The 72,089-nt window shown below is 35.9% G+C and overlaps 1 long non-coding RNA gene across 1 annotated transcript; it reads right to left on the bottom strand.

The window, feature by feature from the left end:
* Nucleotides 1-2,729: 2,729 nt before the first annotated feature.
* On the bottom strand, nt 2,730-32,105 carry LOC145684717 (uncharacterized). Its single transcript, XR_014131375.1, has 3 exons — nt 31,984-32,105; nt 23,018-23,181; nt 2,730-3,124 (listed from the first exon to the last, which is right to left on the bottom strand). It is a non-coding gene; the product is annotated as an uncharacterized LOC145684717 (long non-coding RNA).
* Nucleotides 32,106-72,089: the final 39,984 nt, after the last annotated feature.

Raw genomic sequence — 72,089 nt, forward strand, 5'->3', positions numbered from 1 at the left:
TTAAGTTTGACAAGGTGACTCTTGCAGTGCTACACCCTGGCATGTCCGTTCCTTTTATTTTTCCTGATGTTTTTATTTTTTCTTCTTCTGTTGTCCTCCATTCAAGACTCCAGGGGAGAATCAAAAGCTCTGAAGTACAAACGATATTCAGGAATTCCAAAAACCTATAAGTAGAATGATCATGAAAATTTGCTGCATAATACATCAACCAACTTTTCCATATCATCCACAGTCAACTTATTGCTTTTGTCTGCAACTACCGTCTTTATGCTGAAAATAGTATTTTAACAGAAACAACGCCAATTAGAGACGCAGGTTTGTGTGCTGAAATATGGTTCACATTCACTTTTTCAGAGATCTTTCCTTCTCTTAGAGCCATTATTTCATCAACAGCTTTCAAAAATAGAATTCAGATCCAGCTTTGGGTTAAACGTTTCCTTTCAGTTTCCCTAGGTTCAATTGAAGTTCTTTTACAAGTACTGAATATGGCTTATGTTGTAACTCACCGTTGACTTCTAATTCAAATATTGCTTCTGCTAAAAGTTAATGAATATACATACATATGAAGAGAAAAAAAAATCGTATAGTATAGTACGTTCAAAAAATATTGGACCCCTCCAAACAAACAAACAAAAAAATCTCATTACATTGATTGTAGTGGTACATTAAGTTCCCCGGGGTCATTAACAAAATTTTGCTAAGTATAAATGATATGTATTAATAGATGTAACCTTAGTATTAACTCATTCACACTTTCACACACTCAGGCACTCATCCAAGGACAGTGTAATGCGTTCACTTTGGATACTGTGCTAAGAGTTCGGTTTTCTTTTCATCGGTACAATCAAAGAGCTTGAGATTCGGATAGTTGTGTGTTCCGATACATTCGAAGTAACGAAGTGAATAGGAGATAAATCAACATGAGAAATAATCATTAGTTTATTAAAAGTATTTAGTTTGAGCTTGACTAATCTCAATCAAAGAATCTTATGAACTTGCTCAGTTACATAATTTCAAAGGTGAAAGCATTCAAGAAATGGAGAAATTGCGAGAGCACATGATCTTTTTCTTTTCCCTTTTTCTTTCTTTTTTATGGGATTCTTGTGGAGCTTTCGAAAGCATTACGTAAACATAATGCAATCGATAACCCAACCATCGCAATATTCCAAAGAACTTTCGTCGCTTCTGATGTCTTTTCAGACGAACACGGGTTTACTCTTGAGGGTGTTCCCGTCACAGGTTGGGAAACACTTAGAATTTGAAGTCGTCTTAGAATTTGACATGGACGACGTTCTAGATCTACTGAAAGTCCCCAGACAACCAGGAGGGGCTCTGTAAGTCGTGTCAGCCATGCTAGGCTCCACCTTCAGACCAACTGCACCCGTCACCGACCGTTCAGCACGATATCCTCCTCCCTCGCCTGGCAACACATCACGTGATTGGATACCGCAAAATAACAAGGGAGCATACCACCACGTCATTGGTAGTCACAACGCTTGACTGGGTAAGCATGTTTAGACAACCCAACCAGGCTTTCGAACTTGACTGTTGCAGGGGATATTGCATTGCCATATCTCGTGCCAACACTCGATTCTCTTTCTCAATACTGGCTTTATTTTCTTCTTCGGGTGTTATTTCTGGTAAGCCGCTGCCAGGGAAGGGATAGGATATTTCTAACTTATCCCGACTGGATTTCCCTACTTGACCTTAAAGATTAGCTACTTCCTCCTGGATTTCACTGACTTTTTTATTTACCGTTTCTAATTTTATTGCTATTGATAGACTAGCTAAAGTTAAATTCAACTTATCAATTCCAGCCTGCTGTTGCTCTAATTTTTGGTCTACTTGCTGGAATTTATTATCTACTTTATCAAATTTTGTATCAACCATGGTCAGTTTCGTTTTGGTTTCTTTTTCTACCTTTTCTATGGATTGTTGTGCCTCGTACTTCACCCGATCAATGTCTACAGACATTTGCTTCCTCAATTTATTCATTGAGGAAGCAAAGTTCAAACACATGTCGTCTATTTTGTTGCTCAATACCTCGAATCGAGCGTCGGTTTCTCACTTCGAGGTATCTAGCCTCTGCTCCATACTACTGAATCTTTGATTTATACCATGCCTTATTTCTGCATTATTCGGTTTCATTTCGTTCATATTACTATTCATATCTTGCCGCATTTCGTTCGTTTGTTGTGGCATATTTTGGTTCATTTTGTTCATATTAGTATTCATTTGCTCGATCATATTTTGAAAGAAAACAGACATGTCAGACCAGCCAGATGATACTCCTTTCTTTGGGTTTGCTGTCTGGTCACGATTCGGATTAGGTGGAGAATCGCCGATTTGATACCCATCCTTTCCATTATCTTCGAGGTCAGATATGTCCACCGGAGATATCTGGCATCGATTTTTTGGCGTACTATACCCGCGTTCCCCATCAGAATCGGGATGCTTGGTTTCTTTTGCAGTCGAGACATGCATCAAGTCACATGACTGGTTCATCTTCTCGGCGCATTCATTGCAATATTTTACTATTTCCCTGTTCCTAATCCTTTTTTCGTTTTCAATAGTATCATCTAGGTCGATACAGGTAAAATGAACCCATTTTAACTGACAGCCGTTACACCTTACCAGTCTACGTGAGACACGGGATCTTTTTTCTTGCTCACTTAGTGTACATTGGGTACATGGAATTTCCGATTCGCTTTGTGTTACGACAATTCTGTTGCCTGTTGCCATAGTTTCGAAACAAAGCACGAATATACATACAATATAAAATACTTAAAAACTAACAAGACAAAATTTATAAATTGAATACTATTCATAAAGTAGGAAACTCTCACTTACTCGTTCCCTGACCAACTTCCAACAATTGTATTTTAGTGTTCTTAAAATTTAACATTTATTCCGTTTCCTTTCCCATAGAGAAATCAAAAACAACAGAACAACCAACGACTATAATCATTTACTCAATAATGAATTCTTTTTATCATTTACATTCTTATGACCAATTCAATATGTGCTCAATCTTAAATTTTGATATTTAACTAATAATTCCAGATCCGTAATCATAGAAAACAACCGTTTCCATGGTAATTGTCCTAAGTCATGGTCGCCAATCCTGAAGAGAAAAAAAATCGTATAGTACAGTACGTTTAAAAAATGTTGGACCCATCCAAACAAACAAAAAAAAATCTCATTACATCGATTATAATAGTACATTACACATAATGTGAATGAAAGTATCACACAAAATAGGTCTGGAAAAGGAAAACTAACAATAAAATAGCGGAAACTACACAACACTATAAAGTACGCTATGACAGGGTTAGTACTGGTCAGGGAAGTTAGGGAAAACTCAGGGAAAATGGTGCAGGTCAGGGAAAAGGACTGGGAATCAGGGAAAGTTACGAAAATTTTATAAAATGTATTTTTCTAACATTAATTGTACACCAATTTCAGCTTAACCAACCATTAATGATCACAATATGGAATTCCTCAGATTTTTATGGGTGGTAACCCTAACAGCACAAGATGTGCTAGGGATGTGCCATTTAGGTGTCCCAGCTACTTTTTAGGTATCCGACACTTGGCACTTATGATATTCATGTGCCAAGTATGTACTTCAGCTACTTACAGTTTTAGGTACTTGATACACCTAATTGATATTTGCAACTAGGTACCACAAACAGCATTTATATACCTGGCTCAGTTTCGCACTGTAACAGCCATTTGTTGTCACTTAGACATATATCTGTAATGTTCTAGGTACATCCTTTAGGTTCATATTATTTCAGATACCCTAATAGCACAATATGTGCTAGGCATCGGCCTTTTAGGTGTTCTAAATTCATCTCCCACATTTGATGCATTTGTTGCTTCTTTTTCGAAGGGATTGCGTACTAGAAGCAATAAACTTATCAACTTTGTTAGATGTAACTGTCGCCAATCATTTGAAAGTGAATATGGAAGAATCATGAATAAAGTAAATAGACACTCGTCAGTTTATTATAAAATTACATGGCAAACAGATTTTATCTGATTCCAAACAATTATAGTCGAATATATGCGGTTAAAGGAGCACTCTGATTAGCTGAATGCAAAAGACCTCAACAATTTATCCCTCTACAAGCGACGTTCTCCTCATCGCTTCTGTGGCCAAGTCGGAAGAGCATGCGGCTGGTAGCCGAAGGTTGGTGGTTCGCGCCCACCTAGGCTAGCCATACATTTTTTTTACTTGTTTAAAGTGTTGTTTAGACTCACTTTAATGTAAACACATTACGCATATAGGCGATTTAACATATTTTGGGGGAGTAATTTTGTGGTTCATTGACGCTTACGGCATGGGGAACATACCTAGAACATACTAGACACGTTCCCCAGGTACATGTCAGGCATATGCTTAGGGAGGGACATAGACTGTGACTATCACTTACCATCCATGTGATTTCTTTCTCAGAAGTATATAAGGCACATACTGGACACATTCCCATGTACCTGAGGGAACATGATGGGCATATGCCTGCTATGTAATTGTGCTGTTAAGGAAGTGGAATGTGCATATGAGCTATTGATTATTATTTGTCTCTATGGAATAAATGTTGTCGTATATAAATAGTCACCGTTATTTATTCCTTATTATATACAGAGTCATCCAACACCTGTCGTGAAAGTCAGGGAATTCTCTGCCAAAGCTCATTGAAGGTCAGGGAGAAGTAAGGGAAAAAAGATTTCTCCAGATCAGTAAAAACCCTGTATGGGTACTTTCGCTAAATAATTTAACATATGCAAAAGAAAGACGTTGGAGGAAAGAAAAGGAAAAAAAATATATAGGAGAAACAGCGTCCAGGTACGCGATATCTTCTACTTTCTTATTTTTTAATTATTGTTTCTTTCTTTCCACTTCTCCTCCTTTCTGTATTATGAAATCTTTACCGAAAAGTTTTGTAGTGTACTTTCTACTGTTGTGTAACATTTCTATATTTCTGGTAAGTAGTTCATAAGTAGTTCATTACAAATAATATCACACTATCTTCACTAATGTATTCCAATAGGTAAGCATTGCCTGTTATGGAAGGGTTAGACATCTTTCTCTAAGATCAGCAATTTCTTTCTCTAAAAAAAATTTACTTCTCAGGGCTTCACATAGTCTGAACAAAAATGCGTCTAACATGTGACTAAGTTAATTGCGTTATAAATTTTACTTGCAAATGCCGCTATATCCAAATTACAAAGAGCATCACTGCACAAGGAAGAGGAATTTTCAAAGAATTCGTAACATTATGGTGAAACAATTGAAGAGTATTTGTTCAAGAAAATAAATGTTGGATCAATATTTCGAAATTTGTAACATTTCAATAATATTGTCAGCAGGCATTTTACTTTGTGTAAACAACTGAAAAGAAAGAAAAAGAAGAAAAGGAAAATAAAAGCCTTGAAGGAGACGAATTTACTGAGAGGATATTTCAAGGAAGTAAGTTATTTTATTTTTCGTCACCGTATAGAAAACATCTCCATGTGATATACAAGATTCATAATTTTTTTAGAAACTCTAAACTAAAGGAAATTCGTACATCTAAAATATGTTCGAACAAACGAAGCAAGCAATTTTAAAGATAATAAAAATTCACTAATTATTCATTGCAGTTATATGTTATTTCTTAGTTGTCCGAGGTTAAGTGATAGTTATTGGAATGGGATTGTGATATTGTAAATGAGGACTAAACTGAGTCTGAATTTATAGCTCAGAAATGCCCCATATAGGTATAGGTATAGTCTTAGAATAGGTATAGATATAGCAAACAATAGGAGAGTCATCAGAAAACTGGTACAGAATTGCCGTAATCCAGCCAATTTATAGGACTCCTTGGGTAGCGATGGCGCTGCTGCTCCGTTGTCGTCTTCTGCTCCGTGGGAGGAGCTAGAAGCCGTAGTCTGCAGGTGATTGTAGATCCATCTGGTGTCGAATCTTCTTGCCAAACCACGTGGTGGTGTTTGTAAACACTGGCGTGTGGAATTGTTTGTTTACTGCATCACGTGGGACATTACAATATTAATAGTTCTTGAAATTACTAATTATATAAGGTTAGAGTATTAAATGTTTGCATTAAACTTGAAAACCACCTCCAATGTATGTAGAGGTAAGATCTTCAATAGTATCAATGCTTAAGTCACAGTAATCATTCATTTCTCAAAGAATGGAAGGAAAGATTCGCAAAAATCAATTATTTTGATTTTCGAACACCAAGATATGGTGTTTCAAACACCAACATATGAGAAGATTAATTCAATATTTTCGAGAGTTATTTGTAAATCATTTTAAATTTCACTTGACGAACTTTGTGTTCTATATAAATACATGTTTCCAATATAAAATTGTTCAAGGAAATTCTTATTAAATCTATTAAATCTGTACTGTAACAACGTACAAATGGGAAGAAATGCAAAACATTTTTTCTTTCACAATGTACAACTTCAAATACTACTTTTTACTGATACAGATAGTTAACAGTTAATGAAATTGCCTTAACAAAATACAATTTACTTAATTAATATGTATTGGATCATTTTTAACCTAAAGCATAGCTTCCGTTTGTCGCGAAATTTAGACATATAACTTGTGAATTGTTTCTAGAGGATTAGTGGACTATTGTTCATCCAGTACAGAATTCAATTCAAAGTGGAGGAGGAAGTCTGCGCCGTACTTGATGTTCTTTACTTATTGATTGGTTGTGGTTGAGAATGTCAGCAATTAGACTACTTGTTCCCGTCATGATAAGGCAATGGCTAACACATTATGTGCATTGAAAATTGAAAAGTTTCAAAAAAAGGGCAGTTCATAACTCCTGTTAATTAAGAGATTGAAAAAGAAACTATAAAAATTAAAACAAAGATCATGATAAGGATTAAAGACTGAAAAAATAGAAATAAACAACCGGAAAATAACTCTAAAATAGCAATGATAATAACACACAAAAGAAAGCTCTAAAACCAGAAACCTTAGAGAATGTTAACTATTCCTATTCCACGATAGAGGTGAGAACATCTACACTATAAACAACCTCTGAAACCTGGATAAATGTGTAGACCAGAGATGGTCATTCTCCCTCATTTTGCCCTCATGAGGGCCGCCCTCACCCTCACCTCACCCTCATTTTAGTAGTTGAGGGTGAGGGCGTTGGAGGGTGAGGGCGATAAAGTAATTGAGGGTGAGTGTGAGGGCGTCAATGGAGGGTGAGTGTGAGGGAGGGTGAGGGTGTCAGTTGAGGGTGAGTGTGAGGGAGGTGAGGATGAGGGCGTCAATTGAGGGTGAGGATAAGGGTTCATAAAATTAATTATCTTGCAATTCTTCATTTCTGGAAAATATGTTAGAAAATGTAATGTAGTTTTTTTTTTTCTTAGAATTAATCGTCGTTCACAGAAAATCGTCATATCAATATTCCATCAGTTTCATACGCTTTTCATGCGCGAAGACAAGATGTTTCTCATAGATTTATTACTTTTCTATATTTATATATTTTCACTTTATAGAAATAATAATTACGAAATATATAAAAAATATCTACTGCAAGTTTTTGGCTACCGAAAATTTCAAAGTTTAACGAAAGTAACCCATTAAAAATACTAGAAGTTCTCAGGAAATAATGTTTTTTTTTTTCATGTATTCGTTCAGAAGAGAAACTAATAAATATTCATATATTCATTCATTTTGAAATTGTAACAAAGAAAAAGCTTTATTTCTTCTTCGAAGTAAGAGAAAATATATATAAGAAAAGTACAAAGCTGCAAGCCGCAATAAATAACTTTATATTTAATTATCAAATAAAAAGATATTTCCTGCTTTTGGCTATATACGTGCTTTTAGACTTCCAAACTACGCTATGCATATGAAAGGGAAGTCTTATAGAACGGCTGTGTCCGTCTGTGTGTCTGTCTGTTAACAGGTATCACATCAAAATCGGTAAGAGCTATTGACAACCGGTTTTCGGGAATCGATCCAGCATCCCAATAATAGGTTGCATCTCCTTCAACAACCTCCTACTTAACAGGTACTCTCAAATCACCTTGGCAGTCAATCTGTTAAACCGGAAGTGGTAGAAATCGGAAATTTCCGGTTTCAAATTAAAGACCACGAGTAAAAAACGGTAATAGCGATCGGCAAACGGTTTTCGGAAATAGCTGGATATGAAAGGAACCACCTTAACTCCTGCATTTCTACTAAAACTGGAAGTGGTAGGATCCACTACTACTTCAGGTTTCAATATTTATTTTCATAAACTTAAAAAGGTAAGAGCTATCGACAAACGGTTTTCGGGAATCAATTCTGCATTGCCAGAATAGGTTCCATCTCTTTCAACAATCTTACTTAAACGGGAAGTGGTAGAAGTCGACCATATCTGGTTTCAACAAACATATTTATAACTCATAAACGAATATAAAACATAGCTAGCGATAAAGAGCTTTCAGAAATCGATTTAAGGTCTTAAGGGGACAAACCACCTGTACTCCTGTATTTCCACTAAAATCGGAAGTGGTATAAATTCACAACTACTTTTGGTTTCAATATTGATTTTCCTAGATCTAAAACGGTAAATGCTATCGACAAGCGGTTTTCGGGAATCGATTCAGCATCCCAAGAATAGGTTCCATCTCTTTCACCAATCTTCGAGTTAAACCAGAAGCTATGTTGAACCACTTCTGGTTTCAACAATATTGGTCATAACTCAAAAACGGTAAGAGCTATTGAGAAACGGTTTTCGGGAAATGATTCGTCGTTCCAATAATAAGTCCCATCTCCATCGACAACCTAATATTTAAACCGTAAGTGGTAGAAATTAACTACTTCCGGTTTCTACTATTTCCAGTTTTACTATTGAATTTGTATAGTTTGGAAGTTTACCGTAGTTTCATACTGTAGAACGATACTCACTTGTTCTATCATATAATTCTTGTGTTATCAAATACTAGGTTCGTTACCAGGTACTCAATAATATTTATATATTTTCCCATTATAGGACCTAGAAAGTTGGAAGATTATAATTTGCTGTAATGTCATATTTCTATTCATGGATTCAATCAATATCATGGCTTAATGTGGAGTTAATACTTGATAGTGAATATTTGTTTAGAATGGAAAATTTTCAGAAATGGGAAGTTTTAAGCGGAAAATTTTCCACTTCACATCACTAGTTGCAGGGATGGTTTCAGTAGAGCAATTGTTAATATGTACATTTAATGGACGGAACAATGTAAAGGAGATTCTTTCTTCTAGGGTAGAAAATGTTTCATTTGTAGATGTACTTTATTTGAAGAAGCACCAAGCGAACTTTGTGGTGGACAATCACCGTATGCGGTGGTTTTCTCGGGGTTCTTCCGTTCCCTCCCACTTTCTTCATTCCACCATTTGATTCATTTCTCATCATCATCGTCTCTCTTAGTCTCGGAGCATAATTGTGGGACGTTAAACTGAATATTTCATTTCATTTTAGCCAAACCATATTTCTATAGGGAGGAATGTGCAATTTACATAAAATGCTCCCTTTGTCACAAAAGCAAGGGATAAGGAAGGATTTTCGGAAACGTGTATCCTAAAAGAGTAAATGGTAGTGTTTTTTTTTTTCAAGAAACTGTATCTCCCAGATTTCTGAAGTTAGGAAAAAGAAACTTGGAACACCAATTTACCATAAAAAATAACTTTTTTAAAGCTTTTTTGAAAATTCCACACCTTAGAGGGGAATTACACGTACGTACTATTTTACACGTACTATATTGGGCACATTTAAGTTTGTCGTATCCTGATTAATTTAGTTGCTTGAGGGTAAGTGTGAGGGCGTCATTTGAGTGTGGGTTTGAGCAAGGGCGAGGGTGAGGGCGTCGATTGAGGGTGAGGACGTTAATGGAGGGTGAGTGTGAGGGAGGGTGAAGTTGAGGGCATTAATGGAGGGTGAGTGTGAGGGAGGGTGAAATTAAGGGCGTCAATGGAGGGTAAGTGTGAGGGAGGGTGAAATTGAGGGCGTCAATGGAGGGTGAGTGAGGGAGGGTGAGTGTGAGGACGTCAATGGTGGATAAGTGTGAGGGATGGTGAGGGGAGGGCGTCAATGGAGGGTAAGTGTGAGGGAGGATGAGGGGAGGCCGTCAATGGAGGCTGAGTGTGGGGGCGTCAATGGAGGGTGAGTGTGAGGGAGGGTTAGGAAAAATGACAATCTCTGGACAGTCCTAAACATTCTATGGTGTCTGAGTATTCTGAAAAAAAAAAATATGTCGAATACTCAGTGGGTGATATCAATAAAACGGATAAGTTACTCATTACGCCCAATTTTGAAGTAGTTACTCGCATTGGTATCAATAAAAAGAGAACTGAGCACTAGTCGTCTCGGCTGACCTCGGAGAAGCCCCGCCCTTTTGAAATAACCACACCTCCATTCTCGAGCCGAGTAACTACTACGCGTTTGATATCAATAAAAATCAAAGACTCCTCTGTGATGCTAGTAACTTCTCCAAATTTGTGGAGCAAGCTAAGTAGGTGACTCCGTGCGAAATATGGAAGTGTATATGATTGTTTTACTACGTAGAAAAATTTATAAACTGCATAGAAATGTTGGAAATGGAGATTACAAAAAGCATTATAAGTTTATGAAAGAAAATGTAGTGATTAGCACAACATTTTTAAAGGAGAATCAACCGAAATTCGGGGTGGTGGACTACGTAATGATGAAAAGATGCGGGTTTTCTTCAAGGGCGCCGATCCTGTGGGGGGCCCGGGCCCCCCAAAGCTCATGTGGTCCCCCTATTGTATTTATGAATATACAATATTTGGCATAATTAGAGTGCAATTTGTCTTAAAATCCCGATATATATACCTCTGCATCTGAATGCCCTCTCCCCCCAAATTTACAGAGAAATCGGTGCCCTTGGTTTTCTTGCGTTACGTGAGTGATCCGGGATTCCAGGTCGGAATGTCAGGGGATTCTGGTGTGGCTCAAAGTACTGTCTATGGCTACCTGAAAATGGATTGTTTCCGGAAGTGTGCGTAATATACAAACAGCAAAGGCAGAGTGGCAAGAACAATATACATTTCCGGGTGCTATCGGAGCACTTGACTATATACAAGTGGCATTAAAGAAACCTAGTATTTTGGAGAGTAATACGTTAATAGGAAGAGCTATTTCGTGGCTAAGCGGTTAGCGTACATGCCTTTGACATAGGAGACCCGCGTTCGATTCCCGGCAGGAGCTCATGTGGTTTGGATTCCACGTTAATCAGTGGGTTCTGTCTCATATAGGCACGCTACTGAAAAGGACGTTAAACTAATAATCAACTCAACTCAACGTTGATAGAAAGGGTGTATACATGAGAATGTATTTTGTTTATGTCAAGGCGAAAGGGGACACGTATGGTGTGGAAAATGCAATCAGATGGACGTGATTTATGACGTGGGTGGCTGGACTTTTTTTAAAAAGAAAACAAAGGAGCCAAGTGTCTGATTTCGTTCTTAAAGCCAAACAATCTACAAAGACCTTGGACAACACGTGATATGTGCTTGTCGTGTTAATCTTGATATTGCTGGATTCCAATCAACATCCATCAGCTCAAATAGGTTCATTCCCATGGTTTCAGTATTACTTTCTTCTTTCCTTTTTTTATTTTTTCTTCTTTTTTATTTTTGTTTTATTCTCGCTCGAATATTAAAGATTCTCTTTTGAATTTGTGTCTCAGTCGTAGATGTATTTGATATTTCGTTGCATTTCACTGTAATTACCTTCAAAGTTTCGGCTTTCCTTCGTTTACTTTCTGGTAGTTGTGACTTTGAAAGTACCACTGGAAACTCTTTTAAAATATCCACAAATGCACTTTGGTTGAAGCTATCGTTGCTACTTGCCGTTTCATGGCTTTTAAGATACTACGCCGTAAGTTAAAAACAACGAAATGACTGCGCGATGAATGGGAGAAATGAGTAATCACTTCTTTTATTGATACGACTCAGTGCTACGTGCAGAGGAAGCGCGAGTAAACGTTCATAAATCTGGAGCAGACTAGACCTGAGTAGTGGCTTGTTTTATTGATTCGAAATTGAGGGAGGAGATTACTCCAGGCGTAGTTACTCCGATTCTCGAGCAGGACTTCTCAGGAGTAGTTACTTATTTTTATTGATATCACCCAGTAAGACGATACAGTCTTCACAATTCTGGACATTCTGATGCTCTGATGCTAACTATAGATCAAATCAAGGTTGAGTAATCACAGAGATCTTAAAGCTCATCCTAACGTTCCTCAAACCATGCCACAATAGGTGATTCATACACCATAGAAACTGACATTAATTGGTTCATTAAGAATAATAATAAGACCAATGTAATACCATGAAATTGCGATCCACACTAGCATAACGTCTGGGACATAGGCAGTCTAGACTAGTGGTCCTCAACCGGTGTGTCGTGACACACTGATATGTCACGTGCCCTATAGAGTGTGTCGCGAAATTTTAGTATTAAAAATTTTGAAGCATTTAATAATGGGTTAAAATGAATTTTGAAATAGTGAAGCGGCTGCAATGCTGAGTACAACGTATTTTTAGGTTACAGTAAAAACAAGGGGTGTAGGCCTCTTAGGTCTCCCTTCCTTGGTGTTCCCAGGGTTAATAATAAATTAATTACAATTTATAATATTATTAATAAAAATCAAATAAATGTATCGCGATGTCGTTAATCGAAAAAAGGTTGTCGTTCATCAAAACAGTAAGGTGTGTCGTTAATAAAAAAAAAGGTTGAGAAGCACTGGTCTAGACCATTCATCTTTTGAGCGTTCGCCGAAAATAAATCCGGCATGATTTTTGGAAATAGAGTTTCCAGCTGTTGGTAAATCTAAAGTAGGACACATTTATCAAACATGTGCATATTTCTGGTTCTTCATTTCCACATTTGTACACAGAACAATTTATTAAGAATAATAGAAATACATATATCCATGAAAGAAAACATCAATGAAAATTTAAACCGAAAACACACGAAACAGAAAACTTGTAGTGTCTCATGATGGCAGTTGAACAGAGAACTATATTGAACCGGTCATTGGTGGTGATTTAACAACTACCAACGTGAAAAATTTTAGTGATAGCAGCATACTGATATCTCGATAGGTATGGGTACATAACATGTGTCAAACTTTACAAATGCCGCTAAGAATTTCTGTCGCATATTTTAGATGTGTTTCAGGTAATTTGTTATTCCGGTAGAGTATATAATACGGCCTCTTAGGTGTAATTCTGCAGGTTGAAAATTTTCTTAAAATTTGGGACATTCTGCCTCGTTCGCGACAGGTGGCAATCGTAATTGGAAGCAAGGAGAAAGTTGAATCTTCGGAAGTTCCTTCCAATCATAAGGGTCTATGTTTCATGGTCTCGTTACAACCACTTTTGAATTACTGAGATTGTGGCAGTGATAATGGTTTCGAAATCACAATCAAACCGCAGTTATGCAATCCGACCGCATGTTGATGTTATATAGAGCTTGTAGGACTGTGATTATAGAAATATTTCGTTTTAAATTACATTTGAGTTTGTTATGAAGCACTAGCTCTATGCTTCTTCGTGGCAATTCTCTGTAATGATGAGTGATCCCTCTGTTGGATTTATGTTATGGCAACATTGATAGCGAGTTTTGTTTTTTTTTTTTTGTCTCTTTGTTCTTCCGCTCGTTTTTTATATGCTGTAGTGCAAGTGCTAATCTTAGAATTAAAATAGTACTTTTTGCCTTCTATAATATAACATTAACGTTTTATAGTAACATCTGGTGACCGTGACACGATTGAGAAACAACTTAAATAATGGAGAAGGCAAGAAGAGTGAGAACAGTGGCAAGAGCTGTATTTACAAAACTCGATAAAAATGTGGAACACTGTTGAATGCCGCGAATGTGAACATTGACGAAATTAAACTGAACTTTGAATTGTTGGAGGATAAATACAGGGCGGTTAATGAAGCACACAATGAATACATCGAATTGTTATTAAAAGAAGGAAAACCGTTATGAAGACTATCAACAAGTGTTGAATGAATGGATATATGATGATGTAATAGAAGTAGTTCCACCCGAAGAAAAGGAGAGAGGAGGACATTATTTACCTCACCGCCATGTAGTTAAGGAAAACAGTACGATGAAAATACATTTCGTTTTCGACGCGTCAGCCAGGGAGAAAAAATATCCTTCATTAAATCAATGTTTAGAAAAGGGGATTAATTTGATCGAAATGATACCCTCAATTTTGATAAAGTTTAGATTAAACAGAATTGGAGTTATATCCGATATCAAGAGAGCATTTTTACAAATTAGTGTTTGTAAAAGAGACCGTGACTCTTTGAGATTTTTGTGGGTTGACCAGGAGGGAAACGAAAAGATATTTCGTCACAAGCGTGTTGTTTTTGGTGTGAACTGTAGTCCATTTCTGCTGTGTACGGTGATAGAACATCATCTTAAGTTAGAAATGGAAAAACATAGAGAGAGAAAGCCAATATTTCAGAGAAGTCATTGCTCAGCTTTTAAAGTCCTTTTATGTGGACAATTGCGTTACCAACGTAAAGGATGAAGGGGAGCTTCATCACTTGATTCATGAAAGTACTCAAGTAATGGTGAAAGCTGGATTTGAGCTGAGAGGGTGGGAGTACATTTCTCTTGGAGAGATGGAGCAAGACAACCGAGTACTGGACTTAGGTCTATAGTGGGAAACGAAATCTGACACTTTGGCAATAAGACCAGAATGCTGTGACGGGTTGATACGAGAAGTTATTACGAAGAGACATATCTTGTCGTTTGCAAACTGCATATTTGACCCCATAGGGATTACTTCTCCAGAGACGTTATGGCCAAAGATCCTTTTGCAAGAAATTTGGCGATTGGAATTAAGTTGGGACAAAGAAGTACCACGGGCAGTAAAGAAGAAATTTTTACAGTGGGTGGATGAATTGCCTTCGTTAAAAGAACTTTCATTTCCTAGATGTATACAAGGAAATTCAGAAATTTGTAGCCTACATGTGTTCTGTGATGCGAATGAAAGAGCATATGCTACAGCAGTTTTTCTTAGAACTGTTACCAGAGAAACATTAATATGCAGTTAGTACAAGCCAAGGCAAGAGTTGCTCCTATAAAGAGCAACCATAACAAGATTAGAATTATTGGCAACTACTATTGGTGGGAGACTAGCTTCTTCCGTGATTGAGGCCTTGAATATTGAAGGTATACAGATTTATTATTCGACAGATTCTGCAAGGGTTCTTGCATGGATTAAACGAGATGAGCAATGGAATATTTTTGTTTGGAATCTAGTACAAGAAATCCGAAAATTAAGTGAAAAAGAAGCTTGGTATTATGTACCAGAAACCATGAATCCGGCGGATTTATCACCCAGAGGATGTACTTCAAAACAACTGCTTGAGTCGAAATGGTGGGAAGTCCTTCGTGGCTGCGACGACCCAAGGAGGAATGTTCAGAACAGAAATATGAGTACACAGAAGAAATTATTACACAGGAGAAGAAAAAGACGGTCTTATCAGCTATGCTTAATGTTGAAAAGGAGGACAGCGACTGGTATTATCGGTATCCTTCTAAGTACAAAAATTAGTTCGCATAATAGGTTTGATAAAAAGATTTATACACAATTGTCGTTATAAGCAAAGAAGAAACAACGAACTGTCTGTTGAAGAATTGATATCGGCAGAGAAGACTGTTATTAGACTTGTCCAAACAGATTCCTTTGAGAATGTTGACGACAAGAATTTGAAATTTTTGTGTCTGTTCGAAGTCAATGACAAAATCATCAGAATAAAAATCAAAATTACAAAACTTTCAGATGTTGAAACGTTTTGTTATCCAGTTGTGTTGCCAAGCACACATCCAGTAGTAAAGAGATTAATTTACGATAAACATGTGGAAGCTTGTCACGTTGGTGTACAAGGTTTATTGAGTCTTCTTAGGGATCAGTTTTGGATACTCAAAGGAAGAAGAACTATTTGATGTACGTGCGTCATATGTAAACGATATACTGTCAAAAAGTTAGAACCAATCCCTGTAGTCCTATCTGAAGATCGAATCAGAGACGCAGCAGTGTTGGAAGTAACGGGAGTGGATTTTACCGGACCAGTTAGACTACGAGATGGAGGAAAGGCTTGGATTTGTATATTTACATGTGCAGTATATAGAGCAGTACATTTGGAGTTTGTTTCCGGATTATAACTAGTGACTTTCTTGAAGCCCTTAGAAGATTTATAGCGCGTCGAGGCCGTCCTTCGGTCATTTACAATAACAATGGCACGAATTTTGTTGGAACAGAAAATTTGTTGAGTAGACTCGATTTTGAATGTATAACGCCTTTTGCAACTGTGAAACGCATCAAGTGGAAATTCAATCCACCCAGTGCTGCTTGGTGAGGTGGATGATGGGAGCGTTTAATTCCATTAATGAAAGGACTGTTAAGAAGAATACTTGGGAAGGCTTCACTAAATTATGAAGAATTCATTACAGTGTTGTGTGATTATGAAGCTCTCATGAATGGTCGGCCGTTAACTTATGTTTCTGATAATAGTTCGGATTTAGTAGCTTTAACCCCATCTATGTTTCTGCAGCAAGTTAGGGAAGTAGGAGTACCGGATCTCGACAACTTGGAATCCGTTAACCTACAAAAACGGCTGATATACTGTCATAAACCTAGGCAACAATTACGCAGTAGATTTCGCAGTGAATATTTGGGACAGTTAGTGCAACATTGGAGATCTAGAAGAGACCATAGTGAAATTAAAAAAAAATAAAAATAAAATAGATGTTGTACTTGTAGAAAATGACAACTTGAAACGTTTAGAATGGCCTTTAGCAAGAGTTGTGGAATTATTACCTGGACGTGACGGTGAAGTACGACTTGTGCGGTTGAAGACACGTACCAGATTGGTGATGAGACCAGTGCAACGACTTTTTCCCCTGGGAGTTCAGTCAAATGAGATACCACAGGTGTTGAAAGAACCAGCAGTGTATCCTAGTGATGAACAAATGGACGGAATGAGTGATAAAAACACAGACTGAATGTGAAACAAAACTTTAAAGTATTACAACTCGAACTGGTAGAAAAGTGAAACCTCCTACCATTAAATCCTTTGTATATTAGAAATAAATAATGTTTTTGTTGTGGTTGAGTTACTAGTCCCCTCAACGTAGCTCAAGGTGGAAAGGTGTTGGATTTATGTTATGGCTACATTGATAGCGAGTTTTGTTCTTTTTTTGTTTCTTTGTTCTTTCTCTCGTTTTTGCTCTAGTGCAAGTGTTAATCTTGGAATAAAATAGTATTTTTTGCCTTCTATAATATAATATTAACGTTTTATAGTAACACCCTCACACCTACGCTTGGGTGGTTTCCATCCTCTGTTCTTATTCTCTGATGATGTCTTGTTACGAATTCTCTACGTCATTAACACGTTGGACACTGTTGCTCGATGGATCTAATTGCTCTGGCAGTCTTAGATCTAATTGCCCCAATTAAGCATATTCCACATTTTCCACTTTTTGAAAATCTGCGAGGCCTCTCATTTTCCACCACCAATGTTTGGTCTACCTAAATCCGTATTATCATCCAACACAACACTAACACAAGACAGTTGTAATGCACAAATGTTCAGTGTTCCTAATTTACAAAGATTACGCAGTACAGTATATGGGTGTTTCCATCATTTTGATAGCTAACTGTCTGTTTCAGTTTTTTTTTTTTTTTTTTTTTTTTAATCTCGATGATCGCGAAAAAGTAAGAATTTATTTTAAAAAGAAGAGAGAGAGACAGCGAGAAGAAAAATGAATATTTTACAAATTATCTTTCACAAAGCATAAAGTAACTTTAAATAAAATAGTTCAAAAGTAATCAATAAGTGCTTTGGATGGCCGAGTATGTTGAGACATGAAAGCATTTATTCTCCCTTTAATTCGGACATTTTCTGTTTAACATAGATTAGACCTTCAATAGTGAAGGTTACATGAAAGATTGAAGTTTAAGAGATTTTAAAGTTCTTAAAAGGTTATATTATTCTGTTTGTATCAAAATTATTCTCATTATTGTTAACAAAGAGTTAAATGAATGTTAAAAGACTAGGATGTCGAAATGGATACTAATGTAATCTCTAGGATGTGGAAGTGCATACTAATGTAATGTTTATGCATTAATTTTTTACTGTTTGACTTCAGTAATATTCAAGAGGTAGGCAAGAGCCATTCTACTAACTTCATTTTAAACATAGCTTTTCTTGAATATATATATATGAGAACGGTCTTACCCGCTTTCAAGATTTGGGCTGTGTTTGAAACAGAATTAGAGCTTCACAAAGTTTTGGGGGGCCAACTTCACATTAGCCCCCAAGTGATTGGGTCAGACGAGATTTTTATTGGGCTGGATAGTACTTCGTTTGGGCTATGATAGTTTCCGAAATTTGGGCTATTAAACTCTTTGAAAAGTTATTTTCCTGCTTCTTTTGTCGGGGCCATCTTCACTAATGTGCTATTTCTGACAAATACTTTTGCTAGTTAGTACAATTTTCTCTCTCTCTCTCTCTCTCTCTCTCTCTTTTTTTTTTTTTTTTTTTTTTTAGTTCTTTGAATGTTATTTTTAATGGAGATGATACTTGTGCCAATTAATTTGAAATAGATTAAGATACCAGTTATTATAAACTCAAATATACGATGTTTTCTTTGTCTTCATGTAATTCAATTCGGAATTCTTTTTTCATAAGATTTTGTCTAATGCTGCTCAATATGCAGATATCCAGATTTTAGTATTTCATTATACGAAATCCGGATTTCGGCTTTAGTCATTTCATTATCCGAAGTCCGTTTTCGGTTCTTGACATTTCATTATCCGAAATTCTAATTTCGGTTTCTGACATTTCATTATATCGGAAATCCAGATTTCGGTTTCAGTTGAAATTCTAAATCCGGATTTTGTGAATCTCAATTTTTGACAGCGCTAATTTTGTGTACGTAGTTATCGGCTTTAATCCCCTAAATTTATTTTACTTAAAAACAATTACTGTCTTAATAAACTGTAAAAGCAATAACCTTACAATTGGAATGGTTATATATGGTAAACGACCTATGAATAAGACACTGGTGAAAATTATATATACTACATACATAATTGAATTGCGTCAAACCTTGAAGAATTATGTCCAAATAATTTTTATATCCATTCATTCTTTCCTTTTTACGTAAGCCTTTTGTGAATACGTGGATAATATATACCTGTGTTTGATGCAGAAAGCTCTAGGTTTGATTCCCAATGGAGTCTCAAGGAGCATACAGTATTCTAACTAGTCTCCTTTATATTATTATTATTATTATTATTATTATTATTATTATTATTATTATTATTATTATTATTATTATTATTATTATTATTATTATTATTATTATTATTACTATTATTATTAACAACAACAACACAGCATATAAAGAGGAAAAACAGGCGGTTTATATCTGAATACCAAAATCCATGGCGAGTCTAGGAGGCAATGACACCGTTTACGAGCTTCTCGGTTTGAGTTCCGGAGAACCAAGTATTCGGGCTCGAGCTATAAATCGTTAAAAGTTATAGGGCATCGGCCAAACATGTTCAAAACTGCTCGGCCCGGATTTAGGGCTGTCAACGGCTCGAGCTGCTCGGGTCACAGCTCATTCACTATCGAGCCGAACCGAGAAGTTGGCCGAGCTTACAACCCATCCAACCGAGCCGGCTCGAGCCATGGGCTCAGTTGAGCCGAGTCAAACCGAGCCGATGGACTCATTTCAAACCAGCCTGGTCAAGCCATCGGCTCAATTGAGGTAGTATTAATTCAATTGTTCGTAATTATTTTAAATTATGTTTGCTCAGTTTCTGTTCTTACTTAGTTGACATTTGTTCTTTCCTCCCTCACCCTTTATTTTTTTCTAGTGAAAGCGGTTTCAGGATGAATCACATGATTGACAGGTGGACCGTGTGAGAATGCACGACACCTGCAGAATGATTAATCCGATAAGGAAGACGGTGCGAAATTGCTCGATAATGAGCACTATGTGAAACTGCACGGTGCGAAATTGCACGGAATCATTTTAATGGTTTTGGGTGACTACTTCCAACCTCTGCCAAATATAAATTTAGTACTATCGTAGAAATTATTAATGACGAAATTCTGTGTCAAAACCTCTTGCATAATGTGTGGAACATTACATCTTTCTTCACCATTTGGCGTTCCACCGATGTATAGTCCAAACAGTTTATAAGATAAGAAAAATTCCTACCTATTAGATTAAAACCTATTATTTCCGCCAGCAAAACATCTGAAGGTCTAACCCTCTTTCAAATACTGACCAAATCTTAATAGCCCAAAACATTAAAACTTGCTGACCCAATCACCCCAAACGAAATACTATCCAGCCCAATAAAATTTCCGTCAGGTCCAGTCACTTGGAAGGACTTGAACTTGGCCCCCCAAACTTCGTGAAGGTCCAACTATTTCAACTACAGCCCAAATCTTGAACTTTGCTACACTGCAAGTCGACACAAAGTATTGCCAATTCTAGTAAACGTATTTGTCAGAAATTTCATATTAGTGAACTTGGCCCCGACACAAGAAGCAGGAAAATAACATTTCAAAAAGTTTAATAGCCCATATTTCGGTAACTATAATAGCCCGAACGCTAAAAGTTGCTGACCCAATCAGCCCAAACGAAGTACTATCCAGCCCAATAAAAAAGCTCGTCTGCTTCAATCACTTGGGGGCTAATGTGAAGTTGGCCCCCCAAAGTTTGTGAAGCTCTAATTCTGTTTCAAACACAGTCCAAATCTTGAAACTTCCTAAATTGCTAGTCGACACAAAGTACTGTCAATTCCACTAATCGTATTTGTCAGAAATATCATATTAGTGAAGTTGATAACGACAAAAGAAGCAGGAAAATCACTTTTCAAAGAATTTAATAGCCCATATTTCGTAAACTATAATAGCCCAAACGCCAAAAGTTGCTGACCCAATCAGCCCAAACGAAGTACTATCCAGCCCAATAAAATCTCGTCCGGCGCAATCACTTAGAGGCTAATGTGAAGTTGGCCCCCCGAAATTTGTGAAGCTCTAATTCTGTTTCAAATACAGCCTAAATCTTGAAACTTCCTCAACTGCTAGTCGACACAAAGTACTGCCAATTCTAGTAAACGTATTTGTTAGAAATATCATATTAGTGAAGTTGGCCCCGACAAAAGAAGCAGAAAAATCACTTTTCAAAGAGTTTAATAGAACATATTTCGGAAACTATAATAGCCCAAACGCTAAAAGTTGCTGACCCAATCAGCCCAAACGAAGTACTATCCAGCCTAATAAAACTTTCGTCTGGCCCAATCACTTGGGGGATAATGTGAAGTTGGCCCCCCAAACTTTGTGAAGCTCTAATTCTGTTTCAAACACAGCCCAAACCTTGAAACTTCCTAAATTGCTAGTCGACACAAAGTACTGTCAATTCCACTAATCGTATTTGTCAGAAATATGATATTAGTGAAGTTGGCCCCGACAAAAGAAGCAGGAAAATCACTTTTCAAAAAGTTTAATAGCCCATATTTCGGTAACTATAATAGCCCAAACGCTAAAAGTTGCTGACCCAATCAGCCCAAACGAAGTACTATCCAGCCCAATAAAAATCTCGTGTAGGCCAAACTTTTGGGGGGCCAACTTCACACAGGCCAGCAGGCATATTAATGATAGTAATTCAAAATAAACTTATAAATAAGCATAGGATGAATAATATTCACGGGCAATAATTGATCAATTGTTATAAAATATTCATTAAATCTAGTGTAAGCATTTAATCATTTATTGATATTCAAATATATGCAGCAAATATCGCGACTATTTTGTTTAAATCGTATGTATGTCGACATCTATTGGTTGCTCTAAAATGTAATGCCTAGGTTGAAGCGCCATGAAGTTGCGCTGTGCTAAAGGAGACAGACATTAATAATACGTAATGATTTTGAAAGAATTGATCGAATGAGGATTTGCGAGAAAATGGAAAAAAAATAATAACAATAGATACAATGTTCTTCATCACAAACTCACTTGGTCATAGATCTAAAGTAGAACCCCTTGTCATATAGGTGCACACTAACACTGAGTTACCTGTATCCTTATTCCTCTTCCCACGTAGCAAACAACAGATTGTTTACAGATTGTCATCAGCTCCTATACGTTTGTTCTTATTTTATTTTATTTTTCTTTTTTGCGGGAATACTCCCATTTTCCCGCGAATCCTCACTGGATCAATTCTTTCAAAAGCATTACGTATTATTAATATCTGTCTCCTTTAGCACACAGATCATGACTGTGGCTCATGAACCTGCAGATGTAATGATTTTATTTAATTTCCTTTTACCACTAAATTCAGCCCCAGCTGTAGATAAGCAACCACGCACAGCACACCAAAAATCCTACGTCTTTTTTATTTTGTTCAAGATATTTATTGTCTTTCAACGTCTTTTTGTTACTTGGTGGTACATTATTCTATGTGTCATGACTCCAACCCATCTGTCCTAACGGAATATCCGGGACCCTCACTTCCTAGGGAGATTCTCTTGCGTCGCCACTGAACGATTCAGAAACATGCATTTTTGGATAAAGTATATTACAAGTCTAAGACAATAACATACCGCCTGAACTCAATGTCTTATAATTTTGGAGATATTCTCCCCCAAAGTTCATTTTCCCACGGTTTTGGAAAGTCCTAGCTCTGAAACTATGCACTTTTGACGACGGTTCCATATGAACTTTTTTTCCTTATTCTGATGTGAGGAATCGCCTATTTTAGTTTGACAGTCTAGTTCATTAACACCCTGTATATACCGGTTGGTATTTAAATGACCATATTGTACTACTCAGGAAGATATTTAAAACACCCCAGTAGAATACATACTAACAAATTCTCTAAACCTAGAGAACTATTGAAAATAATAAGATTAAATTTGTATAATAGCTTACCATTAGTGTCTTAAACGACGTTGCGCTGCCATTAGGACAGTTTTATCCGAACGTACACGCATACGGAGGGCCAGCTTGAGGAGTTAAAACCACTCGAAGCATATTATTGCCTAACATCGTTTCTTGCTGTGAACTGCTTGCTGCTAAGAATACATGTTAGTAATCTAAAAGATAATAGAAATCGTAAATGTTGACATATCTACTGGTATTTATTTCGTTATTCACAAGGAAGTAAGGAAAGATTTTTTTTAAAACGGATTTTTGACTACGAAAACAAGGATTATCATCATTAGAGAGATTTGGTGTTTTCTTCATTATAAAATTTTACAATCTGCGGGATAGGGTCCTGATAGTTAAAATTTCCTTAGACGTGTACAAATAAATTACTAGACACTAGATATAGGCGTGGAAGTAGTTCACCTGCAACTCAACAACTGTTCTTAAATTTCCTTGACACAGTTCGTCACTCATAGACAGTGTTATTCCAGCTTTTTTTTTTTTTTTTTCTTGAAAGCTCTGTACTTTATTTTTAGAGCTCGCACTCGTTTTGTATTCATGTCTATAGATTTTTACAATGTAACAGGTAATTAGTAGATCTTCATAATGTAATATATCCGCTCCAAATATGCTACCCGTAAATGGTATTAAATCCAGGCATATTTCATGAGCAGTTTTGCTAATCAAGAATGAAACAATATTCGTATCTACCAATCAATAAAAATGGGTCATTCCTAAATATTTTTACTATCCACATATATTATGTTACAGCCTAACTTCAGCTATTTAATTTCCACCACTTGATTTAGGGACATTCCATGTCAAATCAACAAGTCATCAGACTTGACCATCTCAGATTTTTGTAAAAATTGGTGTACAGCTTTATTACAGTAGGAGATGATAAAATCCCAAATATTACCTCTCCCCCTGAAAGTGTCCCCATACAGGGTGTTCAAAAATGTCAAAAAACGCATTTTTTCAGTTACGGTGATAATTAAAAATTGTCATAAAATGATTAATATGTGCACTAGAGACGTGAAACAAACACCATTGGAAAGCTTAAAGATTGCTCTACAAGTGTACTATATTGAAAAAACCTGTAAAATAAAAAATAACACTTCAAAAATTCAAATTAAGATTTGAATTTTGAATTTCGCATAGAAATGTCCCTCTGAATTTGTTCAAAATTTTTCAGATTGTAGTCTCATATGTGTACTAAAACACCATAAAGTTGTCTTTTGGGCACTCAATGGGATCCGATTCAAAATTCAATATAAACCAAGCATTGCACGATATTGACCATGTGAATATCTGGGTTCAGATCGATAACCAGTGGCGTAACAAGACGGGGGCCAAGGGGGCATTGCCCCCCTCCAGTTCTGGTAGAAGTTATTGGGGGCGCCGAAGGCGCCTAATGATTATTTTGCCTTTTTAAAGCCGATTGAAGAATGAAAAGTTTATGTACAAAAGCAGTGTTTTATATGCACTGCCAAATCTTCGACAAAATATAGAGTGCAGTGTCTTGTATTATTATAACTAATCGACACTTTTTCTGTTCCTTTTGTGTTGTCTAGGGCACTTTTGATACAATAAAATAAAGAAATAAAAATTACCTATATGACAGTCAAGCAGCGATATAAACATTTTCTTAATCCTTTGTCGCCCCTCATTATGTACGGGCGACATAATGCTTCGATAGAATAAAAAAGGAAATAATGTTACAATGACGGAGTATTGTAAATATATTAATTATTCCTTTCGTCGCCCCTGATTGTATGGGGGCGCCTTTTATAGAATAGAAAAGAAATAATATTGCACCAAGGGGCGCTGTAGATACATTAATTATTCATTTTGTCACCCCTTATTGTATAAGGCGCCTTCGATAGAACAAAAAACGATATAATATTGCACCAAGGGCGCTGTAGATATATTAATTATTCCTTTTGTCGCCCCTGATTGTGTAGGGGCGCCTTCGATAAAACAAAACAGGATGTAATATTGCACCAAGGGCGCTGTAAATATATTAATTATTCCTTTCGTCGCCCCTGATTGTATAGGAGGGCCTTCGATAGAACAAACAAGGATCTCCTCAGCTACAGCGCAGCAGACAGACCCCGAAAAGACTTGAACACTCGCTGACATCCGTGGAAAATTACCAATTCAACACCGCGGAAGAGAAATTACGCGCAACCTATTATGAATGTTTGGACAATATCATTTGCAAAATTGAGTCGATTCCATCAGCCTGAATTGAAGGAGTATCGTGCAATAGAGGATGTAATTCTGGAAGGTAACTTTTCTCAAGACATTAGTGATATTTTAAAAGAATACCATGTCAATCCGGACCACTACAACTACAGATGCTACAGTTACTCACTACTATTTCTACTTCAAAAAATCTGAGAGACCTGCTTGAGAACTTCAAGAAACTCTGTAAAGAAACAAGAGAGTAGTTTCCTGAAGTGTTGCAAGTCCTTCGTCTCCTGCTTGTCATCCTGGTGACAAGTGCAACTGCCGGGAGAAGTTTCTCAATGTCGCGGCGTCTCAAAACTTATCTGAGGCCCACAATGACCCAGTTTTTAATGCATACCCAGACAGGCTTGACTCACTGGACGCAAAGGAACTGTGTAGAGAATTCACAAATAGCTCCTACCGTGCGACTTTCTTCGGAAAAGTGTGAATTCTGCTCTTTGTGCAGTTTTTGTGTCGAAATGAGCTATAGGATCACAGTAGCTCGTTACTTTTTACATTGAACATTTAATCAAATTGAAACTATGTTATTCCGTTTTTGATAAATATATTAAAAGTTGGATGTTACGTAAGCAAGGGCTCAAAAAACGGCTTTTAAAAATGATTTTTTTTCAGCGCTTTCATGCCTGTCAAATTTTGATTTTTTTTTTTTTTTTTAATATTTCAACTTTAATGAAGAAAGTACTTTCCACCTTTGTTCCCCATTATAAGAAGTAAAAAGACTTAATTACTGCATTCTGAAGAAAAATAAATATGAGAAGTTCAACAATCAAGAATAATAGATCACTCATAAGGAAAAGAAGGGCAAGGGAACTTTTGGTACAGATCTGAACCATGGCGTCGACCTTCGGAATTCGCTTTATAAATCTCTAGTAAATCTTTTCACATCGTGTTTTTTGCATTCATTCAAGCGGGGAAGCATCGAAGAATGTTTTCATGGGCATTTTGCAGTCACGCTGCGATGCTTGGGGCCAGTAATGTCACAAACATGGACGAAGGAAAAAAGAAAAGGATAAATTTTAGAGCTTTTTTTTTTTTTTAACAAAATCTTAACACATCGCTATTAATCCTAGGATCATGGTCCATACCTAGTTGTATTCATAATAAAGAAATGTTTCCAACTATACCACTCAAATTTCCCTATTATGTACCAGAAGCGGGAATATCCCGCCCAAAGTGAAAAAAGGGGATTTTTTTCAGATCCTTTTATTTTTTCGGGAATCCTCCCCCTGAGGGACATGTGAGTGGTACTGTTTTAAACCTACCACCATTCCAAACAAAATAATGTACAAACCATGATCGTAGGGTAAATAGTGATTTTTCAAAAAAAAAAAAAAAAAAAAAATCTGAATTTTCCGCCTATTACACATTTTTAGTTAATGTGTTTAGTAAAGTAGCTACAGGTCATGCCTATTTGTCGTAGAATCATTGTGTGTACCTCATTTTGTTCGTAATGATGCAACATTTCCAACAGTACCACTACCATTGTGCTGTCATGTACCTGAGGAGATAAATTTCCGAGAAAGTTAATTTTTGAAAATTTGAATTTCCCGCTTTTCTTTATACATTTTGAGCGGGAATTTCTCCCCTCGGGTATATGATAGGGACATGCAAGTGATACGATTTAAAACGCTGGTTCATTACAAACAAAAAGGTACAAACCATAATCCTAGAATACATAGTCTTGGTGCTAGAGCTGATTTATCAAATTTCCCTCCCCATTTTTGTGTAATAGTTATTAATGTATTGTTATTCAATAAGCTCTAGCGTCAAGAGTGTTCATTGTAGGACCATAGTTCGTACTTCATTTTGTTTGTAATGAAGTGACGTTTCGAACTGTACCACTGCCATGGCACTAGCATTTATCTGGGGGAAGAAATTCTCAAAAAGGTTATTTTTTCCCGACAAAAATCTTGTTCCGAATTTGCGCGGGATTTTTTCACTTCTGGTACATAATGGGGAAATTTGAATGGTACAGCTGGAAACATTCCTTCATTACAAATACAGAGGTACGAACTATGATCCTACGGTAAAGTCTTGACACCAGAGCTTGTTGAATAACAATAGTAGGTATTAGGAAAAAATAGTAAATGAATTTTAGCACCAAGACTATTTACCCCAGTATCATGGTTCATACCTCGTTTTGTTTGAAGTGAAGTAAAGTTTTTTTTTGGGGGGGTAACATTCGCATGTCCATGTTGTGTAAAGGAGGGAAGAAATTTGTAGGAAATGGTTACTTTTTTAAAAAAAGAAATCCTTTTTTCTCAAATTGAACGGAAATTTTTATTGCCTTAGGTACATATTAGGGAAATTTGCAAATTAATAAAACGCTGTTTCATTCCGAATAAAACGGGTATGAACCATGATTCTACGATAAATAGTCTCGACGCAATAGCTGCTTGACTGAAAGTCTAAAATTTACCTAACAAAGTGGAAATCTCAAAAGGGTTCATGTATAGGGTTTTCTAGTTCGAACGATTTGTTTGTACAGTTCTTAAATTTTAGTGAAAAGTTAGTGGTGGGAACAATAACTGTTCTGAATATTGGTTTAAGGCCTCGAAAAAAAAACTGACTTTTTTTACCAAAAAAAAAAACATATCTTTTCCATGCTTTTTTGGCTTGGGATTTTTTTTAATATTTCAAATTTAGTAAAGAAACACCAGTGTGTTCCAGCTTTCTTTTCCCATCATAACTTTAAAAAAATACTGCATTCTGAAGAAAAATAAAAGGTAAGAGCCACCGCACTAAGCTTTGTTGCTCCAGTTACTTAAACTAAATCATATTATGCTGTCGCTATTAATGAAAAATTTTCTTCTGAAATATGAACAAATTTATGAAGCCTTTTCGGCTCTAATATTAGGTATTGAAGAGTATCTGAAACAATAGTGTTTCTGGAACGGCGGTGATACTTTTCTCTTGTCTGCCAGTTTGACTTTTAGCAACCCAAACAACACATTTCAAGATGTATAAATTTCAAGAACTTGATATCATGGTTAGGCAACCAACGTGGGACTTATGAGATGCTAGTTGTATAAAAAGAGCGAAAATTTCCTTTTTCTTTCCAAAAACCGTTTTTTTTAAAAATGAAAATAAAGCACGTCTCAAAAATCCGACTATTTTGCATCTCTAGTCCGGTATATTAATACAAAGTGCAGTTCAATCTATGTACTGAAACATATGAAGATTAATGTGGTGTGAAAGTAAAATAAGAAAAGTGTGCGTGTAGGTGTATTGTGAGAATCTGTTGATCAGTTTAGAAAAAAAAATGTGGTTGTGATATGTCTTCAGCCTATGAGTTCTGGAGAATGAGAATGTGGCTTTAGTGCCGAACGTATACGGAACAATCATGTCGTACTATTTAGTGATTAATTAATAGTAAACTGTACTTCATACGTATCCCGACGCAAATCAAATGAGGTCTACTAGTTTTACTAATGTACGACTCTTGTGTTAAATGAATACATTGGGTGGGTGAAAAAGCTGTCTTTACTTCAAGTAAGTCTAATATTTTAATTTTTCAAATGCATAGTTGTTTTCGTAAATTACAATTATTTTCCCCCCACACAAGAAAAAAATACATAACAGTAATACTGTAAAGATTAGTGGAAATTACGCGCTGTGATGGGGGGCGCTGTCGAGAGAGGAGAGCAACAAAAAGACTTGCCCCTCCTATATTTGAAATGTTGTTACGCGGCTGTAATTGCCTGGAGTTATTTACCTGCAGCATCAAAGGAATTTATATTCAATTTCATCTGTTTCTTGATATATTCATTTGAATTTACACAATTATCCACCTTTCGCGTTATTTAGTGAGGTATTACGTTTCCGAACAATACTCAATACAAGTCATTATTCTTGTTAATCAGTATGGATCAGACCCGTATCCACGGGGAGGCAAGAGGGGGCCGGGCCCCTCCTAAACTTTGGCTGACCCACATAAAATTTCACGGTAGGCTTGCAAATGAACTATAATATGGTGATGAAGTATAATATGATTGGGTCGGCCCCCCTAACTTCTACCGGCCCCCCCTAAATTTTTGGGCTGGCTACGGACCTGGTATGGATGTTTCTAAATTTACATTGGCTACATTGATACATGTTATTTTCATTCCTTTGTTTCAGGATTGCTGTCACAGATATGTGGAAGTGGATAATTGAAATAGAAAAAATAATTTATTGACTAACTAGCAGCGTTCACCCCGCTTCGCTGCGGTCACCCCGGAACGCAATAAACTTTGTTACTTAGATAATTTTTACTTTTTCGCTTTCAAGTGATATGATAAAAACCATAGAAGATTGCAGTAAATCTTAACATTATATCGCCTGTCATTTATGTTAACCCGCCCCGCTTCGCTGCGGTCATCCCGGAAGTTTTCGCTTTCAAGTGATATGATAAAAACCATAGTAGATTGCAGTAAATGTTAACATTATATCGCCTGTCATTTATGTTAACCCGCCGAGTGACACGGTCATGCGGGTTGCATATAAATACGTTTATTTTTACCTATGATGAACTAACAAAGGATTTGTACGTTATGGACACTTGAATGGTCAATTATCTCAAGACACTGGTAATTAAAAATTAAAGTGATATGATAAAAACCATCTAGGGTCCAAATCCTAATAACCCCCCAAAAATAAAAGAAATTGGTTCAGCCGTATTAGCGTGATGAGGGAACAAAGGATTTGTGCGTTCTCTTTTATATATATAGATTGTTTGTGCTGAAAGTGTGTGAACTGATTGTGAGCAGTGTCACTGTGTTTCATATCACATTTGATATAAATATTATGAAAGGGAGGAAAATATATCCCTCCCTTTCATAATATGTTCAGTAATAGCAATCCTGAAACAAAGGAAATAATATGTATCAATGTAGCCAATATAAATTTAAAAACATCCATACTGACTAACAAGAATAATGACCTGTATTAAGTACCGTAAAACGGGGCTACTTTGATAGGTTTTGGACTAGTTTAGATGTGTACACGGGACACTTTCTGCAACCAATGAATGATACTATTCTCATCATAACAATAGGTATCTAGGCTATCACATCCACTACTTAACCTAAGTCTCTACAAGTAAGTTTTGGCGGGAAGAAATTAAGAAATACCGGTCAATGTAGCCCCGGGGGTGGGGCTACTTTGACATCTTATGTATTTGCTGCATAAGGTCAAAGTTACTCAACGTATAGAGTTATTTTGACATGGAATTTATGTAAAGTGTATAAAACACTGTTTTGGCCATGTGTAAGGTACAGTATGCTGTATTTGATAAGCACGAGATCTTTATTTTGTTGTGGTACATCATTATACACCACTATACAAGTTTTTCTAAAGCGTTACTTTTAACATCTTTTACTTTGAACATACACGGTACTTTACCTTACATTGTTACTTTATTTTTTACTCTACTTTATTTATTTTTTTTTTACTTTACTTTACCTTTAAGATAATTACATATGTACCGGTATGTTATCTTTGCATGTAACAATGGAAAGAAAAACCTTAGTCGTCAACATCACAGTCGTAACAAGCATACTGAGGATTTTTTGATCCACCATTACAAAACCCACACACCCATTTTTTGCACAGGACACATTGAATTTACTCTCTTCCACCCTTGAGTGCGAATTAGATTATTCATTTTTTGGGGAAATAAACAGTGGCGGATCTAGAAGTCCTTATATTATATATTGGGGGATAGGAAGGATATTGAGAGGGGGTAGAAATGCAATGGGAGAAATCCCTCATCCCCTCCGGCAATTCGCACCGTGGACACCATATCAGCTTTTATCTATGAAAGTATATGAAACAATTCTCACAGGAAGCACGAATTGCTCATCTGTCAAAGTAGCCCCGCTCTATGTCAAAGTAACCCTAAATGTCAAAGTAGCCCCGTTTTACGGTACTGTTTGGAAACGTAATACCTCTCTAAATAACTCGAAAGGTGGATAATTGTGTAAATTCAAATGAATACATCAAGAAACAAATTATATGGAACATAAATTCCTTTGATGCTGCAGGTAAAAAGTCTACAGGCAAATGGTTATCGATCTGAACCCATATATTCACATGGTCAATATCGTGCAATGCTTGATTTATGTTGAATTTTGAATCGGATCCCATTGAGTGCCCAAAATGCAATTTTGTGGTATTTTAGTACACATATGTATGAGACAATTCTGAACAAATTCAGAGGGACATTTCTATGCGAAATTCAAAATTCAAATCTTAATTTGAATTTTTGAAGTGTTATTTTCTATTTTACAGGTTTTTTCAATATAGTACAACTTGTAGAGCAATCTTTAAGCTTTCCTATGGTGTTTGTTCCAAGTCTCTAATGCATATTAACCATTTTATGACAATTTTTAATAATCACTGTAACTGAAAAAATGCCGTTTTTTGACATTTTTGAACACCCTGTATGGGGACACTTTCAGGGGGAGAGGTAATATTTGGGATTTTTTCATCTCCCACTGTAATAAAGCTGTGCACCAATTTTTACAAAAATCTAAGATCGTCAGGTCAAATTTGGCCATTTCATTGGTTGATTTCACATGGAATATCTCATTACAAAAGTTTCCTTTTCGTTCCTGACTCGAAGAAAAGGTAAGATTTTCGCTGTGACAACAATTTCTACATATTTGATTCTTCCTTGATTCTGGTTTGAGTACTTTCTATATGAACAAGCTGATAAATATTTTGGAATTACTTACTTTTATAAGAAGTAAGGATACCCGAACTGCATAGTACCACTACTTCTGCTATCTTCTATTTGAAAATGGAACTCGGTAATTAATTTAAGTGGCATTTATTCTGACCTTTAAATGTGTTGATAAATTGCAGACTTATGGAAAAATTTTAAGCGTGGAATACTGTTTTGGAAAACTGCTATTTAAATATATAAAATTCATAATCTAGAACATTTTTACAGAATCAATTTTAGAAGCAATATTAAACAAAAAAAATTGATTAACAATAGTCGTGTTAAATAATTTATTTTTTGTTACGTTGCTGAGAAACAATAGAGGAATATTTTATGTAATTGTTAACTGTCCACTTTGAAGAAAAGAGCCATCGGATCGCGGTGAGAGACAATGTCCATGGATCTCTGTATAGATTGACATTGTGGCAATTTGGAAGACTCAGAGGAAACAATTTTAGGTAAGAAATTCTTTCAATTGATTTATTTATTTACTTCTGTAATAGAATTTCGTACTTAACATTATCAACTACTTTCTAATGATAAAAATGTAATTGAAGGCATATAATGTGCAGAGGATACATAAAAGCAATACAGGATCAATACAGGAGAAACGTATATAAATTGAATTTAACAATGTTTTATATGGTGTTATTTACATTGGTTATTTAGATCGTTCCATGTTGACTGAGACTTTATCCTGCACGAGAACCATTATGCCCCTAGTAACAAAATGAAAATTGTGCCTGGCAGAAGTGACATTGGACTACATATCGGTTGTATTTTACATTCTTACCCAGAGATGCGTCACGTGGCACGCATTTGTATGACGCAATGTTGGTGTGGTCGTGGACGAGTATAGTAGTGTTTGAGTGCAGTGTGAAAGAAAGAAAAAAAAATGCAAAACGAAATCACGGTTAAAGCTGGAGCATGTGGTTCCTGTGGAAGAAAGGTGTGGCTGCAGGATTAGTTCATCGGCACCAGTATGTGATGCAGTAGTTCCAAATCAGTTAACTGTATTCTGGCGCAGAGCTGGTTTCATAGCAGGGATAGCGAGTGTAGAGAAAGGAACTAGCCCAGGAAGGCTCCAAGAATCACGAACCCCAGCGAAGACTCAGAAAGTGAGCGATGCTATAATGAGTGATAAGCATGTTACTGTAGATGATTTGTAGAATACAGCAAGTTTGGGAAGGCAACAATCTATCACATTGTGACAAAGGGTCTGAAGATGGAGAAAATGGCGTATGCGTTGGGTGCTGCAAGAACTAATCGTCAAACAGAAATGTGTGCGTATGCAATGTTGCGAAGATCTATTGAGTTTACATGATGCACATGCAGAACAGTTTTTTGCTTTCTCGCTGACGCAGCATGAGTTCTTTTTCGACTACGTGACACTACAAAAAAAAAAAATCCATGTAATGGAAACATGCAAGAAGTCCATGACGCAAGAAAGCACGACCATCACTGTCCACCGAAAGTAACTGGCTTCTATATTTCGGAATACTGCTCGTTTACTGGCTTCCACTCCATGGCAGAGCAAACAGTAACACGGTTAACTCTTTCCTCGACGGCGTCGGGCAAATTATCAACGACAACCAGAAAAATGGGATAAATATGAGCTTCTGTTACATGATAATCCAAAACCACTCAGATTCGCTTAGACAACGAGAACCCATCAGGAATTATGATTCACAATGTTCGAACATTCACCGTATTCCCTTAATTTAGCCCCTTCGGATTATGCGCTCTTTAACAAAATAAAACACCCCTTCGGATTATGCGCTCTTTAACAAAATAAAACAGTCTCTGTGGGGACAGTTCTTTCCCAACTCAAACTCTTTACATACAGTTGTCCTTCAGTAGTTCTGCACCACCCACTCCGGAAATGTAGTTCGACCAGGTAATGAAAAAAACTCCCACAGCGATGGCTACTGAGGTCCAGGCAGATCGAGAGTATCAGCATTAGGCCTGAACATTTCGACACCTTGCCATTCTTGGGCCGTGGTTAGTCTCAATCAATATGGAACCGTTCCCTCCAAGAACATGGACATTTTTAATTGGTTTGTGCATATATAGTTTAATATAGTTTAATATGCATATATAGTTTAATAGTTCAGTACTGCGACACATATGACATATATATCTACAGCTTAAAGTGAGATTCGAACCGAATTGAGCTCTCACAGAAAGCGAACTAGGTGCGTATCATCAGGGGCGTCATTTCACTCTTCGTTTGAGGGGGCAAGAGCATCACCGACATAAGAAGACTTTCACGTTTTGTACTAGTATATTAGTAGTCAATCGATTAAAGTATATATATTACTCAAACTCTTGGGGGGGCAATTGCCCCCTCCCGCCCTCCCTAAATGACGCCCCTGAATACCATAATTATATAATAGCTACGAGGAAATTCTAAATAGCTTTAGAAGAATAATTACTATAATCACTGACGCAATGATAGTATCTTCTACACAACACTTTCAGATTTTAGTTTCAGTTCTTCATGTGCAGCATGCAATAGCAATAATAGCTCCTCATCCTACTAGAAATCTTGAGTCAAGAAAAATTCTGTAAATTCTGAACGTAACTTAAATTATTCATGCAGAAGTCAAGATAGACCAAGGCTCAGAATGTCGTTAATACTCTTTTTCAAAACGCTATTATGGGGATTAGGCAATTTGAAAAAAATAAATGAAAATTTTCGGTTTAACGTCCCACATTTATGTCTGTTTGTCTAAGCGAGATGATGATTATGGAATAATTGGTGAAATGAAAATGTAGATGAAACGGGAAACCCACGGACATGACATTGTCCACCACAAACTTACTTGGCCCGGGATAGAACCAGAGACCTCATGCACCAGAGGTAAAGGCTCTGTCATTGAGTCACCGCACTCCTCCACCCAATTAGGCAACTGAGTACATGAAATACATATGGGTATGATGATGTATAAAATATAGGTTAAAGCAATACAAACCAGGAGCGCCATAAGCAAAGTATCAGGCAGGGTAATGCCTTGAATTTCCAGAGTTTTTTTTTTAAACTGGATTTTTCTTAAGATATTCTTCACTAATTTCACTATATTTAATAAAAATCTGAAATATTTTTTATGAAATTTTCGAGGAGCCACTGAGTTCATGTCAAAGCAGTAGGCATTCGAGAAACCCTAATAGAATATATACATAATATATTATCACAATCAAAAATCAAATAATACTTACGAAAGCCATGGTAGTTTTCCTTTTATTTAATCGCAGAAAGAATAAGGAAAACTTACATTCACTACAGGTACTTGACTGATTATAAACTCCGTGACTGATTTGATTTCAGCCATAACTAATAGAAACGATCAGAATACTAACAATTTTTTAATGTTGTGTTTTAAAAGTATGGGAATGTTTGAAGAGTGATGTTTAGAAGCTGTTATTATTTATTATTTAGAATGAGTAGGTAAATGTTAAGTGAGAGGAAATGATAATAAATATTGTAATTTGTTTTATAAATGTATTAGTTTAAATGATGTTATAATGTTTGAGTGTATGTTTGATGTAAATTAGTATAATAAATTAAATTATAAATTGTAAATGATTGGAAATTGAATTATGATTAATATGGATATAGTTGAGGTATATATTTATTTTTTTATATGATAAATGTTTGGATTCATGGTTTTGTATTTTTTAGTTTTGGATTTTTTGGATAAGATTGTTGGTTGTATGTGGTTTTTGATGGAATGTTAATTAGAGACTAATTATTTTTAGTGTATTGTAGTTGTATTTTAATGTAGAGTAGATTATTTTTTATTTATTTATGGTTGTGATAGATTTTAGATTTTTGTTAAGTTGTTAATTGTAGATGATTGATTGTAGTTTGATATTTTGATTGATGTTTTTGATTTTTGATTTTTTTATTTGGTGTTTGATTTAATTTTTTTTAATAAGAGGTTTTTGTTTATTAATTTTAGACACTGGAATTCGCTATGTTGTTTATTTGTGTTTATTTTAGTTATTGTTGAAATATTGGTTTTAATTTGTATTATATTGTGACTAAATTTTTAGATTAATAATCGCTGCAGATCTGAAAATTGTGCTATATTTAAATTGTGTTAATGTTAACACATTAGATTGCATATTGATGACATTACAAATTTTGATTTTATTTTTACAAAACAAAACAAAACAAACAATTTGACGATTTAGCGTTTTGCCATGATTTAAATGATAACACAACATAAATATAACAATTTACGTAAATAAACAAATGCACGTGTTTAATATGATATAACATTACAATATTACAGTATTTTAAATTTTTTAAATTTTAATTATAATAATTTTTTATTTTTGTTACCAAAAAAAATCTTAAAATCCATATACCGCTACAATACTGTAAAGAAAATATACTTTGTTTTATTGAAATCGAATCATTTTTACGTAGAGTATAGCAGACATTTTTATATGTATATGTGAAAACTTACAACAAGACTTGCAGTTTACTCTTCTTTTGTCAATAGATTATTTCCTTAACGAACATGGTTATTTCAGAATATTGAAGGATCCCACATACAAAGTTTAGTAAAATCGGATAAGTTCTACGAGAGTTATCGTGGAACTGACAGATGGACGGACAAACACACAAACACCGGTCGACTCGAATGGTCGCGCCCTGGCAGAGTCCACCGGTGGTGGATAGTGGAACGGCCTCCAGTGAGGGTCACTTGTAAATACTAAATAAGCAGCCCCCAATCAGAGCTGCAGTGAAGACGAGGTTGTGCCGGATCACCAAGTGACGATGATGGCTCAATTAAATAGCACAATGCCCATATCTCACTGTGACGTGGTGAGGAAGTGCCACCATCCAATAAGCACTGTCTCTTGCTGCCTTGCAAGGTTATGGTGAAGGAACAGTAAAGGTTAGGTGATGACTATCGATAACAGACGTAGACAAAAAGCCATGAATATGGAGATGATGAAAAAGAGAAGTCTCAGAAAAAAACTGCAATCTTGGGAATGTCTGGAGCCGATACTGAGCACGACAGCATACAAGACATCGGAGACAGGATGTTGAATCAACGGACTACTTTCGGGATACCCAAATAAACTAAAGTTGATTAGATAAATAACGCCCAACGCTTACAAGCTACACCTGTGGAAAGTGCTTTTAACTGGGAAACCACTGGCGAGAAGTTGGAATGCAATAGAAGTCAAAGTAACGATCAGAGAATGGCAGACCAGATACACAAGAAAGAAAACAAGTGCCTAATACCAATAATCAAACAACAGATCATCAAAAAAGAAGCTTTGTTTTGCAATTACCAACATAAAAATTAGAATGAAAATAATAGAACGTGACGAAGAATTCAAAAATATAAATAGCCCAGAACACATAAATAACGGCCACGACCTGAAAGCAAAAGAAATTACAAACTTAGTTAATGACAAAAATATCGATAAAGAAGATGAACACAACCAACTAAAAACAATGTGAAAAAGTAAAAGCAGAATTTTTAGAAAACTCCCAGAAAAAATACCACCAATACCAAAACCAAACTATCAGGCAAGCTTAGACAAATAACATAGAAAGTGAATAAAATACTGTCACAAGAGGCAAATAAGGCAATAATATACAATAATACGGTACAGCTTTAGTAATAACAAATAACCAAATAACAGAAGAGAGAAATAAGACGAAGACAAACCGAAGGGATAAATTAACAAAACCCAGAGGAAATACCTATAACAAAAAAGTTTTAACAGAAACATAAACAAAATAAGAAGAGACTTAGCCAAGATAAACCAGCATGAGAGAGATAATAGACATAAACAGTTAATGAAACACATGCAGAAAATTTTCAATAGAACAAAGACAATACCAGACACGAAGAACACAATACATAATGGCATAGGAAGATATACTAAAAAAAAATAGTATTTGCAACAGTAGACTGAAAAGATATAAGAAAAGTTATAAGAAGAAAGGAAAATAGACTGTTCCCATAGAAGAAGTTTTACAAGAAATTGACAGCAATGGAAAACTCTGAATAAATAGAACAACCACAAAAGAAGGAATAGAGAACTACTGGAAACAACTGTGGGAAACAGAACATAGTCATAATACTGAAGCAAAAAGGATAAAGGAGACTAGCAAACCAAAAAGAAGGAAACTAATGGAAAACTACGAAATAACAGATCGAAGAGTTACAGCAATAATAAGAAAACAGACAACTGAAAGAAGCCAGGGAATTATATGTTCCATAATTTATTGGTACAAACAAGTAAAAATACTGAACATTACATCAGAAATTTTATAGATAATCCTGACAAAATGCCGAATTCTCTTACGAAATAAAATAACATTCTAATCCAGAAGAAACAAGAAGACAATCGACCCAACAATTACAGACCAATAACATGTCTATACATCATATATAAAATACTGACAGCATAGGCTGCGAACAAAATAAAATAATCCTGTGAAGAGAACAATATAGAAGAAGAACAGCAAAAACGTTGCTGAAAATACTCAGAAGCATGTAAAGAACAATTAATAATAGATGCGATAACAGCAAACCGACTTATGTTAAAAGCAGAAACATATAAACAGAATACATAGACGTAGTCTATTAGAAAGTATACGACTCAATATCATATTCCTGGATCTTGCACAATTTGAAAATATGTGGAATATATGGAATACATGAAAATAATTGTGTACATTTGGTACAAACAACGTAAGCAAATAGAATACAACATTATACCTAAAAGATAACAAGATAGAAGATATACTAATTAGAAGAGTAATATTCCAAGGAGACAGCTTACACTTGCGATCTGCTGCTATTCTGCTTAGGACTTACCCTACTGTCAGAATCACTGGACAACACATATGGATTTAACATAAAACTAAACAAACCGTATAATTTCAAAGAACGTAAGACCTCCAATATCACCTGAACTAACCTCTCATGAAGCTACCTGAAGGATAGGATATATAGAAATCATTCAAGTACATTGGATTACCTGACCGAAACCATCAAGAATGAATTTGACAGTAGCGAACGTCAGAGAACACGGAGCGCCATATTGAGTTGCGTCTCCAGAAAGACGGAATGATATTTCCAACATTTGCTGTGACAAAAGGATTCTCCTATATATATTGTATGATTCACAACTGATTAGACCTTTTTGTCGTGATTTGTTTAGAAGCCATAAATTAATAAAATCGTAACAACTTTTACTTGTACAAAAATCGGTGTTGTGGTAATTATATTAAAACATGTTTTATGATAAAAGATAGAGATACTTAGAGCATTTTGAATTTGTTTGCATATTGCCATTTACCCGTCAATTGTATTTACCTGAAAATATCATAATGTAGGTCAGTGGCGGACGCTGAATTATGGTTTCGGGTGTTGCAGTACGAACGATCGGAGAGAAGATATAAAGTGGATTCATTGACTAATCAGCATAACTTTAGATGCAAATGCTCCGTTTAAAAAAAAATGAAAAATGCAGAACATTTTATCCGATTAATCAAAGCTACACACTTGTAGGAGATTAGTCGGCAAATTTGGCCAAAATTGGTTGAATAGGGGCGGAGATACAAGCCGGACAAAACGAAAATTACATTGGAAAATTACAAAATAGTTTAAACACCATGTAGAAGTTTTCTGATGATTTGTTTGAAATTATGGTGGCCACAACTCTGAAAATTTGGTACAAATCGGTTGAATAGGAGCGGAAATAGACCAGATAATATGAAAATTATCGAATAGGAGTTACATTTCAATAGCGACAACTTATTTTTGGACAGCTGCTTCATTCGGGAATTGTGCACATGGAAACATACACAATAAATATGCCTGTAACTTTTTTACCAAATGCACGTATCTTAAAACTATTGCTACCATTGTTTTTCTGCTTAAATTCTAGCCCAAAATCATGTATCATATTGCCCTATTCCTATTTACAAAACTTGACCTGCATTCAAGATGGCGGATTTTAAGATGGCTGCCGTCAAGGTTCATCTTACCGTACGACTTCTCCTTAGGTATAGTATGTACCCACATTGTTATTATTGACTTTTTATTATTAACAGGCAGTTTACAAGGGGTGATACTGAACGTATTGTGCAATTGTCGACATGGATACGCGACATTTCAATCTACCATTTTGGTTAATTCCACTTGTAGCTGCTTTTTTGTGTGTGGTCTTTCTGTGGGACTTCCTTCTTCTGGGTAAAATTTTACTTTAGGTTGAGATATGAGCTCATTGATACTTCCCTTGTCAGTCACTGACAGTGATCCAAATTCCTCTTCAGTGTAGACGCTTTATTCACAAATTATCTAGGAAAATTTAAAGTAAATTGTGGAAATGTATCTAGTGCATACATTACTATCATAAGATGTCCTGTAAATTTGAACCGTTTTTTTTTTTCGAACACTCTCCTGAATTGCACTTTGCTTGTTTTTGGCTAAGCCTTAATTGCAAGTTTTTCCTCAGTTGAAAGCTGGGCAATTTTTATTGGTAAGCTATTTACAGAAGTCATGGTATACAATTCATTCAGAATTTGAAGGTTATTTACAGAATTAAAGCCCACACAATAAAATTAAATCTAATAACTAATAACCAAAACAGCTGATACAAAAGAGGTACTGGTATATGAATTGCAAATGTCACATATTCATACATAAGGCTGCCAACTGGCCGGTTTTTCACCTTCCTGGCCAGAAAAGTTGCTGTTATTTTGATTAAAGCCGGTAACGGGTACAAACTTCTCACCAGTCCCTTTATGACCGGTAGGGACGCGCACGAGACGAGTCGAGACAGGATTTTCCTGACAAAATTCGAGTCGAGACACCGCTCTTCCAATAGAGAAATATACATTTTTCGAGTCGAGACATCACTTTTACAGCACATTTTCCAGACGAGACAGCCACAAATCTTGCCTCCTGCGCATCCCTAATGACCGCTTTTTTCAAATTTGTATCTAGTTCGAAGCAATTTCATCTAGTTCGAAAAAAATGAAATCCTTGAGTTTTACGTCCCACGTTTATGCCGGTTAGGCTAAAGGAGACGGTGATGATGAGTAATGAATGAAAATGGTGGAGTGAAGAAAATGGGAGGAAACGGGAGAACACCGAGAAAGCCCACGCACACGGTGTTTGTTCACCACAAAGTTCACTTGGCGGATGCTGGGATTGAACCCGGCACCCCAAGCACCAGAAGTGAACGCTCTACCACTGAGCCACCAAGTTCCCCTCATCTAGTTCGAAGTATAGATATTGAAAAAGTAGCTGTCATTTTGTAAACCCAAAACTGTTACCTTTCACCATCTATCAACGATTAATATATTTTGTTCACCTGTTTAGATAATTTTAGAGAGGTGACAGGGACTGTATCAGGGAAAATTTGAAATTTACTTTCAAGGAATTGCATACATTTATGAAGAGTGGATAAGGACTTCTTAAGGCAATTTCCTGTAATTGAAGTAGAGACTAAGGCCTTATGTAGAGTCGTTCTGATGCGTGATTAGTGTCATTCTAAAGAGTTCTACTAACATATGTTTCCTGTAGTAATCAGGCCTTTAGTATGTTGCTAATCATACGTCAAAACGATTCTGCATAAGGCCCTATATGTTTAAAGAGTAAATTTCATTTTCCAAATTCAAAATTGTCACGTAAAGATTATTATACTTTTGTTTATTTGTTTCGATCAATTGATCAATTTCAGTTTCTCATTTATGGCACAATGTATCTATTAAGCTTATTAGTGAATGTTCTAAGGACATACAGAATATATATACTAATGCACTTTTGTTCACTATAGTACATTTCCTTTCCATGGATAGGTCCGAACAGACATACTTCACGTCTAGACTTATATCATAGGGAATTTTGAGAAGGTGCCGGTTTTTTATTTTTATTTTATAGAGTTGGCAACCCTATTCATACACCAACTCACACACATATGTGCGTAAAAGAAAAAACTACATTCCAAATCATCCGTCTTGGTTGTTACGCAATGCACGATGGACACAATATACTTCCACATGAGGCGAAACAATGCTTATCAAAGTCATACGTTCTGGAAACCAACCTTGAAATCAGCCAGATGTAGAAACAGCATGTTAGCTGGGAGGGGTCCAAAGTCTTTGAAGGGGGCCCAATACGTCTACGTAATATTGAACCTGTCTTATACTGCAGCCGAAAAGACGATAAGTAATTCTTAATTACCGTCACCTATATTTTTGAAAAAAATGATAGAACGATAATTTTTATAAGAAAAGAAAGAGTACATGACGAGGCGTAAAATAAAATATTTAGCCTACATCAATCACTTCTCTGTTAAAGAAGTATAGTTCGTTAAGAAAGTCTACAAATGTTAATCAAGTTTCGAAATTTTTGGGAGGTCCGGACCCAGCCTCCCCCCCCCCCCCCCCCCGCTCGTGGCTACGCCGTTGAGCATTGCTAACTAGTCCCAAATTCAATGTGGTGTTCTCCATCATACAGTTTTATGTGGAAATTATCAAGAGTATAAAATATACTTATTTTATAAAAGAAACATGTATATACTAAAATACTATCCACAGAGGGGGGATTCTACATATTGTCTTATTAATATTTGGTTCACAAATTACCGTAGAAGAAGCCTTCATTATCTATATAAGCTAAGAATTAATTTGGAAACGCGGGTGTACTTTCATTTGTTTCCTGCTCTACTACATATTTTCTTTCTTATTTTGTAATTCTGCAATCACTTTTTTTTTTAGTTGTCATTATATTGATTTGCTTCAGTATAGTCCCGTAATTTAATAATATGAATGCATAAAAACAAGTTCCATTTGTTAATTGCTAGTGAAATAAAATTCAGAAAGCTTATTTAGCGCGAAAAACCTTCTCATTCACTGGAAACCGTGCTGTGTTGCAGAAGCACTGCAACGACCAGAGCCTTTAGCTTCTGAGATAGGGGAAAGGAGACTTAACATTCGCTCCAATTGCCGCGTTGAAGGAATCTGGTCTTGTATTCTTGCTGCAACGCAATGTAAATTAGAAGCTCTGTGAGGGGTTGTTTTTCGCTTTTTAAAACGGATTAACGGAACGGATAGTTACAGAAGTAGAAAATATGTTATTTAAAGTATATATGGGAATATTAGAAAGTTTTTTTTGTTCTTTACTACCATTGCTGATAATATTTTTTATTGAAATATTTTGGTTATTGCGCAACGCTGCAACACTAACATTAGCCGCCACTGATGTAGGTTATTTCCTAACACAAAGCATAAGAGAAAGCAACTGATAACAGATTGAAAATAGCCAGATAATGTTATTCTTGCAAAATATAATATTTGGATTCCGAATACAGCATATGAACATTAGAATGAAACCATGTATATATTTCAAGAAGTACTATCTTGTTTAACAAAAGGGGACACTCATTTTTCTTTTTAAACCCTGTACTCTTATCTACAGTTGGTATTAAATCAAACAGATTTGGATTTTCTTCGGCTAATTGATATCTTTGTGTAGAACTAAAACATTAAACTTTCCTGTTTATGGTTTTCAGATTACCACCATCTAAAGCAATGTGAGTGGCTAAGATGTTTTGAGCAAAACTGTTCATTGATTATTCTTCTACTCTTCTATGCAATTTGACGGAATAAGAGAACAAAAGAATTTGAGTTCACAAGGTTTTTCAAAGTTGCATTCTTGAAATGTTTCTGTTTCGCAAAATTCTTACACAAACCTGATTTAACGAAAAGTCGTGAATATTTGAAATATACAGTCTTGCTCAAGAAAGCTTGCCACCCACCTCTCTTTGAAAAATCATGTACCTTTATCTGAAGTCGGAATTAAATAAAATTGGATGTTCTTATCCCAAGTGAGATACTCATTTAAACCCAGAACAATAGAATTTGTTACGTTCCGTTGCCAGAATATGACCTTTTAAAGCATGGTGGGGTCCAAGATTTTTGAAATGAAATAAAATCTTTAAGTTTTACGTCCCATGGTTATGTCGACTAGGCTAAAGGAGACGGTGATGATGAGAAATGAATAAATTTGTGGAATGAATAAGATGGGAGGAAACTGGAGAACACCGAGAAACCCCATGCACACGGCGTGTGTCCACCATAAAGTCCACTTGGCGCGAGTTGGAATCAAACCAGGGACGCCAAGATTTTTGAATAAGAGTGTATGTATATACATAATTTTTCGATTTTGGCATTTAAGTACCGCTAACATAACAAATTTGGATCGAATCAGAAGAGATGAGGAAACACAATTGTGGAAGTTGAATTTCCATGGAAGAATGCTGTCATAAAACTTATTTCCTTTTATACAATGGACTCTTTTTAATTCGAAGTCCAAGGAAAAGCGGAAAATATTTAACTTTCCCAAATTCGAAACATAAAAAAAAGATACATTTATAAATATTTAAAATAAAGCGAACAAAATTACAGCAGTGAAAAATATGACTAATATCTAATATGCAATAGACTATACTTCTAAGACAGGATATTGTGTGATTCGACACCGTAAACCGACAACATTCACTAATACATAAATTAAAGCACATCACAAGTAACACACTTACTTATCCTTCTCACTTAACTCACTTAAAGACGTTTTCCATCTATATAGATATGGATATAGATAGATAGATAGATATGAAGGAAAGACCTTGAGTGAGTGAGTGACAGAACAACGCCCATGCCAAATCGTGCAATTCAGAAACTTGAAATTTTGACCGTGCATAGGATTTGTAATGTAAGGTACCACTAAGGAAAGATACTTGGAAATTCAAAAAGGAAGGGGGAAGAAGAAATAGGGAAAATATAGAAAAATGTCCATATCTCCGAAACTCTGGAGAGTAGAGACATTACATTTGGATATATGGACTTCCCATTTAAAATAATTAGACATGTGTTCACCATTTTTTTTTAATGTTTTCCTTAGAAAGGTAAAAAGGCAGGATTGAAGTGCGTATTCTAAAGAGGGGAAGGGGTTTAATTTTTTGAAATGAATAATGCCATAAGCATCCCGTGCGAAGAACGGAAGCATGAACATATATAATTATCGAGTTTCGCTTCCATTGAAAATTGTTAATAGATTAATTTCGTTTGAAGTTGCTATTTTCATGATTAATTCTTTATATTTTCTTAAATAAATCGATTGTCAATAGGCATACTATGTTTAAAAAGTTCTTACTAAAATGCTACAAAATAGAATTATTTTTAATTTTCTTACGTACACAACAGTGTGTTGTAAAATGATAAGGCCTTTCCATAGATTTTACTGGACATTGATACCATTATCAATGCTAACTGTAGAGTTATCTACATTTTTTTTGTTTTTCTACTACTATCATTATTTAAATGTGAATACGTCTAAACACAAAATAACTTTTCTGAACGAGAGCTGTTAAATTTCTCACCATTATTGGAAATTTCCAGAATTCCAAAACTTTCTTTCACATAGTTATGAAATCAACCGTTCAACCTGCTACAAATCGAAAATTGACTATTATTAATGAAACAAATTTTAAAAAAATATATGTATTTTCAAATATTCACTTCTTAATACTCATAAAAGTATTTACATTTAATTAGCCTACTTCTGAACTGATTTTTTGAAATATGTAATTTGAATATGAATGTTTTGTTTTCACCTGCAGGATTACCAGCAATAAAATCTTCAATCTCACATAAAATTCCAGCTCCTGAAAGAGACTGATTTCCAGATGACGTGTCATCGAACATCATTGGTAATGTACCTGAATTCATTATTTTAGTGTATGTGCTTTGTAAATCAACAATTTCATTACAGATTTTGAGCAAAGTCGTGTTCTTACCCAGTTTTGTCCATAGAGGCTGAACGAGATTGCCCTTTAAAATCTATAGAATCTAGATTACATTTGAGATTCACTCGCGATATTCTAAAACTACCACAAGTTGTACAATAAAAAAGCTCTAATAAGGCTTATACAGATTGGAAACACGGTTAGAAGAAAGTGCGTGAAGTTGTAGTCTTCAAGTGGTAAACAAATTTGACGAAGAATCAGAGAACTGTTTGTCAAAAATACTATATGAAAGCTAATACGTTAAAAAAAATATATTTAGGACGAAAAGTTATACAACACGGAGTTCGTGGTAGATATACAAGGAGAATCCCAAAAGTAAGTTTATAAGACATATTTGGCAGCAATTTAATTGATGTTGTACAGAAATTAATGCACATTATACAGAGTCTTCCAAAAGTCCTGCAAAAAAGTAAAAAGCTGTACCTTTGAAAGTACTACTTACAATTTTGTATTTTGTTTGTAATGTTTATTTGAAATGTTAAAATTTTTGTTGGCAACAATGAGCGGATGTAAACGTTGACGTCATAACCGCAAATCACGTGACAAAGATGGCGTCTACTCAAAAGAAAGCGCAGCGTGTGGCGTGGTTTTGTGAGTTAAAATCTAGTGTTTCAGTGAGAAGAAAATTCCGACAAAAATATCAGAAACAACCACCTGCAGGTTCAAGTATCAAGAGATGGTACGATAAGTTCCTAGCTACCGGAAGTGTCTTGGACTTGCCTCGTAGCGGAAGGCCAACAACCAGTGTTAATGTGATTCATTCCATGCAGGATAGCGTGTTGCGAGTCCAAAGAAATTGTTGAAACGCAGATCCATGGAGCTGCGAGTGCCAATGACAACGCTACACAATATTGATCGTAAGAAAATAAAAGCAAAGCCTTACAAGTTGAAGTACTACGGTTGGAACATGATGGAAATACTGCAATGTGGTTGCATGCGCATGTCACCTGGAGCGCTGTGACGTCATCTGGTTTGCAAGAGACAACGGGAAAAGGCGCGGCTTTAAGTGACAAGTGGAAATTCTTTGTTACTTTGTTCTTTTAAACGATATCGAGAATGCCTAACTGTGCAGTGTACAGCTGTAGTAATTATCACAGAAAAACTAAGGGAACTAATATAAAATACTTTAGATTTCCTCAAAAAGAGGGGGAAAGTCTCCAGAAATGGATTTTAGCTTGCAGGCGACAGGACAAAATAAACCTAAAATATGGTAAATTTTACATAAAAGTAATAAATAAATACAATTAAATGAAATTATAAAAAAAGCGATTTCATTATGTAGTTTCTTTTTAGTATTAATAGTATGTAATAATAGTATATAGTGCTACAGTAGCTTGTGTTGATTCTGCATACAAAAATCCAGTAGTATGATTTAAAAAGACGAACTTTGAGGCAAGACCCGGATTCGAAATCATGAGGGAGGGGAACCGACAGAGGTGATCATTTCTATCATCATTTCCTTCTACATAAGATATTGAGACAAAATTTTCCCCACAGAGGCAGGCATGTAACTCGAGAAGGGAGGCACGATGATCTAGGAGGCTTACCTCCCTCGAGTTACGCAAATAGAGAGCATTGAACGCGTTAAAGTGGTTCAGGTCCCATTTCATTCTGGAGGTCTGCATTCCCTGTAGCCTCGGTGCTAAAACGGGACGTTACACTTCAAATTAACTAACGAATGGAAGGTTCGTAATAACGATCAACGGTTACAAAGATATATAACAATGTATTAGATCAAGAGAATAAAGTATTCACCTACCATGTCAGGGCGACATTGTCGGGACATTTTTACACTCAGATTTTGTAATTTTTGTTCATTTTAATCATAACTTTGGATAATTACATATACATATTAGGGGCCCTCTCCAGAATTACAAAATTAAGAATGACTGCAGTAAGTTTTTTTTAAAATATGGTAGATTCTCAACCAATCAAGGAAGCACGGTGGCTCAGTGGCAGAAGGCTCACCTCCGGTGCAAGGGATACTGGTCCGCTTCTCGGTTAAGTGAGTTTGTGGTGGACAACATCGTGTCCGTGAGTTTCTCGGGGTACTCCCGTATTCTCATTCCACCAAATTCCACATAATCATTCACTTGCATTTATCTTTTGTCTTCTTTAGTCCATGGGAAAGAAAAGAGAAAACTTATAAAGAAAATTAAGAAAATTATGTAATTTTATGGTTTATATGTTTTCTAGTCTACCTGTAACACCCCTACATCGTCTTCACCTACGCCTAGTACTTTGTTTCTTGCTTGAAATAGTCAAGTTGCAATTTCTTTGTTTGAGGTGCTTTATATATACATATTTATTTCTATATATTTTAAAAACACAATAGTGTATGTAACGTTTTATTTCGTACAAATGTTTAATAATACAGTTTGTTATGCCGTAAATTTTGACACTAATATTCAGAGAACTGTCAGTTTCACCAAACCTTTAGTTTAAATACAAATTCTATAAATAAGTGATCAGAGACTTCAAATAAAATGATTTTTTATAAATCGAAAATAAAAACGATGTTTAAAATATTAAATACGTGCGTCCCTGCTCAATAAAGTTTTTAACCTCCTCTGAGATTCTGACGAAACTTACGCGGAGCAACCTCTTAAAAAAACTGTCCAAGCATAACGAAAATATACGTATGTGCATTTCTGTTTATGAAAACCATGAATTCTCTCTTCAGATATTCTCAAAATTTATATGGCGTCATCAGTAAAGAATTCTCTTTCAAGCAAAATAATAATAATAGTAAATCAAAACCGATCAATGTGTTACGAAAATATACTTGAGCATACATACATATATAATAATGAAATGCATTAACGACACACTGTGTTATAGATTATTCAGGCCTATACATACTCGAGTGTATTACTTCAGATGTTTAAAAAAGAAAAGAAAGAAAAGAAAAGAAAGAAAAATCAGAAAATGTAGTGAGTAATATTGGCTTGTTCAAGCTTCAAAGTTGTTTAATATGAGCTGATATTGCTGTTTCTTTTGCTATTGTAAATATCTTCCTTTGAATTCACTTAGCTTAAGCATTGATTACATTACGTTTATATAATTATTGTTTGTACTAAAATTTTTACTTCGTTGAAGATCACTATAAATAGAAGAGAAGTTTGCGTGTAAGATACCAGCGAGCAAGCGCTTGTTAAAAGTTCATCTGACTCTCGCTGCCCACGTCTGCGACCAAGATGACATCATGCGCCAGAGCAACAAGAATGTAGCACTGCATTGCATCCACCTTGTAGTCTTTTCATCATGGGTTGGAGTATTACGGATGAAGCACATCGAAATACCATTCTTGGATTTCCGAAAAGACTTCAGCTATGTTTGGACGTAAATGGTGCCCAGCTGGAGGTTTGGCGTTGAAAAAATGCTTGAAAACAAAATTTCAGACTTTCTTACAAGTCCACTAAAACTTTTGTACAAATACAATAAATGGTTACGAAGTTACAGCTTTTTACTTTTTTGCAGGACTTTTGGAAGACCCTGTATATTAAAGTCAACACTTTATTTTTCAATGTAGTAGTCAAGACGATTAAGGCATTCTAGTTTAGTTGATTTTGAGTTTAACGTCCAATTCAGCAGCGAAGCTATATGAAACTTGATCTAGTGATTAAGGTGGAATCCAAACCACATGAGCTCCCGCCGGGAATTGAACCCTGGCTTCCCACGCCAAAGGCACGTACACTAACCGCTTAGCCACGAAGGAGCTCGATTAAGGCCTTTGTCTCATCGTGAGACGAGCTCCTCGATACCACTTTGGTAAAATGTGGAGTTCTGACTGTTGAATCAGTGTTTCATCTCTGTTTTGATATCTTTGTCACTACCCTTATAAACTTCTGCCTTGTAAATTTGGTTATGGGACGGCCATGTATGACTTTGATGTTAGGCAGCATATAACTATAGCAAAATGGCTCCCTTGTCTCAGGTGGTAATGTCACAGCGGCCAAAGGTAGATGGTCGACTATGATAATGGTCCATCAAAAGACCCAATTGCTATAGTTACATGCTTCCTAACGTCGAAGTCATACGACAGGTCCCAAAAATAAGTTTATAAATCATAAGTTTAGCAGGCAGAGACGAAGGTGTTAAAACAGTGGTGAAATACTGGCTCCTTAGCCAGATCCGCACATTTTATCAAGAGAGCTATCGACAAGCTTGTCTTATGGTTAGATAAATGCATCAATCGTCTTGGAGACTATGTTGACAAATAAAGTGTTGACTGTACCACACAACGTGCATTGATTTATGTTCAATGTAATGTATGATTATTGTCAAATATGTCTTGTAAACTTGTTAGTGATATCAATTATATATTCCGAGAGCAAAACAAAAATGTCAGACATGTAATTTGTAAGGAAGTATAAAAAGGGTGTATAGAGTTAGTTGTTTAGAAAGCTGTAGGCAAAAATTATTTAAGTAAACCTAGAAGAAGACCTTATGATACTACAGAAATGTATCCTAAGCGTATAGGTATGACACAAAAATTTAAGTTTGCACTTAGAAGGTATTTTATGGTGTTTGGTGCTTTATATCAACCTTAATTGTTTCGCACTTTCAACATTGGACATCTTAAGCGTACTGTTTAAAATCTAACATCTCAAGCCACAATAGAATTGATTTCCTACACTTTATCTGATTATGAAATTGTTACATTCGAAAATACAGAATTTGTTGTAATAGACTTGAACAGACTTAATCGTAGTACTTACCTGAAGAAATACCACGTCTTCTACCGATGACTTTGATAGTATGCGCTCGATGTCGTAATTTTCATTGTAAGAGACTGCGTTGGAAAAAGGCCATAAATATTATCTCCGTCTCTTCTCTATAAGGTTTCCAGAGACCTTGAATGAATAGTTTGGAAACAGTGTTATTTGAAACATTTTTAGTAACCATAGAGCACAATAACCTATCGTACTGGCATCGAATCTGTTTCCTGATCCATTTGGTAATAAAACCAGAAGAATGTTCGATCGGTGCGGTATGATCCCTTATCTATGTCAGCGTACGTTTTAGGGTGCACTGTTCGTATAAACTTGAAGTATCTATGTGGAAAGGGGGCATAATGGTTGACTGGAAGTATTAGGACTCGCCTTTCTATTGTTGTTAACTTTATGGATTATCCGCTCTTTTAGGAAAAGTTACTCTACATCAGTAGACAGTTCTTACGTCCCTTTTCATGAATAATGCGACAGTTAATGGCCCGTATGTAAGTAACCATTGCTGGAGAAGTAAATTTGTCTCTCATCCAGTGTGACCAAATACCTGCAATTGTTACCTATCAGGTGGCATTCGTACAATCTCGACCAATTGTTCTGTTGTTCAGTGATGTTCCAAGGTTGGAGATGGTATACGTAGGCTTTACGTAACATTTGAAGTTCAGACAGTCAATGGTTATATTGATACTGGTTGGAGATACATGGACCCTCTTGGCTATTCTACTTTGTGTGGATAAGTTTTCTTAGCAAGCCATATTAGACTATGTTACGCAACAGCTCACTCGATACCACTGAAGTCCTCTTGAGGCTGGACATGCGCTTTTCTGGCGCACATGTTAGTGTTTCCACACTATTTCATAATTTTGTAATAGGTCAACATTGTCTGCAAGAGGATCACCGTATACCCTATCTAATAGTTGTTTTTGCAACATTGCACAAAAACCAGTAATTTGCTCTTGTAGAGGGGCCACAAACATAACAAAATGAGTCTGCTGACATTTTACAACGCCTACTTGTAGACATTTCATCTTCCACACAGCACCTAGTGAAATTAAATCAAATGCCACTGATATAATAGTTACCACTATAGTTACTCAATACTGTATGCAGCTGGCTATCCAAGTGGAGTCATATAGAAATTTACCGCCGTTACTTAAGTAAAAGTTAATATTTTTTGTAAAAGTAAGGGGAAAATAAAAAATTATATTTTTCTAGACAGTTATTTTCATTCAGAATAAATGGTGTATTCAAAATTTGTAATCATAGAACGCATATGTTACGAAACGGAACTTGCTAATTATTCCACAAGAGTTTGTTTTGTGTTGCCATCTATGGACAGCCGAAGTAAAGGCTGAACTTCTTCCTCTAAAATGGCGTTCTTGAACAAAGACGATTTTGTAAAATTCTTTCCAAACAATCGACATTTGAGGAAAACTAATACAGAATTCGTAATTAGCACGTCAAAATCATTCGGTAAATGTAAAAACATTAAGATAAACATTTTCTTGTTGGGCAGTGTTATCTTTGGACTTCCACCAGCTAATAGTGTGGTGTGGTGTATTCAATCTGCATCGTCCGGTGACTGTGAGCTCCGAAACATCCAGGATGAACCAAACAGGACTGACGGTCGTAAAGGGACGCCTGAGTTTGTGAGTATGCACTGTGCTGATAAACTTTGCATGACATATTGTTGTGAAGAGAGGACTACATAACATTTAAATTCACACGAGAGAACCAAGGATATCTCTTTGGTACGACTCCAACCACTATACTTCTTATATCTTATATTATGATCATGTAATATTTTTTGCTTCTATATTATTATCATCATCTAAGCTGACGGTTTTAATAAATACTCCAAATAAATGATGCCTGTCCTTTTATTTTAAGACAAATTAGCATTCTAATTAGCATCATTTTAATTACTTAACGTGACAATTTATTGTTGCTTTATTGTTGCTATATTCAGTAACATATTTAGTATCATATTAATACGTATTCAATGACTAAGCTCTGTATGTAGTGACGTAGTGGGCTCCTACATTGATGAGACTTTGGTGTATTACCAACTGAAAGTTGGCGAGATTGGTTTTCTAGTAGTTTCCTCTCGGAACTGGCAGTTATAAGTGAAATCTCCAACTAGCAGTGTTTTCCCATATGACACTCACGAAGCACCCATATGACTAAATGGCTCTTCCCTCCAAAGGGAATATCTTGGGCGAAACAATACACTGAAATGAGAGGTGCCCCAAAACATGTGATAAAGACAAAAATATGTCAGAAGTGATTTCGGTTTCTTACATGGACACAGTGACAATATGTAGCACGAAGAGGCATTTTCCTAAAACTTAATTTTACAATGTTTTTATTCTTTTCTTTCCAACAAGGCACTTAATTCTAAGAGAATTCACATTTTTGAGATGCAATTTCCGTTCTCCTTTAACACGTTATGTAACAAGGTCTTTAGAAGCAACAGGATAACGTCTTGTTTGATTCCCGATGGGAGCTCATGTGGTTCGGATCCCACGTTAAGCTATAAATTCATGTCTCATATAGCCTCGCCGCTGAAAGGGACGCTAACTATATCCATCCAACCAACCACGAATAAGGTCCTCTTGTATAGTATCGTATGTAATAGTGCCATTGGATGAGAAAATTTTCTTGTTGAAAGGGCATGCGCTAATGAATGGTGATATTATTATGAAAGAGTAATTACATTTGAAATATTTTTATATTAAAAGTTATAATGAAAATCTAACAAAATATAATAGGTCCTCAAGATAATGAAAATATCACTTTAATAAACAAAATATGCCTGAAAAAGTGCCGCTGATTCTTTCGCTGAACAATTTCAATTTCCCCCCCCCCCCTTCCTGATTCCAAAGGTTAGAAAACATTTCGGATTCCGGTTACAAAACGATTTCTAAAAAGGTTCTGTTCTAGAATACACTTTCACCATATTATAGTTTCCATTAAAAAGTATTAGAGGAAAAAGAAAAGACTGCTGACACTGAAAATTTATTTTTAAGGCAAATTACAAACTACATGGTGTCACCTAAAAAAATAATACCTCTTCACTCTAACTCATGTTTTTATCGTCTCTGCCACGCCTCTATGCACCGCTGGATGAATTCTGCTGGAATATGTCGAAGCTCCGTCATTATGGCCTTCTTGATGGTCTGTACACCTTCAAAACTGGTCTCCTTGGCAATCTCCTTCAGCAGGAGGAATAAGAAAAATCACAAGGGACAAGATCTGATGACCAGAGGGTTTGATCCAGGACGGCAATGTTCTTCTTAGCCAAGAACTGACTAATGCTGAGAGCGTTGTGACTTGGTGCGTTGTCGTGATGCAACAGCTACGATTTGTCCCGCACAACTAACGTCTCTTCTTGAGCAGTGAGCAAAGTAAAAAGCCACAGAATCTCTTTGTAGATGCTCTGAATGATCGTCTAGCCATGTGGCAAGAACTCACTGTGAACAATGTTTCTTACATCAAAGAACGTGATTAGCATGACTGACTGCCTTGTTTCCTTCGGCTCGGAGACTTCCACTGACAGCCCTTGCATTAAGTTCTCAGTCATACTTAAATACCCATGTCTCATTAACAGTAATTACTCTATGAAGCTAACCTGGTTTCGTTTAGAGACGTGACATGAATCTTCATATACCTACTTGCATTGTATACGACATTTCTTCTGATCCTCATAAGGCAGCAGAGGAACAATTTTTGCACATTTTCACCATGTCCAAATCTTCGGTGATAATCTTTCAAATACCGCCATTTTTATGTCCAACTGACTAGTGATCATTTGAAGAGTCAGCTGACGATCATTACACAATACCTGCTTACTCATTCCACGTTAACGTCAGTCTTGCTTGTTGAAGATCTCCCGTTTCTTGGGTCTCTTCATGCCCTTCATGTATTACTTAAAATCATTTATGTGTGATGTGGTGTTCTTTCCATACACTTGACAAAGCTTTTGGAGTGCTTCTAATGAAGCTTTTGCTAATAGTGCAAGAAATTTCAGGTTGATTCGTTGCTCTATGTTCCTCTTGAGAGTGTCTATATAGTGTCTGATGAAAGATATGGTAGATATCCGAAACTGTAACACATTATAGTTTAAAATACAGTGTGTGTTGAAGCTTTGGTCAGTATTTCTTTTGTTACTAAAATACCCGTATAACTTTTCCCAGAAAATCTTGGTAGGCATCTATCGTTCGCCATTTTGAATCATTTATTTAACACTCCGAGGAGAGTAAACTTCCCTTAGGAACTTATGTTTACTAATTCTGGGCTCAGTACTATTTTTTAATGTATAAAACCTACCACATATACATATACCACTACCATCTATAAAATACTACATTGTTATAAATATACCACATTGACTTGATCTCTAGTCTTTCGTTGCAAGCGCTGCTATCGGCTGAAAGAATTCCACTCGCTTTCTCTCGCTTAGCAACAGCTGAACCCTTATTGCCTCAACGCGTGGGTGTGTGAGGGTGTGAGCTTTAGTTCGCATTTTTGCCACGGCTCAAGACATTTTGGCAGCACAATAAGAGAGAAAATGTTTAAAAAACAATTTTTAAGAGGTAATCAATATTTTTTACGTCATTCCATCATTCTCGTAGCTATGACAATTAAATCAAGATTAAATTTCTTTACAGAACAACAACTTTAATTCAATTATGAAAACTGTAAGTTTTACGTCCCATGATTATGCCGGCTGGACTAAAGGAAACGGTGATGATAAGAAATGAGTTAAACGATGGAATGAAGAAAGTGGGACTAAACGGGGGAATCCCGAGGAAACCCACGGACATGTTTGTCCACCACAAAGCTCACTGGGAGCGAGTTGAGATCGAACTAAGGATCCCATGCACCAGAGATGAACGCTCTACCACTGAGGCATTGGGGCCCGTTTCCATAAATTCATTCCGTATTAGAACAGCTTTTATGAGATGAAATATTCCGATAATTTAATATTATTTTGTTACACTAATTGTTACGCTTAATATGTTCTCATTGGTAATTTTCATTATTCAACCGAAGACGACACGTTCATTTATTTCCAATTTACTTGGAAGGTCATTATACACTTTTAAAGACTCTATGTGAAAGTGTATTGTTCGTTTGTTTGTTTGTTGCAGTTTGATGTCCCTTTTCAGCATTGAGGCCATTTAAGACGTTAACCAACAGTTTAAGGTCAAATTCGTGCCAGCGTAATTGTTTCAAAGTTGAAGGCTCTTCTACTGGGATTCCAACTCTGAATCCTTGAATCCTAGCCATTACACCAGCGTGGAGGTCCTTGTTAGAGAGAGTTTTCATAACAGTTAATTCTGAATTCAGCTGCTAGTGAGGAAAAAAAAAAAAGAAAGAAAATCTTAAAGAAAAGCAGAAATCGGAAAGAAAAATAGAGATAAAGACAATAAATAATGATATGAAAACGGTATATCGTTAAATGTAGAATTATTAGGAATCGGAATCTCAAACTTTGTGATCAGGTCGTGGACGAAATATTTCTATTATACTCAAACCCTCTCTGACAAAATTATTTTACAAAAGTATGAAATACATGATTTTCAAGAATCCTAGTTAGACTATATTAAAAACAGCAATTCAAACAATAATTCTATATTCGTCATTCTTTAATAGTTAAGTAGCTGAAATGTCCATTGTTCTCACGGGTAAAATATGTTTATAGAATTATTATTTACGAAAAATTTGAACCTCTTCCCGCCGTTCTCCAGGTATTTATTTATAACAATCTTAGTTTATACAGTAAAAAGAATGAATTCTATCTATAGTGTAAAATGGAAGGGACTTTCTAGATTCTACAGAATTCTATTCATTCTATTTAAGTAAACTTGGCTTAAATGTCATCAGGACAATCAGCTTAGCGAGGCTGAAAAGTACGGATTCGACAATGTTGGTCATTTTGGACATTTTATTTCTCACCCTCTATGCCGATGTGGGCTGAACTAGAACTTAAACGACATCTCGAGTGTCAGTACTCATCTCAGCGACCCCAAAAACTATCGATTCAACACTAATATCGGTCGTTTTCGATTGCTTTTACATGTTACCCTTTTCCATCCATACCCTCAAAGGGTACTAGTGGTGTTTTTTCCTTCGGATTGTAAGTCATATTTGCATTAAGTTCGCTTGAAATTGCTCCAATCGTTCACGAGGCATGCTGAAACATACGCACATGCACACACATACGAGTACATCCATATGTATATACTATATATATATATATATATATATATATATATATATATATATATATATATATATATATATATATATATATATATATATATATATCGGGTGATTCCGTTAGTCCGTATCAGGCCTTTAAATCGAAAACGGTCCGAGATATGTACAAACTGAAAAACAAGTATCCCATTAGTTGCAAAGGACAACAGCGAAGTAAAAAGTTTTGTCCCAGGGTCCCAGACGGGTCCAACTCAAAATTGTCAACTGGAAAGAGGGGTCAAGTGGTATATCGCTTGAAAGCTCTTGTAAAAAAAAAAAAAAAAAGCTACAACAAGTCCCGATTCTCTACGATCACCCTATGCAAAATGGCGGCGGGTCAAAATGTCATCAAAATTTGCATTCAAAACAATATGGCCACCCCTATAAATCTGAAACGGGGAGCCAGACGGAAAACTGAAAAACAAGTGTCACATGATGTTCAAAGGACAACAGATCGAAGTAAAAAGTCTCGCCCCAGGGTCCCCCGAAGGGTCCCAGACGGGGTCCAACTCAAAATTGTCAAATGAAAAGAGAGGTCAAGTGGTATATCGCTTGAAAGCTCTTGTAAAAAGAAAGAAGCTACAACAAGTCCCGATTCGCTACGATCACCCTATGCAACATGGTGGTATCATTGGAACAGATGTAATTGGGCTCTGGCTTATTGATGGAAATTTAACGTCGGCTCTGTTCCATCAATTCTTGACAGAACATCTACCGCAACTGCTGGGAAACATCCCACTTCATGTGCAGCGTAATATGTGGATGCAATTGGATGGTTGTCCAGCACATGCTGCTCGTATATGCAGAGGTGCATTAAATACTTTATTTCCGCACCGTTGGTTAGGAAGAAGGTCCAATGCTCCTTTCTCTCCTCGCTCTCCAGACCTTACGTGCATGGACTATTATTTCTGGGGTCGACTTAAAAAGCTTGTTTACATGAATAGACCAAGTACACCAGAAGATATGAGGCAACGTATAATGACCGCATTTCGAAGCATAGGAGAGGCAGGGCTTGAAGCTGTGGGCTATAATTATTATCGCCGTCTAGACCATTGTCTTGCTGTACATGGACGACAATTTCGGTAAAACTTGATGTAAAACGTGCTGTGTGAAGTGCACATCTGTTACATAACGGACAGCAGCCGTCTCCAAGGTAAATATGATATATCCTTTGTACGTTATGCGATGGTAAATTAATTCTTAGAACAATGTTAGACGTTTCAATATAATATGCTTACCTGTCCACCATAATGCTTCCATTTCCATACTGTGTATTTTACCAGTGTTGACTACGAGACGAGACAAGACAACACTTTTCAGTAGTGACACGAAAGAGGACTGAACAGTCTCTGTAGTATTGTACCCGGAAAACGTATGTTACCGAGGAAATATAGCTGTTCAAAATGTTCAGGGTCTTCCCTCCAGCACAATCAAACAACTGCTAATTTGGAGGTGGACCCTTCCTGGATATCTAGAACTGGTTACCATGATATGTTGTACTGTTGAAATAATGAGACACTTGTCTTTCAGGTTTACGTCTGGCTGCCCGTTTCAGATTTATAAGGGTGGCCATATTGTTTTCAATGCAAATTTTGATGACATTTTGACCCGCCGCCATGTTGCATAGGGTGATCGTAGAGAATCGGGACTTGTAGCTTCTTTCTTTTTACAAGAGCTTTCAAGCGATATACCACTTGATCCCTCTTTCCATTTGACAATTTTGAGTTGGACCCGTCTGGGACCCTGCGGGGGACCCTGGGACGAATCTTTTTACTTCGCTGTTGTCCTTTCCAACTAATGGGATACGTGTTTTTCAGTTTGTACATATCTCGGACCGTTTTCGATTTAAAGGCCTGGTACGGACTAACGGAATCGCCCGATATATGTATGTATGCATGTATGTATGTGTAAATGCATATAGATAGATAAAAGTTAAGTTTATTTTCAAAATTCTGATTCTATAACAAACAAGTACAATTAGATTTCAAATAATATTCACAACAATAGAAAACCGTCAAATATAGATACTATGTCCACGACGTTAAACCCATATTTTTCTCACTCTTAGTAAGGTAGCCTTTTCATTCTGATCCTGAAGATATCCGTTCTAATGCTGTCCATCAACTGTAGTTCTCCTCTTCCCACTTTCTCCTTCGAACATACATTTTGTCATGTCCGTTAGTGTGCAATTTTTTTCTCATATAATGTCGTGACCAGTTTATCTTTCTCTTTCTTCTCAATTATTTCCAATCTTTTAATATACTAATACTTCCTTGTTGACATTATACCCAACTGATATTTTTCTTTTTTCCCTATGTACCTTTAATACTCTTTACAATTAGTACATATTGAAAGCCAATAGGTATTTCACGACTGTCGACTTTTGTAATGTCCAAGGATTTGATTTCATTTTATTTCGTTTATATAATCATACATATTGCATGAATTCGTGCGTGCTCCGCATAGTACAAAATTCTACACGAAATTTTTGATAAGTATCTTTTGTACTTTTATTATTATTATTATTATTATTATTATTATTATTATTATTATTATTATTATTATTATTATTATTATTATTATTATTATTATTTGGCTATTCATTATGTATACTTTTACTTCCTCTTTACATTTCACATATTCATAAATATGCGAAATACTACATAAGTACAAAGAAACTAGTCCCTTTTTATTCTAATCGTCATTGTCTCAGCTTTTGATTGTTATCTACATTGCTTTTTTTTTTTTTTACACAGTTTTTCTTTAGATTTCTAACACCGTTTATGGGCTAAGCAAATCTATGTTGAACCTTCTATTTCTTTCCGAAAGCCCATCTTAGCTCCTCATAACCCTTCTTCATTGGTTGTAAATATAATTGAATAAAGTTGATGTAAAGTAACATCCTGTTGAAAGTTCTATGTTATTTATTTTTCTTTGCTCTTTTATTCGTTGGTTCATATACAACCTCCGTACGACTGTTTGATCAGCTAATTACAATATTGTAGGTTAATTCTTTCTTGAATAAGATCCCTCAATTTGGAAGATTCAATACTAACGAAAGCATTAGACTATTATTTCTCAGAGTATTAACAACTGTAAAGAAATCTATTTCCTTACTGGAATTTTGTGCTGAGGAAAATAAGTAATTTCTGTTATATATTTATGCATGTAGGATACAGCTAATTTAAATGAGTCAGTTTAAATTTAAAAGATAAACACTAATGTTATTAATCTAGAGGTGCCCTATCCTGGCCAAATTTTTCCCACGTTTTCCTTTCACTAGCGTCTTTCTAATAGCAATTTACCATCAAACTTTCTGTTTTATATTACCCTACGGCCTTCTTAGATGTTTTGTTTCTGCGACAATTTGTGCATATTCCGAGAAACTATGTCTATCAAAAGAACCATTCAATGGGAATAATGACTATCGCTATATGTTAAAAGACTGCATTTTTATTATTACTATATTTCATAAATTTAACAGTTATAACTACTAGGTTGGCAAAATTGAACTGAGTGACTTAGTTCTAGCTATGTGGAACTAACGAAAAATTTTCTGAGAAGCCGTAAGTTAATTTCAATCGTCACGAGAAACTTGTTTATATGTCGATTAGTATTACCAGTGCAAGCAGACCCATATTTACAGACAGACCTCTCAGGATTTCGGGCCCAGGACGGTAAATTTTAAGAGGTGAGATATTAAAATAATAGGGACTGAAATATGGAATGCAGAAGGAAGAAAATCTTTACGAGACAGAAAGTCAAGGAGAATTTATCTATACTGAAAACAATGTTGTTATCTCAGCAAACTGAGTTCTGTTATTGCGACGCTACTGACGCTAGAAGAAGCTGAATAATACATACAAACAAGAAGGAGAGGCGCAAAACTTTCGTGGGCTCAGGAATGTAAAATAACTAAATGCAGACCGCATAAGTTATCTCTTATGTATATTATTAAACACAATAACTTAATAACAATTATAAAAAATCAACAAACCATGTAATTGCTCCTCTTTGATTGTACATTACAGAAAAAAATATAGTTCCCCTTTTTCATTAAACGGAGGGAAAATTTACACTATGAGGGATACATAGTTTACCACTGTGCATCATACTATAATTAGTTTTTGGCAATCACTATATATATAATGAAATAAATCACTGTTTTGCTAGAAGAGGGAAATTCTCATTTTTGTCTTTACTTTTAACGAACAACCACTGATGCAAAAGTTGTAATTGGAAGTGATGTTACCAGTGATGTTGAGGCTTGATTTCTTTCTCACTATATGAAGATACACTAGTAGCAAAGGTGAAGCGTTTTGGAGAAAGTAGTGAAGCTCTCATGTACACATATGTATAGATGGTCGAGTTAAATGACATTTATTCTAGCTTTGTAACCGTTTTGCCGTATTTTTGAGATATAAGGTATGTTCCGGAAACAATGTAGTGTAGATATGGAAAGAAAAATGATAAAAGAAAGCCAAAAGTAATATTAATTTATTCACATTAATTTATTCATATAATTATCCTTTAACAATATAGAGAACTATTTTAGTGGACCATAAACTCCTTCTCTTCCCACTTTCAGAAGTTTTCTTTTTTTCTAACATCCACCATAAGAGTCTTGTCACTGTTGGGCCACTTTCTTGGAGATTCGCGTCCAAATGTTCTTGAAGGAAGTTAGATTTTTCGCTGGTTCTAGTCTTTTTCGATACTCAGCTTTTTAGAGAGCCCAATATTTTTTGATCGGTCTCGTTTGGGGAACGTTAGAGGCATTGTATTTTTTCAACGAAATCGACATTTTGTGCTTTCAGTTAGTCGATGACTTTAGTAACGTAGTGACATGTTGCCATATCCGGCCAGAAGAGGACATTGCAACCGTTGATAAAAGGAAGCAATCTCTCCATAATGCATTCATTAACGTAAATGTCTGCGGTCATTGTGGCCGTTGAAAAGTAAGGTGCTGAAACCCTTCCCTCAGCGTTCATTGCTTGCCATATCAAGTATTGTTTGGGAAACTTCGCCTTGGCCTTGAATTGGAATTTGTCGCTAACCTTTGTTTTATCTCGACATGAATAATACTTACGTACTGCTACATTATTAAGGTCGACAGGACAGTACGTCTTGTTACCAATCATCAGTATTTTCAAGGACGCTGAATCCAATTATTTTCAGCAACTTTGCGGCAGTTTCTTTTCGCACGTATCTTTTGTTCTTCCGTATACTTTGGAGCCAGTTTTTATTTAAACGTTTTGAAGGCCAATTTCTCTTTTTTGATTCTGTGTATGGTAGTAGGCGATAACTTTAATTTTCGGGATAATTCGCGGATAGACACACTGGGATTCTTCAAAAGTTCCAATTCAACTTTATTCACTACTTGTTGGTTCATCACCTGCATCCGATGATCTGGTGGCTTCTTGTATTTGGCACTGCCGGTGCCCTCAAACCTTTGTAGAATACGATAAATAATATTTCGAGCAATTCCTTCACTGATGAAATGATTATACGTCACTTTCCGATCTCTCGTACACACGTTTGAAAGAAATGGCAGATTCTTTCTGCGTCCTGCCCACTTCGCTTACCCATTCCCACACCTTAAGCACTACACAAACACGACCTCACACTCTTCAAACATGATTTAATCTACCATTTTTTGCACACTCATACTAGTTTCATTTCACTTTATCACGTGTGTAGCGTTTAATTTTATTTCATAACGTGTCTGATGAAGGCATTGATACCCTGCCGAAACTGTAACACTGTTATTGATTAAAAATGGTTGAGCTCTAGACAGATTTCTAGGAATTTCACCGTGTCTGAGGGTTAACCAAAATGTATTTAAATAATGGTATAATGACTCTATTTCGCTATAAGAGTGCTGAAAATGTCTCTTTCGCTATAAAAGTGCTGAAAATGTCTCTTGAAGATAAATTTCCATTACACTGGTCTTTGATGGTTTGGAGTATCACGTACTATCACGTACAGGTGTTTCCAGAATAATGCATTTAACAGCACGAGTAGGATAGCAGTGTCCGTTTCGAACAGAACAATGGAAATCATCATTCCCAATCTGAATTATAATGAATAGAATGTCACAATGATAGTTTGGTTAGTTTGGTAAATCATGACGTAATTGTTCTTTCATCCCTACATATTAAGTTTAGCCCTATGATGCAATTTGTTAAAGTGATGAATAAAGATGGAAACTGATTTACACATTTTCTAATTTATCTGATGCTAAACTAAATGAAAATAAGTTTCTAGACCCTAAAATACGAACATAAATGAAAGATGACCACTCTGAAAGTCTGATGGTACAAAAGAGGGAGTGGCTTGAACAGGATTTAGAAAAAAAATTGATAATCTTGAGAAGTATATTGTAGGAAACATATTGATATGTTTTCACAAGTTATGTATAATATGAGCATTAAATTCGTGCATAGCACCTAGATTTTCACCTTCACTACCACGGTGATTTTTATGATGAATTCGGGCAACGCTTCCATCAGGACATTAAAGTGATGGAATTTCGTAACCGAAGAAAATATAAAGAAGGGATGATTGCATGCTGTTGCTGATAACCTAAAAAAAAATTGTGTGGTTGGTTCCAAATCACGGAGAAGATGGGAGTTAATCAGTGGTGTGCGCAGTGCCGCATTTAGGAGCTTGGTGCCCCTAGACAATTTTGCAGTCGACGCCACCAATAGTTGCATTTTTCTCCACCCCTTCATAGGTAACTTAAAAATAAAACTTAAATAAGTTATGCTGAAAATTATTGAATTAACAATTTATTACAGTTAGATACCACTCACTAGATGCTACAGCTACAACTACGTAACAAAATACAACAAACGGGAAATGTGTTCTGAATTATTTTTAGATTTCTTATGCTATCATTAAACATATTAGATAGTAAAAACAGATTGTTCATGAAATAATACATTTGCTCTTGATTTTTTAACTTTTTCACACGAAAAAAATTAAAAGTATTATCTAATTTTTAAATTTGAGCTCTTCAAAAATTTTCCATTCTGGGCACGGGCTTATTTGGCCTAATGGGAAAAGTGGTACTGGGCGTAGATGACTTTTCTTAGAGAACACTAGATTTGAAGACATTTTTCTCAGCAGTCAGAATTTTTTAAAGAAATCGAATAATCACAGGCCTTACATAATTTAATAACGTAAAGAAATACGTTAATAAATTAATCAAAGAAAACGAGAAACACAATCAAATATAAATAAACAAGTAAATTTTAAGAAAGAAACAATTACTATCGAACTAACCTTTATTAATGTAGGGGAGAGGGGGTGATATTGGTACGATTTTTACTTACCCGAGATTTTAGAAGATATCGTCAGCTTGAGAAACATGATTTTGTTTTCCTGCTTGAACTGTGATTCTTTAGCTACATATACAATGTACAATATTGTTTCTACTTATGTCCCACCTGGAGTAAATTACATTTTACGAAAGGTCTGCAATCTGTACCAATCTTCCCCATGTAGGGGCAGATTGTACCAGCAAAGTGAAATATCACACAGACTTTTTGATAATACAAATAACGTGATTTTTTTTTTATTTTTCCATGAAATATTTTCAGATATAATATTCTATTAAACTTCCACATACTCAACTATTTTAACAATAGATTTAAGGACCTACAGCAGAAAAATGCAAAATAAAAACATGTTTCATAAAAAAGAATGTGAAGATTTATAAGAAACTTTAGTAATTCAACAGATCTAGTTCAACCTGTTACAAAAAATAAAAAAATGAAATAAAAAGTCCAATGCTTGCTTGTGTTCTCATCAAAATTTAAAAGTTCCGCAAGCTATTTACAAAGATAAAAACGTACTATAAATGAGGTTCTGTCTCTATAAGGAAAAATAGAAGTGAATAATCGAATGGCTACCTACAGTTTACAAAATTTTGAAATCTTTCATATCTCAACTACTAATGGAAAAGATGTTATACTTTTAGTTCGAGCGTATCCCTTGTCTCCAAAGGAGGCGGAGCTTTACTATTATAAAGGTAACCAAGAAAGTTCTGTCGCTTTTTCACCCACAACCTTCGAAGATCGATATATCACCTCAGACGGACCTGGAAGATCAAACATAGTTCCATCAGCATCGACGACCTTCTTCCAACGTTCTCAAAGGCCATGGATTCCATCGCAGTAGAACAGGTGATAATCGGATGGTGCAAGTTCGGGGTGTATGACGGATGCAGTAGTGTTCCCCATCCAAGGCGTAGAATGGTGTCCTTGTCATCCTAGCTACGTGGGGCTTAGCGCTGTTCTTTAACAGGAGAACCGCTTTGCGATTCAGATGTGCTGGCTCCAGAGTTTTGAGTTGTTCTTGAACACGGCTCAACTGCTGACAGTACACAGTTGCATTAATGCTCTGATAAGCTCGTAGCAGTTCCTGGTGCACAATGCCACGAGCATTGCACTAAACACACAGAAGGACTTTTCTTTGGTGCAGTGCTGGTTTCGGCTGTTTTGGAACCAGTTCGTGTGATGCTAACCAATAATGACGGCGCCATGGAGCTTCGTACACGACCCACTTTTCACCATATGGCAACAACCTGTTCAGAAATGACTCCTTCCTTAGACAAGACAGTAAAAAAACACAGGTATCTGCTCGCGTTGCCTTCTGGCCCGGATTCAATCATGTGGAACCATCAACCCAACTTGTAGTGCTTCCCAAATTGATGGAGGTGCTGCCGAACGGTTTCTTCACTCACACTGAATTGTAGTGTCAGTTCCTTACATATCTGGCCACTGTTCGCCTTAATTACTGCCTGAAGATCTTCATTTTGTACATGTGTTGGTCTTCCGGCATGTGGTGCGTCTTCCAATGTTTCGTCACCGTCTTTAAAGTTGTTAAACCGTCGCTGCACTATCCGCGTAGTCACGTCACCCTCACCAAAGGCATAGCATATCTTCTCCTTGCTACAGCGGCGTTTGACCCCAGTTGACTCGTACACTATACTCGCCTTTAGAGCTCTCTGTGGAGGTCCAATTTTCACTCAGTCATTACGCAAGTTCACTGTGTAACTGAACTGCCACAATCAGGTAGTATGTTGGTATATCCACACAAACAACTGACCTTCGCGTTATCTCCATTCGCATTCAACTGACGGTGTGATGTCTAATTGAACACAGACCTCCACAAAAAACAACAGAACTTTCTTGGTTACCTTTATAATATTAAAGTTTCAAGAACTTCGCCTAATAAATTAAAAAAAAAATGATTACTGCAATTCGAATATGACGCTTACTATACGCTTGCTTTTAGTGTCCATGTACAAATATATATTTGAGGTTGATTTTGTTAGACATGTGCCTATTAAAATCACTCGCAGGTTATGACGTGGGGGGATAGAATCTTCACATTTTTGCTATCTTGGCTCCTAAACAGTAGTGGATCTAGCCCGGGGCCGGGGGGCCTAGGCCCCCAATTTTTGAGAGACGAAAATAATTTAAGCTATTATTTATATATTTTTGAAAGTGTATAGTAAACTCATGATATACCTATCGTAGTCTGGGCTCTGGCTGCCCCCCCCCCCAATTTTTACCTTCTAGATCCGTCTCTGCTCCTAGATAGTTAAACAATTTTCCATTCAAAAGTTTTTATATATATATATATATATATATATATATATATATATATATATATATATATATATATATATATATATCGGCTATACCTATAGTTCCCCGAAGGTCGGAAATATAATAATATGGAAGTTTTCCATATTATTTTGGTTAATTTATTTTTACGCTTTGATTATGGAATCAAACGATCACACAAGACATATCCTATATCATTAGTAACTTTTCCTACTCGATGTTAATCACAATGAAAACTGTAATACATGGGAAAAAAATGAAATGAAATTTTTGAGTTTTACGTCCCACGGTTATGTCGGTTAGACTAAAGGAGACGGTGATGATGAGTAATGAATGAAATGGTGGAATGAAGAAGTGGGAGGAAACGGGAGAACCCCGAGAAAACCCACGCACACAGTGTTTGTCTACCACAAAGTTCACTTGGCGGGGGTTGGGATCGAACCCGAGACCCCAAGCACCAGACGTGAACACTCTACCACTGAGCCACCGCGGCCCAATGTAATACATGGGAAATGCACAAAGAGTAGTCTATTCTTATAATTACAAATGGAAGGGGTAGATTGGTACAGAGCAGTGGGGAACATTGGTCCGTACCAATCTACTCCACATGCATATGTACTACTGTGCCCCAACCGAACTCCGGGATCATTAGTTCCTATAACTGAAAAAATTACTCCACGCAGGGCAATTGAACATACAGGTAAATGAAATTATTTGTAAAGAATTACACTTTCATGCAACATACATATGTTTTCAAAAATCCAGTGCTTATTATAAATATAAGCTTACAAAGACATACAGTGAAAGTCATAAGTATTCGTACACCGACTGCAAGCTATGATTAAATGCTTTTAGCTCCGACTTTGTTGGCGATAGAGCATTGAAACAAAATGCATTGCATTTTCCATTAATTTCTTTATTATGTACAAAACAAACGTTCCGTGAATGCGAAAACATAGACACATAATGGCAAAAGAAACCAAAATGAACATGGTTTTGATGTGTGAAAAGTATTCGTACACTGAAATTAAAGGCAAAATCGTCCAGCTGTTCGAGTTGTTGTTCACGCCCTCTGGCGGTTAGAACGTCCTCTGGTGGTTTGCAAAGCTAAACACAGCCACAGGGCAGCGAAACATCATTCAAGATCAAAGATTGATTCAAGACGAAAGACATAGTGGGTCGAAAAGGGACAGAGACAACAGAAGAAAGAAAAATAATTATAAGGCTTCATAACGACTGCAAATCCTTATGGGAGATATCAGGTATTATCGGAAGACCACGTTCGACCGTGCAGTCAATCATAGATCGATACTACGAAACAAATACAGTCAAAAACATGCCGCGAAGTGGACGTCCACGGAAGATCACTGGACAATGTGAGCGTATACTACTGAACGAAATTAAAAACAACCCAAGCTGCCAAATTACGTATGTCAGTTTCAGAAAGCACTGTGCGTCGTGCTTTCAACAAACAAGGGTATAATGGGCGTGTTGCTCGAAAGAAATTTTTTGTTTCCGAAGTGAATAGGAAGAAGCGGCTCCAGTTTGCAAAAGCTTACGTGAACAAAGATGTGGCTTTCTGGGACAAAGTGATATTCTCAGACGAGAGTAAATTTATTTATTTTTTTTTTTTTTTTGGTTCCGACGGTAGACAAATTGTGTGGCGGAAGCCAAATAAAGAGCTGGACCCGAAAAATCTGCGACCAACAGTCAAGCATGGAGATGGGGGAGTGCTAGTTTGTGGGTGTATGAGTGCTTCGGGAGTCGGAAAGCTGACAATTATCGACGGTACTATGGATCAACATATGTACATTGATATCTTGAAGAAAAATCTACGTCCTAGTGCCGATCAAATGGGCCTGCAAGATAACTTTATATTTGAACAGGACAATGATCCCAAACGTACGGCACACAATACAAAGCTCTGGTTACTGTACAATGTGCCAAAGCAACTGGCCACTCCTCCTCAATCGCCTGACCTCAAGCCGATTGAGCATTTATGGCACTTACTCGAAAAGAAACTCCGCAAGCGCAGCATTACGAATAAACGTTCTTTGCAAACTGCACTCGAAGAGGAATGAGCTTCTATAACAGTCGAAGATACGCGACGTTTGGTGCACTCGATGCCGAAGCGCCTTCTAGCTGTAATTAGGGCCAAAGGGAACCCAACCAAGTATTGAATTATGCTCAATAATTTTCTTTCTGGACCTTTCGTAAGTATACGAATATTTTTGACACATCAAAATCATGTTTATTTTTGTTTCTTTTGCCATTATTTGTCTATGTTTTCGCATTCACAGAACGTTTGTTTTGTAAATAATAAATAACTTTATGGATAATGCAGTGCCGTTTGTTTCAATGCTCTATTTCCAACAAAGTCGGAACTACGGGCATTTAATCATAGCTTGCAGTCGGTGTACGAATACTTATGACTTTCACTGTAAGTGAAAACTTACTTTTGCTCTAAGAAATCAAGTTTTTTTTTTCTGCATAGAGAAAAGAACACTGTTACCATCCATCAACTGTGCCTCATGATGTTCATTTGTCAGCAATGTTGTCAACACCAAACTGTTGTCCATTTACCCTTTCACAGTGGAAAAATATCTACCTTGTACCTATGTGCCTCGTGTACCAATGTCCCTCCTCTCCCCTAATTCTCTCGCCATTAAAAAAAAACTACCACTACTGCTGCTAGCGAACTCACCTTTATTAGTGTAATTCTCCTCTCATCTTTTTGAGGAAACTTCTTGATAACTGCGTCGGAAAAGGTCCTTGACTTTGCACTTCATATATCAAACCATTTTCACATGACAAAAGAAAGGTGTAGAAAGCCTGTTCTCGATCTGAGTATTACGAACAAATGTCTTTAAACGTTTCAAACAAGAGAATATGCGCTCTACAACAGATATGCTGATTGGTATTGTTGACATTAAACAATATAATTTATATGCTTTTGGAAACTTTTCTTTTGTCTCTAATGAATAAAAAAAAACCTCGTATAAGGTGGAAGGAAAGGAACTTTTCTTTTATCAAGCCTTTTTCTCTCAAGAAATGCATAATTTCAGTCACAGTTTTGTTTAAAAGTCTGAGAGCGTTAGACCGAAATCAACTCAGTCCGTGAATTGATAAAATTGAAAAATCTCCTGTAACTTGATTTTAAAGTCAAAAACAAGCTGACAGGAGATCGAGTCTTGAAGCACTGAAAATTCTTTCAATCTAACAGCTCAAGAAATTGTCTCACTGAGATATTGAAATTTCACTTCTATTTGTACAATCACTGTGTCAATAATTTCATTGTAGAGACACAGACATATATTTAATTTTGGACCTGCTGGATCATCTTGACGTCTTTTCTTAGAAGGTTTCCCGTTTTCATCTACTTCTACTTTTCTATATTGTCTCTTTAAAATCGTTTCTTGCATCTCTAAGGTCAGATATCGTACATTTTATTTTCTCAATGTAGTATTTCACATCCAAGGTTTCCTTTGAAAAATGTTGAGTAGTGTGTTCGTGAACGAAAAAATATGACTAAGAATTTTTAGTAGAAATGCAAAATCAAATTTTATCAATGGTGATATATGGAGTTGTGCCATCACGAAAGTTTTGGTGTCCAAATCGTCTGGATCTTCTGCAATGTTCTAAACAAAGACCTTCATTCACTGCTCTTACAATTCTGGAGTTGTAATTCCATGTTATATTAGAACCGTTAGAAACCATTTAGTTATTTTAGATTCAACAAGTGCGTTAACACGTTTCGATGAATGCGAAAAGAAATTCGGAATGTCACTCACTGTTTCAAAAAATAACACATTCCTTGATGTGGTTAACACACTGTGAAAGAACGAGATTGAGTCTGTGAGCATAACATGGTATAAAGAGTGCACCGGGACACCAACTCCACAGAAAAGATTGTAAACCGTTCAAGTATTCAGAAAACGTGGCAGCTCCGTCATAGTTTTGTGCTATAATCTTTTGTTCACAATTGAAAGGAAATAATTTGGAAAACATGCTCACTTCGAACAATCGCAGTGCAAAATGCACTGACATAAGTAACACGAATGAATTTTTCATGAATATCACCGTTTCTCACGTTGACAGTTGAAAGTTAAGAGACTTTCTCAATATCCATAGTTTCATAAAATATGATTGATGTCTATTTCTGACTTAATCTAATCCAAAATTATGTCACCAACACATTCAACAATATCATTCTGAATCCTTCAAGCACTTCCGTGGGCGAAAATAAGAATTCAATTTACTACATCATTTAGAAAATAACTGAATCACTTCAATGTAGCTTCTTTGGTTGAAGAATCTTCCCGTTCGTTATGACCTCTGAATGGTAGCTCTTGTTTCGAAAAAAAAAAAAAAAAGAAAAATAAATAAATAAATAAATAAGTAAATAAAAATAAAAAAACTGCATTATGCTTTAAAATATTTAACATTCTTTGCTCACTCAATTCTGTTACACCTGAAAGTTTTCAATTTAGTTATTGCGGACAGAGGTGAATAACACTTTTCTTCGCACATCTTGACTTTGTGAAAATTACTTGTCTAATTTTTAAGTGTGAAACAGAATACAAGTCTATGACGATCCAATTTCGTTACAGTCTAAATTGATATTAATACTAAATAGATATTAAAAAAACTATCTTTGTAATGTTGCCATTGAACTATACTATCTTGATTTCAAATTGTTATTCTATTGTTATGTTACATAATTGTTAAAATGTTCCAGTGTTAAATGGCCTAGTGCTGTATCTGAAACCTATCTATCTTCTATCTATATATATAAAAGAGAACGCACAAATCCTTTGTTACCTCATCACGCTAATACGGCTGAACCAATTTCTTTTATTTTTGGGGGGTTATTAGGATTTGGACCCTAGATGGTTTTTATCATATCACTTTAATTTTCAATTACCAGTGTCTTGAGATAATTGACCATTCAAGTGTCCATAACGTACAAATCCTTTGTTAGCTCATCATAGCTAAATCTAACCGTATTTATATGCAACCCACATGACCGTGTCACTCGGCGGGTTAACATAAATGACAGGCGATATAATGTTAACATTTACTCCAATCTTCTATGGTTTTTATCATATCACTTGAAAGCGAAAAAGTAAAAATTATCTAAGTAACAAAGTTTATTGCGTTCCGGGGTGACCCCAGCGAAGCGGGGTGAACGCTGCTAGTTATAAATAAATAAATAAATAAATTGTACTTCAATACACCTTATCAACTCCTTGAATAACTGCATAAACGTACTCGGAGTAGGCTTCTATCTTGCTTCTATTACTCTTTGCTAGAGCTTCATTGCATGGCTCATATGTTTTATTTCCCTATAGTTGCCATATTCTTGCACATCTTTGTTTTAAAAACGGTTAAAACGTAGCTGCTTCTCCATTCTCTTGGTATATTTCCTGTTTCCAATATCCTATTAAAAATGGAGTAGACCACAGCATTTCTTCTCTAACTAAACTCTTCCATGATTCGAAAGTGATGCTGTCCGATTCTGGGGCTTTGCCACTTTTCGTCTTTGTTCAGGCATTTTCTACCTCTACCAGTGGCGGCTAATGTTAGTGTTGCAGCGTTGCGCAACGACCAAAGTATTTCTAGAAAAAATA

This window comes from Thermobia domestica, chromosome 5 (genome assembly GCF_964235325.1).
Source record: "Thermobia domestica chromosome 5, izTheDome1.hap1.1, whole genome shotgun sequence".
NCBI lineage: Eukaryota > Metazoa > Arthropoda > Insecta > Zygentoma > Lepismatidae > Thermobia > Thermobia domestica.